Raw genomic sequence first — 72,089 nt, forward strand, 5'->3', positions numbered from 1 at the left:
CGAACAAAAGCGCCAATAAAAACATCATAGATATTTTGGCCGATTTGGTCTTCCGTACAACGGAATCTTACATCGTTAAAACCGCAAGTAAACAATGAACCTTGCATCTGAAAGATAACCTTTTTTACATTAGGACCACCTCCACAATTTTCTTTAAAATGACGATTTTTATAGGTTTTCGGGTAAATGTGTAGTTTAGCGGTGTAAATTATTTGACAGCCAAAATGTTAAAATTTGGCATTTCTAAGGTTTGACAAGTTGGCCTTTTAAGGCCAAATTTGACCTGTTTATTATCCATCATATTTTTTGTAGAGCGTAAAAAAGGCCAAATTTTAAAAGCGTACGCGACCTCGAATGTTGTACATTTAGGCTAATAAAAAATGATTAAAAAAAATAATAAAAATGACATTTTTTCTGGTTTTATTTCAGCCTTTAGGTCTAATAATGTGTTTTAGAATTGTTTGTCTGTCAAATAATTTACGCCGCTAAACTACATCTTTTGCGGTTTTGACTAAGAAAATGTCATTTAAATTTTGTAGAGAGAAGTAGTTTTCGAGATATAAAAACCTATATTATGGGCTGTAATTCTCTGGCAGCTGTGTTTGTACGCGTGTGCGCGTTGCGACCGACACTGCAACCTAGCAGAAACAAATCCACTTTTTTTTACAATTGAGAAGTTTGTAATGTGCATGCATGTAAAGCAAAACAATTACGACTTTTTTTTTTACCAACCAAACAAAGATAATTAGAACTGATATTGTTCTCTGATACATATTATTATACGCGGAAATATTCTTTTAAAATACTTTCAGTTCTTAAATTCTATCTTAACTTAAAAAGTTTCTTTAACTGGAGAGCTAATTAACGGTGTTTAATTTAAAATAAAAGTTAAAAAGTTCACTATAAATCAGCGATCGAATTGTTACTTTAACTCTTTTAAAAATGCTTCTACATTAATTATACTATTATTGAATGCTTATTAAATTCTTTTACAATATCCATTGAGAGCGTACGGTGGTTATATGAGAAAATAAAGCTGTGTACGCATTATAAATGTTTCATTTCTGTGTCTTTAGTACATTAGGCGTCATTTCGAGTTAAAAGTTTATTTATTGCACCCATCTGGACTAGAGAAAATCATGATTTAAATGTGTATGTCTCGTCAAAATAACTAACGATAAATATCTAATATGGCCGACCACGACCAGACGGGTGATCAAAAGGTCAGAGGAGACTAAATTGACAACTGGCCTTTTTTTTTCTTTTTTTTTTTTTTTGCTTGAACTTTGCGCTTTTCGGATTATTTTGTTATGTTTTATTTTCTTGGTGAATATTTTTTTTTTTCCGTTTTTTTGGGGGGAATTTTTTTGTCAGAGATTATAGTCGTAGGTAAAAACATTAGAAACACTTCAAATATTGGGAAGGCACTTAAACCATAAAAATAACGGTAACATAAGTGCATAAGCACCAAAACTGTTTTTGCTTTGTTTTGTTTGTTAGTTAAATTCGGCTAAAAAAACAATAATAAAAATAAAAAATAATCCGAAAAATGCAAAGTTCAAGCCAAATTGAAATTTTTATTTGTTACGTTTAAATAAAAAATAATTATTAAAGCAAAAACAGTTGTGTTCTCGAGTAATTTTTTGTTTGTTTTTATTCAACAAAATAAAAGTGTGAAAAAAGGATTAATGATTGCTCGAGAAGAGAAGGATCAGTGTGCACTTACCTTGAATACTAACCAAGAAGAATTGTTGTTGTTATTCACCCTTTTAAAGTTTTTTTTTGTGCTCCGGATCACGTGATAGTTAATCATCTGATCCTTACATTATATAAGAGGGAAGATTCCCTTGTCTTTTTTCTCTTTCTTTCACCACAAATTGATTCGGTTGCCAGCGATGGAAAGTAAATCTTTTCCACTTTCGTCTGGCGAAGATGCTACAAGACGGTTACGTCGCGGAAGGGGGTAATTCTTTCGCAACCTAAGGTAAGTGCATTGCTCCCTTCTCGATCTGAGCGGTCATTGATTCTTTTCTGGAAATTAATTTTTTCACATATTTGCGAAAGAAGAGAATTAGAACATCTTGAGTTAAAGCTCCTCCCAGTGGCCATGGACTCTCTGAGTCTTCCATGTTCCCCAGAAGTTGGAAGAGTTGGGGCCTCATTTACTGTAAAACCACCTCAAATTCAGATCACGAGACCCACCTTCGATGGATTGGGCATGCAATCTAACCCTATGAGCTTCAAGGATTTCTTGTCACGTTTTGAGAATTGTGTAGCTGGCATGGCCAATGATGCCGAAAGGCTGAATTTTTTGAAGTGTTCACTGTCTGGCCAACTCCTGTTGTTGATTAATCATCTTCACATCAGCAACAGAAATTATAAGGTGGCTCTTTCGGTCCTGAAGAGCGAGGACTTCGATGAAGATGAAATAATAGATAACATCTTCCAAAACATATTAGATTTTTCCTGTAAACAGGACAGATCCTTGGCTAACTACATATCCAAAGTAGCTTCCCTATTGGCTGAGTTGGAGGGCTCCTTTGGCTGTTCGTTTTCAAACGACTTTTCTTCTGCATCTCGGCTTATGGCCAAGATTCTCTTTGCAAAATTCCCCAAGGAGGTCAAGGAGGAGTTGATCTTAATTTCTGGTAGGAGAATCCCCACCTTGTCATCAATTCTGAGAGATACTAAGGAAGCTGTTAAACATCTCCTTATAAAGGGGGATAAGATCCCTGGCTCGGCTTGTAACACTATGCGGGGGGCCTTAGGGAATGTACCTTCAGGACCTAAAACCGGTACTTCACGGAGAGATACCTCTATTCAGTCCAACTCAGCCTATAGCATTCATGGTGACAAATTCTCGAGCCTTCCCCCTGTTTTGTGTGTTACTTTTGGTAGGGGTGACAAAAGTGTTTCTGTCAACTGTTTATTGGACACAGGCAGTGGACGGACTTATTTGTGCAGTAAGGTCTTGGACCCCCTTGGTCTCTTGGAATCCATTGGACATGATTGTGAAATCAGGCTGACTACCATCCTTGGAGATTGCGACAGGCGTTTTAAAGAGGTAGCATTGGAGGCTAGCATTGGATCCTGTTGTCCATTTTCCCTGACGGTGTTGGTACACGAAAATATTGATATTTCGGTACACATCGAGAATCTGGATTTTATTTTGAATGAATTTGAACGCCTCAAATGTCCCTTAGCCGCCAGATTTGACAGAGGCACTAATTTTATTTCAATTCATGGAATAATTGGGCTGGATGTTATTCAACATTTAGGGAGCCTTCAATTGGTTCCTTGTTTGCTTGGACAGGCATTTTTGACCCCAATAGGACTCGTCCCCTTCAGTGAGGTGAAGCAGTTTTTACATACTGACCATTCTGTGGACAAGAACTCAGAATGCCTTACCTTCGATGCTGTACTTGCATCGACTGCTAAGGTCAACCCATCTCACCTATGTTTTGTGCTGGAGTTCCAGGGCACCTATGAAGACCCTCTAAAGGATTTCTTCCCTGAAAGTGATGTACAAAGGGGTTTGGAGAAGATGTTCAGTGTGGAGTCACTGGGTATTGAAGAACAGGAACTGTCTAATTATGATGAACAGAAGATTTCTCTCTTTCGACAGTCTATTTCATTTAAGGAGAACAAATATTATGTTCAGTTGCCATGGGAGGACGATAAGATCTCTTGTGTTCCTTCCAACCATGCAGTGGCTCTGCGAATATTGGAATGTGTTGTGTAGAGACTGGAGAAGAGGCGACTTTATCATAAATATTTGAAGGTTTTCCATCAGCAGGAACAGGATGGAATTATAGAGGAGATCTCTGTGCCTCCTGAACAGTTTGGAGAGTTTGTCTGGATTCCGCAAAGGCCTGTTCTGAAATCGGACCCTACCTCCACCACTAAGATTCGGCCAGTGTTCAACTACAGTCTCAAAGTTGGTGACTCTCCTTCCCTTAACAAGGCTACATACCAGGGAATAAATCTTACTAGTGACCTACTAGATTTGTTACTTAATCTAATAAGCACGTCGAGTTAGCAGATATCAAGAAGGCCTTCTTAATGATCCGTCTGAAGCTTGAATCGGACAGGAATAAGTTCTGCTTTTTCCTAAAAGAAGGAGGTCGCCTACGCTGCTTCAGATATAACACAATTATTTTGGGGTATGCCGCTAGTCTATTTATATTAAATTATGTCCTTAAATACCATGCAGCACAGTTTCCCATGGATAATTGTAGATCCATGATGGAGAATCGGTTTTACGTGGATAATTTGGTTATGTCACACGATGATCCCGATGAACTGTGCCGGTTATATACACTCACCTGGGAACAATTGCGTCAGGGAGGATTCGAACTGCAGTCCTGTAATTCAAACCATGTGGCGATTCAAAACAAAATGCAGGAGCATGGTTCCCTGAGTGACCATGGCAACAAATGGGAGAAGGTGCTCGGATATAGATACTGTCCTCTTTCAGACACTTTTCTGTGTAGCAGCTGTTGAGTGCGACATTAGTGCCTTTACAAAGAGACGGATTCTCAGGGAGACAGCTAGAGTCTATGACCCGTTATCAATGTGCCTACCGGTTTCGTTACATGGCCGTATTTTGTTGAGTGAACTTTAGAAGAAGGGATTGGAATGTGATATAACGGTCCCACCGGAATACTTGTCCTTATGAAGGAAGCTTTCCCTTGATCTCTCTGAGCTGCCTACTTTGTTGAGGAATTTTGGAGGGTTCTCTCCTTCTGAGATTCATGTAGCCACAGATTCACAGGTGGTCCTCTCTTGGCTGATTTCCGGAACAGTTGTAAGCAGAAACCTCTTTGCCTGGAATAGACTGAAGGACATCCAACAGATGAGTGCCGAGTTGGAAGCCACACTAGGTTTCTCGCCCTCATTTTGTTATATCCCAATGACTGCGAATCCTGCCGATTTGATCACTAAGGGATTAACTTTGAAATGGTTCAAGGTTTGCCTTCAATTCTGGTGTTCTGGTCCGGATTGGTTAAGTAGCAAGATCAGTCCATGGGCTGCACAGCAGTTGCTATGCCTCAGCCAGCACAGACAAGTGGTGGCCCGTTCTTCTTGGAATGCTGCCATCCTACAGGGAGAGGAACCACCTACAGTTCTTCCACTCGAAAGATTTTCTTCCTTCACCAAGCTATTGAGAGTGACTTCCTTGGTCCTCAGATTCATCCATCGGCTGCGTCGGTTAGAAGTTGACACAGAAAGGCTTGCAGCCGTTCTGCTGATGAAAACGATGCAGCGCCAGAGATATGCTGAGGAACTAGCATTCCTGCTGGATTCCTCAGGTAGGACAGTTCCGGGTTTGGTGCGTGATTTTGACCTGTTCATTGATGGTGAGGGTCTTATCAGGTCAGGTGGCAGAATTGCAAGGTCTCTCCACTTTGACACGGAAGTTAAACATCCTGTTCTATTAGCAAAATATCACCCAGTAACTCGGCTTATAATAATGGATGCGCATACAAGGTGTCAACACTTGGGGGTTGCATCCATGCAGAGTAAAGACGGTGTGGTTACTGGGTGCCCAAGGGGAGACAAGCAGTGAAAACAGTCCTGGCTTCATGTGCACTGTGCCGCAAGTACAATGCCAGACAAGTATTGCCCCCCAATGTGGCCAGCTTGCCTGCTTCACGTGTTGATCTGGAGGTTCCCTTCAAACACATGGGAGTAGATTTTACAGGCCACCTTTGGGTTAATAAAGGGGCTAAGCTGGTGAGGATGTATCTACTCATCTTTACCTGTCTCAGTATCAGGGCTGTACATGTTGAGGTGGTACCAGACATGAGCGTGTTGTCCTTTTTGCAGGCTTTGGTACATTTTACAAACCTCTATGGCATTCCAACAGCCATTTACTGTGACAATGCTAAGACCTTCATAGGAGGTGGGCGGTTATTTAAGAGGTTGATGTTGAGCCACGATTATCAACAGAAGTTTGACTCTTGTCTGATTAAATTCTGTCCTATTCCTCTATTTTCGCATTGGGTAGGAGGTGTCTGGGAGAAGAGTATTCAGACAATTAAAAATTGTCTGCATAAGGTAGAGGTGAGATTGATTATTTCACGTTACTAACCATAGTATGGGATATACAAAGGGCAATTAACAACCGCCCTCTAACTTATTGAGAATCCGCGGAGACTGAGCTGGAGGCAGTAACTCCAAACATGTTTCTGAGGCCCAATAAGAGTCCTGGACTACTTTTGAGTTTAAATGAGGAAGATTTTTCTTCCCACCTTCCTCCAAGTCGAGAGAAGCTTCTCAGGACCATGCAGGTACAAAACCAGTGTCTGGAGAAGTTCAGAGCACTATAGCATGATGAATACCTCTTAAGTCTCAGAGAGAAGCCCCTGGGCCGTTTGAGGGTGCCTTTCCGAAACAGGCTTAAGGTCGGAGATGTCGTTTTAGTTAAAAGTCCTCTTAAACCAAGACCCTTTTGGGTTCTTGGTATTTTACTGGAAATGTTTTATGGTGAGGATGGTGTAGTAAGGTCTGCAAAGGTAAGGCAGGGGGGGGGGCAATGCAGAACACATTCACTCATTGAAGAACCTCTTTCCACTTGAGCTCTCTTTAAACAGTGAGAGTCAGGATCAGTCCATACCTGCATTGGTCGATGGTGCAGTTTCCCTTCAATCGACTCCTTCCCAGGAAGAACAGATGATTTGGCTTTGTCATGTATGAAGTTCCCCGCAAGGTGATCAGGATATGATCTGTTGTGACGGCTGTGATGAATGGTATCACTTCAGATGTGTGGGAATTGTTTCTCCACCTCCAGAAAGGCAGAAGTGGTATTGTATGGATTGTGCACCTAATGACGAGGTAGGCCTAACCTCCTCCCAGAATAGTTAGGGACTCCAAAAAAAAAAAAAAAAAAAAAAAAAAAAAAAAAATTTACTAATACGTTAACTATATTAAGTAATTGCATGGCTTTATATCCTTTGTTTTTACACAGATTTTCTTTTTTTTCTTTCTTGGGGATCATGTGAAAAAAAGGATTAATGATTGCTCGAGAAGAGAAGGATCAGTGTGCACTTACCTTGAATACTAACCAAGAAGAATTGTTGTTGTTATTCACCCTTTTAAAGTTTTTTTTGTGCTCCGGATCACATGATAGTTAATCATCTGATCCTTACATTATATAAGAGAGAAGATTCCCTTGTCTTTTTTCTCTTTCTTTCACCACAAATTGATTCGGTTGCCGGCGATTGAAAGTAAATCTTTTCCACTCTTGTCTGGCGAAGATACTACAAGACGGTTACGTCGCGGAAGGGGGCAATTCTTTCGCAACCTAAGGTAAGTGTATTGCTCCCTTCTTGATCCGAGCGGTCATTGATTCTTTTCTGGAAATTAATTTTTTTACAAAAGGTACTCATTTTTGTTTACAAGTGCTACTAATCTGGACTTGCACCAAATTTGTTGTTAATAATTACTTATAACTACAATCTCTGCCCCCACCCCAAAAAAAAACGGCAAAAAAAATATCCACCAAGAAAATAAAACATAACCAAATAATCTGAAAAGCGCAAAGTTCAAGCAAAAAAAAAAAAAAAAAAAAAAAAAAAAGGCCAGTTGTCAATTTGGTCTCATTTCGTTTTCCGGTACGCTCGATCTGACTTTTTGATCGTCTGGTCGGCCATATTAGATATTTATCGTTAGTTATTTACATAAGACATACACATTTTAATCGTGATTTTTCTAGTTCAGATGGGTGCAGTAAATAAACTTTTCACTCGAAATGACCCCTAATGTACTAATGTATAACATAAGACACAGAAAATAAACATTCATAATGCGTACACAGCTTTATTTTCTCATATAACCACCATACGCTCTCAATGGATATTACCATAAATAAATAAAAATAAAATAATAATAATTGTCAGCAAATAGAGATTACTCCGGAAAAATTACATATGTTTAAAATAATTTTTACTAACCAGAGGAATATCATTTTTTATGTGCTAGAAGTGCAAGTCAGAGTCATTCTTGAATGTGCTCTGCCTCCCCACATAAAGGAAATTAAAAAGATAGGAGGCCATTAATGATACGATGAGTTGTGTATCTTTTATAAGGCAAAGATTTGGAAACATCCTTTAAGTGTGAGAAGAATACTACTTAATTGTGAATGCATGACTGATAGTTTTTAAGTGATTAAAGGAATCCTTTAAGACAAGGTTAGTGTAATTTAATGAAGAAAACTTTACGACTTTTTAAGGACTACCAAATTCAGACAGCTTTTCTCAAGTCCTAGCAATGATTCATCGATCTACAGACAGTCTGTAGCAGACTGAATAACCGACTTGAAAATATCACTATGCATATACAACTGCTCGTACACGAATTGGCATGAATTGAAGTGTTGGATAAAACTGCAAACGAACAAAATATTCTATTTCTCATTAAGGAAGCTAACGCAAGCAACAATGAAGAATATTCTATGCTTATAAACATTTTCTCCATAGTATTTCACATTCGTAAAGTTTTCTACATTTTTACTTAATGTTATAAATATGAGTACACTAAACTGTCCGCTGTTTTCACCCTCTCCATTCATGGGTGAAAATTTTTAAATAAAAAGTTAAAATTTAATTAAAACAGTTTTGCTTTTAATTTTAGTTTATTAAATTGAACAGCCATTACAATAAATGCGAAGTTTATAAGAGGACATGCAGTCATAAGAGTATGATTTAGTTATGAATTTTTTTCTAGCTTTTATCAAAGCAAAATCCAGCCACAGTTCATCAAAATTTGTTTAAGTTTTGTCACTCTCAATGCACAGAATACTCAATGCAGACAACCTTTCTTGAGATATTATGGATCTCAGTTCATTTTTAATTCTCTTGAGCCTTGAGAAAGATTTCTCTCTTTAGCAGCTAGTGACCATTAAGCTTAGAAATAGTCTCTATATTGCTTTTTTCTTCAATCGGGATTTGTCAAGGAAGACGACACAGAATTCGTCAGAAAGGACTGTTTAAAAAATCAGTTGTAAACGAAATTACAACGACCTCTTCACCGAGGAAGAAAGAACTATTTTAAGGCCTAGAATTGGTCTTGTAAAAAAAGAATACTAACTCCAGTGAGGCGTTAGAATTCACGGCAAAAGGAACCAAGAAATCTTCTATAGAAATACATTACACCACAGAAGATTTGGATTATTTTCTTGGATTACAGAACCAAGAGGATTGAAATTTTCTCGAATGAGAACATTTAAGTCAATGGTGCAAGGGAGGTAATTTACATACACTCTCTTTTAAGAAGATTAAGTGTTGACATGTTTTATTTAAGTTCTTTGACACACAGTAGGCCCTGACTACACCTATATTCTTACCCCTACTATCCCTTACAATATTGTTAATGGAGTTCTTTGAGAACCGCCAGAGGGACTAATTTGGCAGACACTGTTATTGGTGAACATAAAACTGACTATATCTTTCTTTCCCTATTTACCTTTCCATTTATTAAAAAAACAATTGTTTATCGTAGTATTTTTTAATCACTGTAGCTTAACTATGCATGTGTTTGTGTGTGCATATATACACATTAAGAGTTCACCATATTTTTTTTTGTTACCTTGTGTCTTTGAGGATGGTGTTCTTCCTTTTACTGGTCAATAATCTGCAAGAGCATTCAAGACAAAAACATGACGCTGATTTTCTGGCAAGGATATCTTCATTTCGTCTATAGGTAAACCTGGAGAACCTTTCACATTGCTGAATCAAGCTTCCTTACATATCTGTTGACACATCTTTTCTCCAACCTTTCTGGTCTGGAAACTAACTTCAGTTCAACAGTCTACCAAACTTTGTCTCTAATTGACTGTTCTCTCTCTTCCCTAAAAATCCCGTTTCTATTTATATCAGCGTACGTGTATGTGGGGGTATCTCCTGTTAACTGGACTGCACCCAAATGCACTGACCCACTTTCTAGCACGTAGGTGCACACTCTGTCAATGGAAGTCACTGATTCTTGTATGTCATCAGTAACCCCTTGACCTTTCTGCACCTACCCGACACAAGTAAGTTTAGTTCAAATCAGTCCGACACTAACCAGATTACTTACACACAACATATATGTGGCCACTGTGAATTTTAGGTGACCAACGTTGTTAACATTATGACAATTTGTATCTCATTTGAATATGGTTTAGTCTTTATCCTTATTAACTCTGATTTCTGTATCTTGACAAGTTTAAGAAGTTTATGCATTCAGAACCTGAATAATCTAATGCCAGCAGATGGTATGAAAATCATATTGTATCAAGGAAAGCAAACATGAATTTAAAATTTTAAAATATTTATTAGTTATAAATAAAAGCAAAATATAAAGATTTAGGGATCTTGATCTGTGCTGTAGATTAATCAGGGCAGGTAGTCTCTCAGCATTGAGTTGCTTGTGTTCAATACTAAGTGTGGCTCAAACGTGATCAACAGGGATTAGTTTTGAGTGAAAGATTGAGGGGGGCAGCAGGAGTTAATCATAATTCATGGTAATAGTTGAAAGTACATGTTTTTTATTGAAAGGATCGGCTATTGTGATAACTAGGATAGGTAGGGATAATGTAATCGTCAAGTCGATAAAAGATGACCTTCAACTGGCTTACGGTAAGCATTACTGAATCAAGTGACAGGCTTCAAGTGTAACAGCAGCTCAACCAAGATATTTAAAAGCAATTTGGTTATAGACATCTAGTCCCAAAGATGTTTAGCTGAATAGGGCTCATTAGATTCATATAACTGTGTCTTTAAATTCTATTTTCAATACAATAAGCACAGTACACATGTACCCAGTTTTCTTGTAATATGGGATATTAGTTGAACACTGATGAGATTATGATGATTACAGATAAAATTTAAGTGGTGTGCTTCCAGAGAATTGAGTGATACTTAGATTGCAGTCGATATATTGACAGGAAGAAATCCTGTTATGCGTTACCAAACAAAAGGAGTTTTTAAAAGCTTCATTTAAAAAATATATAACTTATTACTTATATTTTTCAAAACAAAAACATGTAAACTATTTCCAAAGTAATTATTATTTAAAGTTTAATATTTTAGATTTTATTAATGAAATCAATTGTAATTATATAAAAATATAAAATTCATGTGAAAATAGCAAATATTTATAAATTTGATTGAACATTTTAAATGTCATTATAAACATTTACTTAAATAAGACACTTTTTTGTCCACATTATAATTGTTAATTTCTCTGTGAATATGCTTAAGAGCGTTAAAGAACAACTGAGCAAATAAACATATGAGAAATTGTATGAAAACAAATATACGAAGTGATAAAGTGTGTGTTATATGAAAGGTGACATCATTGAACAAGTTAGAAAAGATTTTGTAGGAAACAGAGTAGATGTGTGATAAAAGATCCTCAAGTTTGATGTATATATAGAAATTGAATAATGTCTGTTTAACATCTATCATGGTGTCTTTTTAATTTATTTGAATTAAGAGCCAATTTCCGAAAACTTAATTATTTAAACTTTATTTTTATTTACTTAAGCTTTATGGTGTAGACTTTTCCTGCTGGGATTGAGTTATATATTTTTTGTTGTTGAATTAAAAGGCTTGAGAGAGAAAGCTTGTTGTTTTTAATGCTAAAACAATTGATTGTGATCCGATTGAGGCTTACATGAAGCTTATATTTTTTCTTTATTGAATTAAAAGCTTGAAAAAGGGGAGAGAAAGTGGAAAAAGTTTATATTGTTTTTGCTTAAACTTTTTTTTTAGTGATTGAATAATTGTTTTTTTATTATTATTCTGTTGATGCTGTAATTTTTCTCTCTTGTGAAGTGTTTGATATTGCATATATTTTAATATTTTAATATCATGGGGGCATAAATAAATCCTTGCGAAAATGTCTAAAGACATAAGAAGGGATTCCGAGACGCAGGCATTATAACAACAAGGAGGGGTCGCGTCTGGAACAGTGGTGATGGTGACAGAGTTCAGGGTGGAATTAACTTTGTACGATGAAGGAGAGAAGGCCTTAGCAGCCCTCTCAGCGATGCTGACTTACGAAGATATCAAGAGACAACCTGGCAGCTCAGAGAAATCTCTGGAGAGTCGGAAGACTAACTTGATTCTGGTTGATGTCACCAGGGGTCAACGACAAAAGGCTCAAATGACCTTGAATGACATGCGGTCAAGATTAAATGAGAACTGTGAGAGAATACCTGCCTCTTGGGGAACGAAAAATCGGAAATGGGATGATATGTGGCCCCATGACCCACCCGATGTGAGATTAGAAGGAAAAATGAGTACCCTACCTCGAGAATAGCTTAATACAAGGGTAAAGTTTTGTTCACTTATTTTAAAGTGACTATTCGTTGAGTTTTGTTGAGAGCGGGTTAGCTCTGATGATAATGATTTATGACTGTAGTGGCATTACAATTTTTAATTGTGAAGGAAGAACTCCGATGATAGAGTTTAGTTGAAAACAAAAGTTAAAAAAAAACAAACAAAAAAAAAACGAGAATACTATTTTAAGCAGTTCGTGAACTTTGACGAAACATTTTGACTGAAGTAGTTTGTATCAATCGATATTAATGGTTGTTGTTGAGAATTAAACTGTTCAGAGTTGTGTTTTTATGCATTCAAACGAGAAAATTTGGAAATATTAAATCTTGAGAGTTGAATTGATTTTTGAAAAAGAAAATTGTTTTTGTTGCCTCAGTCTGGAAGGATTTCGCATACTAAACTGAACAAATTATAGGGTAGTTCAGTTGAGAATAATTAGAAGCATTAATTTTGGCAATTGAATTGACTTTAGGAGGAATTTTAATTTTGCCTCAGTCATGAAGGATTTCTTAAATTACGAAATAAGGGTCAAAGAGGCCGCAAGACTAAATGAAAATAATTGGAAATAATTATTAGCATCACTGAGTGAAGTGTGGTACACTCAATTGTGCGCGAAAAGCGATTATTTTTTAGATGGATTTTTCCATGTGAGTAAATCAGGTGCGTGATGTTTGCACCTGGAGATATTAATTGGACAAAAAAGATAGAATTTCTCGTGCAATAACTAAGTCTCTTTGAGAGGCGCGACATGCGGGGTCGTTAAATATGATGCTGAAATTAAGTAATTAATTTTTTTTTAATTAGTTGAAATGAATTACGGAGCAGTTAAATTGAAATTTAAGTTGAATTCAGGGAGTAAGAAGTTTACTGATCATGGTGCATTTCTGGATACGGATCCATTCGAACATGCTGCGTTTCTGGAGACGGGTCCATTCGGACATGCTGTATTTCTGGATACGGGTCCATTCGGACATGCTGCCTGGGAGGACGCTGGGGGCGTGTGGATAACTCCCTGTAGTTGTTTTATTAATCTTCCATAGAGAGACAGATGTTGAAATTGAGGTCGTTGTCTGCATGAGCATGTGTGTGTCACACGGAAAAAAGAGTATTATGAGAATGTGTTTTGAAATATCGAGGGGAATTCAATAAATTAGGGGGTGTATCTAGCTTCCTGTGTTTTCTTTTATTATTTTGACTGTCCACGAGGGTACGAAGTAATTTTATTGAAACTGAATTGGCTATTTAAACAGCCCGTGACAAAAAGGTACTCGACTTTTTGTAAATAATTGTGTACTGACAAACGGAATTTTCCTCGCTTTATTCCGAGCGTGGGTGTGATCAAGCTGGTGTATCTGTGGAGACCAGGAGGGATGGTCTGTTAGCAGAGCAGCGAGTGGTAGCTGGCAGAAGGAGGGAACTGTGTAATGCGACATGGACAGAATCGTGAATTGCTGACCCTCGATGGTCATGAGCACCCCGTTCGCTCTGCTTGTGGTTATGAAAAAAATAGCATTGATGAATGCTCAGCCTGGAGGACGGTTGGGGAGATCGATGCCTGTCAGTCATAGCTGCATTAATAAATACAAGGTTTAGGAGTAGGATAATATACCCGAATATTAAACTCTTGGAGGATAAAACATTAGTGTTTGTGGTTGAATTATCGAAGAGGATTCAATACGAGGAACCAAATATAAGGTTTATCAAGTTGTAACCTAGTCACTGGACACACCCAAGTTAGGGTTGGTAGCCAGTTACAGAGTGGAGTCAGAATATGAGCTAATTGATGATGGCAAGAGACAGATTTATGCTGTTGAATCAGTGAGAGGCAGGAATATGCCTAAATAATGGTCTTGGAATTTGCCGGATTACAGAGTCCGTTGTATGTCACAGGAGATCATGAGTTGTGTGTGTTGGGATTATTTCAAGGGAATGAGAGAGTGATAATAGCGTCTGCAGGATTGAAGTGGCAAGTGAAGGTCTTTTGCCACTGTTTATACGAGTAGCTGAAGGCACCTGGTTGGTATCCACGCAACAGAAGATGGAATTGTCTAAGGTAGGCAGTAACACGGCTGCTGGGATAATCAAGGTGAGACCACCTTTAACTATGGTAAAACTGGACAGGGGTTGTGAAGCCCAGGGAAAGGGCATAGGATTACCTGCATATTATCAGGTTGAGGGACGGTATTTGTTAAAAGCACCTGAGGTAGAGTGGGCGAATGACTAATTGACTAACCTCACTGACCTCTGGGATCCCCTGATCCATCGTTCACCGCCACATACCCGACTTAGGCTACCAAAAGCTATCAAAGAAGTAAGACGAATAGATTCGAGTGAATTACAGGCCCGATTAAACGGTCTGGAGAATACAGAAGCTAGGGATAGGCTTCATAAGGTAGTGGTTACAGGAGCAGAAGTGAGCATGCTAGTAACAATAATTGTGCTGTTGTTGGTGATTGTATGGTGCGTGAAGAGAGCGAAGATGATAAGAAGGCAAATGATGAGCATCTCGAAGCCAATTGCATAGGTGGCATGAGAGGGAGAGATCCTGGTTCGAAATCGCCTGTGGTTCTGGAAGATGCAGCTGCTGGTGCTGACGAAAACGAGATGCAACCTGGAGATCTCCCTGATGCTGAAATCCAAAGGAACTGAAGACGACTTGAAGATCTTCTTTTCTTTTCTCTCTGTTTTATCTAAGATTCTTGCAGGGCGCTGAGCTGAGAACCGTCGAAAGAAATTCCCAATGATACCTTGAATGACCATCTATTGAGATGAGAAGTCATCAGTGAAATAAAATCTTACAAGATGCTTCTGAAAGAAAACTTGAACTGTGAAATAAAAGGTGAAGGTATCGCCCCCACAACAGCGGAGTTAGTGCCTTTAAGAGTATATCAGAGAAAATTGACCACATTTTGTCTGCTCATCCCTCGGCTAACATTCACATTTGCGGTGACTTCAATGTCCATAATGTGGAATGGCTGACCCACTCAAAGAAGACTGATGATTAGAGGAGGTTCTGTCATGATTTTGCCATTGCCTATGATCTCACTCAGATTGTCCGCGAGCTCACCAGTGTGCCTGATACTACCGGTCAGTATGCAAGCCTTCTAGACCTTTTTCTATCAACCTCTCCTGAGCTATGCTCATGTTCCATTCTATCTCCTCTGGGATCCTCCGACCACTGCGTCATATCAGTTAAGATAAAAATGAAATATAATAAATCTACAGACGTACCTCTCTACCGTACTGTATACCTATACTCTATGGCGGACTGGGATAGCTTCCGTACATTCATATCTGATCTCCCTCTCCATTCGATGTTTAAAAAGACCTGACTGAATGGTTACTTGTTGGCATAGACCAATTCATACCATCTAAAAAATTCCAATAAAAACCTAACAGCCAGCTATGGTTCTCCCCTGAATGTGCTGCTGCATCGCACAGAGAAATCACTTTTTCCGTAGCTACCAATGTAATAGATGCACTGAAACTAAAGCTGCTTTCAGGACCGCCAGCAACCACTGTAAAAGAGTAATAAAAGATGCAGGAGAACTATATGCTCAATCCGTTAAATCTAAAGTAGCTGAGCAGCGGCTTGGTTCCCACCAGTTCTGGCAAATAGCAAATAGGATCCTGAACAGAAACCTGCGTTCTATCCCAACCATTATCAATGGACCAGAGGTCATCTCAAAAGCATCTGACAAGGCCAAACATTTGCCAAAAACTTTGCGGCAAATTCTACCCTGTGTGACGAAGGCCATCAACTCCCCATATTCCCTCCTATAACAGACAACACGCTATGCAACATACAAATATCTGTGCCTGAGGTCGCCAAGCTAATCAAGAACCTTGACTCCAGTAAAGCAACTGGTCCCGACGGTATTCCAATTATAGTGTTAAAAAAATTACAACCAGAACTTGCCCCTATACTTACAAAACTGTTTAAGCATTGCCTTAAGGAGAAGTGCTTCCCAACACCTTGGAAAACCTCATTAGTATGCCCTGTATTTAAGAATTCAGGTGATAAGTCATCCCCCTCTCAGTACAGACCAATAAGTTTCCTGTGTGTAACGAGTAAGTTGCTGGAATCTACAATAGAGAAGTAGTCAACCACCTCAGCAGAAATAACCTTAGTGACATGCAATATGGCTTCCGTTCTGCTAGATCTACAGCAGATGTGCTAACGGTTATATCTCATAGGATTAGTGAATCTCTCAACAAAGACTTCATTTCTAGGGCAATTGCTCTCGACATATAAAAGGCCTTCGATAAGGTTTGGCATAAAGGCCTACTACACAAGATTTCCAGCTACGGTATAACTGGAAATGTTTTCTCGATCATTAAATCATTTCTCTCAGATAGGCTCATGAGTAGTGGTTGATGGTCAGAAATCAGAGGCCAACAGTATTAATGCTGGAGTCCCTCAGGGGTCCAACTCTCTTCCTGATCTACATCAATGATTTCCCAAAACACATACTAAAATCTTTCGTTGACATCTATGCTGATGACACGACCATCTATGGCAACACATCAAAGGCCATAAATGATGATTTTCTCTCTGATTCTCTCTCCTCTGATCTTGAGTGCATGGTACAGTGGGGAAAGAGGTGGCTGGGTACCTTTAATGGATCTAAGACCAAGCTCCTATCTCTACATCATGAACGCTCTGATCCCCATCTGGCATCAATTGAAATGGATGGCTCTCGTCTAGGGGAGACCCCAGGTTTTGATAAGCTTCTGGGTTTGACCTTTACTCCTGATCTTAAATGGAACACATACATCAAGTCTGTGGCCAAGGTCGTTGGGAAAATCGTGGGATCCTTCTACCGCTCCAGAAAATATCTCACTAATGATGCAATTCTCTATCTATATAAGAGCCAAGTACGTCCAAAGATGGAGTACTGCTGCCACATTTGGGTGGGAGCTGCTAAAAACAGCCTATCCTGCCTTGACAGAGTACAAAATAGACTTCATGGCTTGGTGGGGGATGCCCTTTTCTCAACCCTGCAACCTCTTTCCCACAGAAGAGACGTAGCGAGCCTGTCGTTGGTCTATCGTTATTTCCATGGCAAGTGCTCGTCTGAGCTCCATTCTCTGGTCCCCCCTAGCCAATCTTTTTCAAAAAACACCAGACTAGCTGAAACCACCGTCAATAATTTTCCCCACTCCCTGTCTGTGCCTAAATCAAAATGTAGATTTCATAAACAAAGCTTCTTTCTGAGAAGTGCACGCCTGTGGAACTCTGTTCCGCTTGCCTGTTTCCCTCCCGACTTCAACCTAGATGTCTTCAACTCCAACACAAACAAATTCCTGATGAACCGCCCCCCTAAGTAATGACACCTTACCAATTCTCCAATACTATTGCTACACTATCCCTTTGATTGCTGTACACACAATAACCCTTATCCCCGAGTGGCCATTGGGCCTTGATAAGTGGTGAACTCCATGTAAAAAAAAAGAAAAGGTTCAACTATAACTGCTTAAGGTGAGAAGATTCCCCTAGCTCAATAAAAAGTGGGTCCTTTGAGAACCCTGATTAACACTGCATACCCTGTGTTACGAGACTGTTCTGTTGATAGCAGCGAAGTGAAAGAAAAAAAAAAGTGAACTATGACAAAATTGATGAAAAGAAATTGGAAAAAGGGGAATAACTTTTATAAAACCTTGAAAAAAAAAGTCAAGTAATGTTATTTGAAAAAAAAGTCAAGTAATGTTATTTGAAAAAAAAAGTCAAGTAATGTTATTTGAAAAAAAAAGTCAAGTAATGTTATTTGAAAAAAAAAGTCAAGTAATGTTATTTGAAAAAAAAAGTCAAGTAATGTTATTTGAAAAAAAAAGTCAAGTAATGTTATTTGAAAAAAAAAGTCAAGTAATGTTATTTGAAAAAAAAAGTCAAGTAATGTTATTTGAAAAAAAAAGTCAAGTAATGTTATTTGAAAAAAAAAGTCAAGTAATGTTATTTGAAAAAAAAAGTCAAGTAATGTTATTTGAAAAAAAAAGTCAAGTAATGTTATTTGAAAAAAAAAGTCAAGTAATGTTATTTGAAAAAAAAAGTCAAGTAATGTTATTTGAAAAAAAAAGTCAAGTAATGTTATTTGAAAAAAAAAGTCAAGTAATGTTATTTGAAAAAAAAAGTCAAGTAATGTTATTTGAAAAAAAAAGTCAAGTAATGTTATTTGAAAAAAAAAGTCAAGTAATGTTATTTGAAAAAAAAAGTCAAGTAATGTTATTTGAAAAAAAAAGTCAAGTAATGTTATTTGAAAAAAAAAGTCAAGTAATGTTATTTGAAAAAAAAAGTCAAGTAATGTTATTTGAAAAAAAAAGTCAAGTAATGTTATTTGAAAAAAAAAGTCAAGTAATGTTATTTGAAAAAAAAAGTCAAGTAATGTTATTTGAAAAAAAAAGTCAAGTAATGTTATTTGAAAAAAAAAGTCAAGTAATGTTATTTGAAAAAAAAAGTCAAGTAATGTTATTTGAAAAAAAAAGTCAAGTAATGTTATTTGAAAAAAAAAGTCAAGTAATGTTATTTGAAAAAAAAAGTCAAGTAATGTTATTTGAAAAAAAAAGAGGGGACAAAACTTTTAACCAAGGGAAGTAACTCTTATGAGATACTTGATGAACTTAATTCATTTTAGGGAGTAACAATTTTTAATGATTATCTTATCTTTGAATTATTAATGTGAATTGAAAAAAAAAAAGAATATATATCCAAATAAAAAAAAAATTGCATGTGAGAAAAAAGAGAGATTATATTAGCCTTGACGAACTTTGAACTTTTTACATTTTTGATGATTTTACGAACTTTTTTAATTAACTTTCTTACGAACTTTGAATGAAAAAGGGGGAGAACCCTGCATAAAAAGGGTGGATATAGGATTGTGTGTATGTTGTCTTGTTGATGGATAAATTAAGGATGGAAAGAGAGGTCTGTGGAAAAAAAAAACAAAAAAAACTTATGGCGTACTGAACAAAGGATGGAGTGGTGTGTTAAGGAATTAGACTCCATTGGTTCTATGAAGCAATAAAGTCTAATGGGGCGAATGTAACATAATCCCCCATTAAGGAGTGTTAGAACTACGCTGAGGAAGCTTTGTATTCCCAGGTGACGCCAGATAACCCTAGGATTTAAGATAGAGAAGATAAATATGCATATTTTATTTCATGTCAAAATAGATATTGTTTGAAAACCAGAGAAATATATTTTTACAGCTAAAAGTTGACGACAGGAAATTTCACTTAGAACCTTGTCTGGCCTTAAATTAACCCAGGGTCGGATGTCAGAATTGATATCTGTCCTTGAAAATGGTGAGAGAATTTCAGGTGTGGGAACGGTGCCCACCCAGGGACCTGGTGCGTTTGATTTCATGGCGAAATCTTATTGGCTGAGAATTTCCACCCCCATCCACTTACCTTACTATATATACGACTGTCGTGCGAAAATTAGCCAGAGTTGAGTCGCAGAGAGTTTCAGATCAGAGTAGAGCAGAGACGTGACCCCTCCCCACCTCATCCATCCGTCTGTTGCTGTCTGTGAAGAGAGTTGAGACTTTGAAAAGAACTTACAAAATCTGAATGAGAATAGTAAAAACATTTTGTACATAATTTTATGAGAATTAAGCTTTTGTAGATAGACTACAATTGTATGTCTTTCTTCCTGCCTGCCGCTTCGATATTCGCTTTCAGCATGCCAGATTTTATGTAACAACCTCAGAGGAGTCTAGACGACACGTGCCGAGAATCCAGAGAAATAAGAGTCCTAACCACCTCCTCGTCTCTCCTTCTTCTACTTGATACAGATATACTGAATACTTTAAATGTTTTTGTAATTGAGTTAAGTTACAAAATTATTTTTTTCATGTATTGTACTGTAAGGTCTCCAGTGTGTATTACCATAATAAAAATTTAATTAAATCATATCGTTTTAATATTTTGAAGCCTTATTTGAGTGGAAAATATATTTTTGTATTTAACATAATTCCAAAATAGTGTTAAGAAATAGTATTGTCAGTAAGAAAAATATATAATTCTTTGACTTAGGTACATCATATATACTAGTATGATCTTGTCATATAAGCAAATTATCTTTTATTTATTAAGAAATATGTCATCCAACTTCAACAAATCGATGGTAAATCTTGCATCACTTGAAAATTTTAGTGTGTTGGCTAATCAATTTTCCATAACTTCCAGTTAGACTAAGCAGCTCCTGATTTCTACGGAGGTGTATGGCAGTAAATGTACCATGGGAGAGGGATACATTTATTATCAGTTTGTCTGAGTGTTTTACTTTTATTTTTGCTGGCTGATGTCTGTGTATATCATGTCAGAGTCATTACTTATCATGGTAATCAGTTTTACAACATAAAACAAATACAGTAATGGCAAAGGCAAATAACAGCATTATTTTTATGCTTTCGACTTAGTGTGAATACTCAGATAACAAATTTGATTTCTCAGAAAATGAATTTTCACATAGTTTCCCTCCACTGTGTTGGAGAAGGTGCACCATCCCTCATATATATATAGTGTGGGTTCACCATACTGAGATCTTATTTTGGGCTGTGAATACCATGTGATTTTGTGTGATTACATGCGATTTCTAAAATATTGCTTCTAGGAAAATGAAGAGCTGCATATTTCACAAGAAAATAAAATCTCACTTGTTTTTATTTTACTTCAGTCAAAGTTCACAAAAGTCAAGAGACTCCTAACTAGGAGCTTGTATTTGATCTCTGTATGAGATACAGTTCTCCTTTACCTCTCAAATGCTAAGATAGTACAAAAGTTGAGAACATAATTTTCTTCTATCTAATTGACCATTTTAATATGATATAGTATTTTTTTCTTGTCGTCTATTGGTCTTACCAGATTCCAAGACAAGAATCCATCTAGTCTGGTACAGTATTCAGTTTTATGCTGTTACTTGAGGTACTCATAAGATCTTATTTGGGTTATTATACAATGTTATTTTGAATATTTGGTCAAGGTTTATTTGTATGGAAAGTTATCCTCATGCTAGGTTGTCCTGACAAACCTCTGCTCATAGAAACCTTAGACACTCGAGGATAGTGTTAAGTAGGCATTCAAATTCTCACATTTTTTTTTATTTTACTTCAGTTAGTTTTAAGAGATTAAGGAACTTACTCCTGGAACTAACAGTTGACTCCATTATGATTTAAATTTATATCCGAGGGCTCTTTTAAGAATAAACACTGTTCCCTTTATGGCTGCTATCTGTATTCTGTTACAGCTTGGTCTTTCCAGGGATTGCATCTAAGTATTTCTGAAGATTCCTTTTTCATTAAACCATCACAACTGGTATAATGTTTATTTATTTCAGAGACCATGTTATTTTTAGATTATTTTTTAGGTCCTGATATTTTGTTATCTTTTTCCGTTCAGCTCTATTAAGACCAAAATCATTTGGGACTGTGACATCGATAATAGCACAGTACTTTCGAGCTTGTTCCATATATCAATGTCTGGCTTATATATCACAGCAGTATTCTCCAGTATGACACCTGTAGAGTTTTCAGCAAGCTTTGTGATCAGTGTGTTTTTTCATGTGTTCTTTTAAATTCTTTTCTGTGGTAAATTCAGATCTGCATGTTTTACAGAAGAATTGTTTCTCACCCGTGTGTTTGCACATGTGTTTTTTAAGTCGTGATTTTGCAGAAAATGCAAAGTTACATATTTCACATGAAAATGGTTTCTCACCTGTGTGTATACGCATGTGAATTGTAAAATGTTGTTTGCGTAAAAATGAAGATCCACATACATCGCATGAAAATGGTTTTTCTCCAGTATGTATGCGCACATGTTTTGTTAAATTTGATTTCTCAGTAAATGAAGATCCGCAAATTTCACATGAAAATGCTTCGTCTGCTGTGTGAATTCGCATGTGTCGTTTTAAACTTGATTTCTGAGCAAAAGCAGATTCACAGATTTCACAGCAAAATGGTTTCTCACCAGTGTGAATACGCATGTGATTTGTTAAGTTTGATTTATCTGAAAACAAAGATCCACATATTTCACAAGGCAGTCGTTTTTCTCCCGTGTGTCTTTGAATGTGTTTTGTTAAATTTGATTTCTCGGAAAATGAAGAGCTGCAAATTTCACATGAAAAAGGTGCCTCACCCGTGTGCACACGTATATGTTTTGTCAGATTTGATTTCTGAGTAAATGAAGATTCACATATCTCACAACGAAATGGTTTCTCACCAGTATGTGTACGCAGGTGACTTATCAAAGTTGCTTTTGCAGCAAAAGATGTTTGGCATATTTCACAAGAAAATGGTTTATCACCTGTGTGTATCAACATGTGAGTCATAAAATGTTGTTTGCGAGAAAATGAAGCCTCACATACTTCACATGAAAATGGTTTCTCTCCACTGTGTATACGCATGTGGCTATTAAGATTCGACTTTTTTGTAAAAGATGATCCACAAATTGTACAGGAAATTGTTTTCAGTTCTGTAAATTTAGACATTATCTGTAATTGAATAAAATATATTAACGAGACAGTTTCTTACAAGTTATCAGAATATTCTTGTCAACAGTCAAACAGCACTTATCAATGATGAGTAAAGAGCAACAAAGAGGAAAATCTTTTACACTAATACGTCACAATTTATCAAGACATTAACTTAAATGCTAGACAATTTATTATTTACTATAAAAATTAATCAAGATATCTTAAACTAAAAACATCGTGGATATTTACATTTATAAAAAGTTAATGTTTATTCTAATGTTCAACAGTTGTAATTAATGTTTTACTTGCAAATAACTTAAATTTAATATTTTTTACACAGTATAATTTAATTCTAATTGTAATTTAAAGTTGTACAAGCAGATGAGTACATCAGATTGAATTGTCGTTTTCTAATATGTCAAATCAGGTTTGTTAATTTTGTCCAAGAGTAAAGAGCAGATGAAAGGTTTTTACAATAATTACATCAAGTATTAAAACATGATTCATGAAATGGACACATATTGTCTACTTAAGAGAATTGCTCAATAAATATATGTATGTTATGCACCAGTATGAAATCGTCATACAAGCAAATTGTGTCTTGCTTATTCATCCACCTCCAAAATAATAAAAGATATTACATCCTGTATCAACTAGAAAATTTAGTGTGTTGGTTGATCAATTTTTAGCAGTGGATAAGTCCCTCAGATTAAGAAACTCTCAGGGTTTATGGATGCATATATCAGTAAATTCAGAGGAGTTGATAGCTTGTCTGGGTATTTTGCTGTTATCTTTTGTGGTTGTTGCTTGTGTGTATCATGTCAGTGACTCGACTTGTTGCAAGAACTGAATCAGGGTGATAAGTCTTATATTTAGGAACATAAACCAATAGAGCAATGGTAAAGACAAATAGCAGTACAAATATTATTCTCATATGGCCTCCAAACTTACATCAACCTAACCATGTACACGTGACCTCCAAACTTACATCAACCTAAACATGTACATGTGACCTCCAAACTTACATCAACCTAAACATTGTAATAATTATATTCTAAATGGCAATAGTAGTTTGAATAATATAAGTTATCAGTCCTCATGAACTTCGACATTATCTACAATTAAATAAATTAACAGAAATGCGAGGCAGTTTCTTACGAGTTACATAAATATTAAATAGATATGCCTAATGAGCAAAAGAATAAAACAGATTTCTTAATGACAATTCCCATAATATTAGAACTAATATATATTTTTAAAAAAAGTAATAGGCGGAAGTTTCTCGAGAGCTCTTTCGGCTATCATCTCGTCAGGAGAAAATTGATAGCAATCTAAATAATATTGTGTCGAAAATAAAGAGTTCTAATGGGGAACTTATTAAATGTGCCAAAAATACGGGGACACTAATTAAATTTATTTACATTTAAAAACGATTAAAATATTGGCACAACGAGGGAGAAAAAAAAAAAAGCGGAAGAAAAAATTCAAAGTTCTCCAAAGAGAAACAATGCATTTGATGTTTCTTTTTGCCGGCACAAAGAAGGTTGACGCACCGCGATAGAGACGGCCTCCAAAATCTTTAAATGGTTTTTGGAGTCCGCTCTATGTAGCACCTCGAACCAATCTATTTTATATCTATCGGCACAGAACGGGTTGTCAACCAAATGCTGGCCAATAGCAGAGTCCAAGGCTGCAGAAGGAGGGAGACCACCAGACCCCATCCTCCCTTGTCTGATCTTTGATGGAACATGCTGGTTTATACGAGTCAAAAGGTGCAAGGATGTTCGCCCAACATAACCAGCATCGCACTGGCATCTAAACTGATATACAATATTACTATTTATTTATATATATATATATATATATATATATATATATATATATATATATATATATATATATATATAGAGAGAGAGAGAGAGAGAGAGAGAGAGAGAGAGAGCATTCCGAATTTTACTGGGGTTATATAATTGAAAATTCGGTAATCATTCATATACCAATAAGTTTAAAGTCAAAATCAGATGACTTCAACTGTAAACTCCAAAATTATCATATTTCATAATTAAGCATTCATATATTGTTTTCACAAAATCAAGACATCAAGGAATAGATTGATAACAACAAATAGTGTATTTAATCGTTAGTTACAATTGTTTCAAGACTATTCAGACAAATTCAAACATTAAATCGTTTGAAAATTTTCATAAGAACAGCCTTTCATCAGACGTATTGAATAAAAAACACTTTAACAATGAACAGTATTGAGTTTATTTCCCTTATATGGAAAAACATGGGAAAATATTTTACCTACATCTCATCCTTCCAAAGTTTTTTTTTAATTACTATATATATATATATATATATATATATATATATATATATATTGGTTTGAAAAGTATGAATGGAGTCATTATGGGTGAAAAAAAAACAAAAAAACAAGAGAAACGGGAAATTGTATAGAGACAAATCGACTAAAAAGAATTATAGGTAAAAAAAACATCGAATAAAAAAGGATCATTCGATGTTTTTTTACCTATAATTCTTTTTAGTCGATTTGTCTCTATACAATTTCCCGTTTCTCTTGTTTTTTTTTGTTTTTTTTTCACCCATAATGACTCCATTCATACTTTTCAAAGCAATATTAAAATTGTGTACCACGAAACATCTGTTTATATATATATATATATATATATATATATATATATATAGTAATTATTTTTATAGCTACAGACACTAATGCTTCATGCTTATGCAATCATCAGTGTAGGATGACAATTCCTGCTGGCCAGGAGATTCAAACTCAGTGACAAAGCCACTTTTGACTCCATTTGCTAAGTCTTTACCTCTGGGCCATAAAATAATTGCCACGAGAATGAAGGGAATTCATAACTTAATGTTTCCTCTTTTTGAATTATAAATGAAACAAAAGTTATAAACAATGTTGGTTTTCTCTAGAGTAAAAAAAAAGAGGGATGGTAGTTTTTCTTATACTAATAAGTCACAATTTAGAAAGGCCATGATCCAGTCAATGAGATTATCAATTGCACAGCATAAGAATATTTAAACAAATTATATACACAGAAGATTTTTATGGCGAGGGCTCAAGTGTAATTATAGTGGTATTTTGGCATCAAGAGACAAAGGCCTGAATATAGAACGTTGAAAGACAAGCATAATATTTAAAATCCTTCTTTTGAGATATTCTTGCATTAAAAGTAATTTCTAAATGTGAGTTTTTTGTCAGAACGAAAAATATACAATTCACTGACTGATGAACATAATAAAGTAGCATATGTGCTAAAAGCAAATTGTCTCTTGTTTATTCAGGAGGACATCATCTACCTTCAAGAAAATAAGATAGTACATCCTGTATTACTTTAAACATTTGGTATCTTTACCGATCAATTTTCAGTAGTGGATATGTTATTCACTTAAAATAAGGTGTGTACAGGGTTTATGAATGTGTATGGTAGTAAATGTAATAGGGTAGGTGATTCATTGCAAACTTGTCTGGGTGTTTTGCAACTATCTGTTCTGGTCACTGCATGTGTTTATCATGTCAGGGTAAACACTTGTTACAAACACTTATGATGGCAACCAGTCTTAATGCTTTAGACAAAAAGCAAATTCAGCAATAGCAAAGACAAATAGCATTATTTGTATTATATCAACTATACTTATATTGAATGTCATTCACATATTCTGGCACATGTGTTCTCTGGTTTTATAGCAACCAAATTATTGTCATAATAGTAGTCTGAATAATGCAAATCATTAATCTTCATCCAAAATTCAGTAACATTAAGTTTTATTGGATAGTAAAGTTACAGGAAAGGAAGGGTTGTTTCAGCTTTTCATGATATCTGTTCAGCCTTAAGAGACAATGAATACTTATATAAGAATGGCTGTAAGAGCAATCGTGAAGCACGAGTTGTGCAATTTCAACTACATCTTTCCTAAAACAGTACTGCTTGGTTCCAATGAAAAGGAGAAATACAAAAGAAGTGTAAACTATATTGAGACAAGCAGACAGTACATGCAGCACCTAGTATTCCCAAATGATCACCCATTAAGTGACTGACCAGGCTCAATGTTGCTTGCTTTAGCTACCAGCTTCAAAGGCAAATAGATGAGCAGTAGCTTCTGTTACTTCAACAAGTTTGCTGGTAAAATGTGTATGTCACTGAGGCTAGAACAGCAGTCCAGTAGATCTGATTGATCAAAGTCAGTTCTCTAGCATTAGTGGTTAGACATGGACATTATTGAGGCTGGAGAACCAGTTCAGTAAATCTAATCTATCAAAGTCAGTTCTCCGGCCATGATGGTGAACATAGATCTAACTGTTGGAAGGTTAACTATTCTTTGAATTTCAGAAACTAAAACAGAAAGTCTAGTTATTTATGCAGAATATAGATGGTGCTGAGATAATAATGTTATTATTAAGAAACCTATTCTAAAAATGAATATAGAAGGCTTTTTAAAAAAATATTTTGTACTTTCCTTTAACAATTTAATAAAGGATATCATACCCCCCAAATGTCCTGAAACCTAAAATGCAACAATGCCACAAAGATGATTACTTTAATACAAATAGGCAAAAGTTTGTAGAAACTAGAAATAATTGTAAGAAAGAAATAGCCACAGCCATAAGAAGATATTCTGAAGTCAGCAGAAAATGCATCAAGTCGCAGAAATTAGAAACTTGTAATTTCTGGAAATTTATAACACTGTAGTAAATAATGGTCAATCAACAATTCCACCACTATCTAACAACTTTGAGATTGTTTGCACAGCAACTGAAAAGGCAAATCTGCCTGCTTGACGTTTTGCCTCCAACTCCACTTTAGACCCAGCAGGCCACTCCCTGCCAAATTTCCCTTTGCAGACAGTAGCCATGTTCGATCATCTGAAAACCACCCCTGCCTTTGTTTATGATGCCATAAAAAATCTAGACACCTCAGAAGCATGTGGGCCCGATCTTATCCCTGCTATACTACTAATAAATGTCCAGAGGTTATTTCGTTTCTCTCCAAACTCTTTAACACATGCCTTAATGAATCTTGCTTTCCTGGCTGCTGAAAAATTGCTTCCGTTGTACCAGATTACAAGAATTCTGGCAAAAGAACAACCCCACTCAATTATTGCTCCCTTTCTTCGCCAAAATCTTTTAATCCCTAATCAATCTAGACTGCCACCTTATAAACTTTTAACTGACCGAGAGTATGGATTTAGGCAAGCCCGTTCTACTGTAAATATATTAACTGTAATTTCTGAACATATATACCTATCACTGGATAAGGCAGGAGAAGCTAGGTCAGTAGCCCTATTTGACAGGGTTGGCATGATGGTCTTCTCATGAAAATCAAATCACATGGTATTGCCGGATGTGTACTTAACATAATCAAATCTTACTTAAAAGAAAATCCAGGTGGTCGTACATCAACATAACAGGATATAAATGTGGGTGTACAACAGGAGTCAATAATTTATTATTCCTGACATTCATAAACGACCTCCCTGATTGGGTATATTTGCTGATGACACCACACTCTATACAGACAGGAGTGTAAACTAACGAACCCATATCAAAGAAATAGATAAAACTCTAAAAGACCTCCTCCAGTCTGTAGTGGAATGAGGGCATAACTAGTTGGTAACATTCAATGCTGTTAAGACTAATCTTATTTCCTTCAATAAACCTTATCAACCACTGATTGCCATGGCTAATGATACACTGCCTGAAAGTACTTCCCTCAAGCTCCTAGGGTTACCATTCACAGACAACATGAGTTGAAATAAATACATTGAGGTAATTGCCAAGGCTGCTGCAAGGATGGTTGGCTCTCTCTAACATGCTAAAAGGCCACTGACACTTGAGAGTATCTTGTATTTCTACAAGACCACTGTTCACCCATGGAGTAATTGTTGCCACATCTGGCTGGTGCATTTGCCACTAGTCTTCTGCTCCTAGTCAGGGTTCAAAAAAGAGTCACCAACCTAACAGGTCCTAAAATATGAAATAGCTTTTTCAAATCAAATAACTTTTTCCCCTCGGACTGCTGCACTTTGGAATTCCTTCCTGGGCTCCTGCTTCTCTGACTGTATTGATATAAAGAAATTCAAGTGTAATGTAAACAGACTTCTCGTTGCCCAGTTCCCTAAATAGTATCCCTGCAAATCTGGTCCCAAATAGTAGCCCCCTCATGGTTGTATCAGGTTTGGGATGAAAAAAAAGACAAAAAAATAAATAAACAATAACAAATAACAGCAAAAACAAAGAAAGATTTGCTTAAATTCGATATTTACCCAAACTGAACAATCTTATAACTTCTATTAAATATTAATATCTTCTAAGTAAATATGCACGAAAGGAAAAGGTAAATTAACATGAATTATTTTTGACTGATTTTCAAACTGAATTTCTTTACAAAAATTTAAAACAGGAATAGTAATGATTATCCTTCAAAAAAGTAAACATTTTTAACTAAACACAAAAAAAAAAAAAATGGTGAAACATAAATATACAAAAGTGTTACCAAAGGAAAAATAAGTTACGTTTTTTACCTACGTGGATAAGATTTTTGGTATTTTAACTTATTTTAAAACGTTTTTGGTTTGGAGATAAAAGTAATGTCAAGTCTGTAGAATTACAATGAATAAACGGCTATAGCATTAGAGCCACGTCGAGCCTCAATAATCGCTAAAAATATCGAGCATGAAAAAAATACTTTTAAAAACACACTCAACAAATGTCATGAATCGTACGAAAATGTGATGTTCTACCAGTATTTTGTTTGATTATTAATTTTTTAGCAATTCTCGGGGCTTAAAATGGCTGTAAGGAGACCACCATTTTTGTTCGTTTCTATCTCCACAGATTTGGCCATGCTTTTGTTTTGTGAAAAAAAGGATTAATGATTGCTCGAGAAGAGAAGGATCGGCGTGCACTTACCTTGAATACTAACCAAGAAGAATTGTTGCTGTTATTCACCCTTTTAAAGTTTTATTTTGTGCTCCGGATCACGTGATAGTTAATCATCTGATCCTTCCATTATATAAGAGGGGAGATTCCTTTGTCTTTTTTCTCTTTTTCTTCACCACAAATTGATTCAGTTGCCGGTGATTGAAAGTAAATCTTTTCCACTTTCGTCTGGCGCAGATACTACAAGACGGTTACGTCACGGAAGGGGGCAATTCTTTCGCAACCTAAGGTAAGTGCATTGCTCCCTTCTCGATCTGAGCGGTCATTGATTCTTTGCTGGAAATTAATTTTTTCACATATTTATGAAAGAACCCCCATACTAACATGGATGTGAGTCAACCAGATTTAAGGAAGAGAATTTCTCTTCTTTGGACTAAAATCCGAACGATTCTGGAGATGACCAATCTGGAGGATGAACTCTGTTAAATCCTTCTCTGCACTGCAGAAATCGGTGGAGGAATATTTGACTGAAGTAGATATATGTGTTAGTAAAATCCAACTTCAATCTTCTGAGGAAGAGGATTGGATTCAAATTGAGAGGGAGTCTCTTGCACACACCCTGAGATTCCGAAGAGAATTAGAACATCTTGAGTTAAAGCTCCTCCCAGTGGCCATGGACTCTCTGAGTCTTCCATGTTCCCCAGAAGTTGGAAGAGTTGGGGCTTCATTTACTGTAAAACCACCTCAAATTCAGATCATGGGACCGACCTTCGATGGATTGGACATGCAATCTAACCCTATGAGCTTCAAGGAATTCTTGTCGCGTTTTGAGAATTGTGTAGCTGGTATGGCCAATGATGCCGAAAGACTGAATTTTTTGAAGTGTTCACTGTCTGGCCAACCCCTGTTGTTGATTAATCATCTTTCCATCAGCAACAGAAATTATAAGGTGGCTCTTTCAGTCCTGAAGAGCGAGTACTTCGATGAAGATGAAATAATAGATAACATCTTCCAAAACATATTAGATTTTTCCTGTAAACAAGACAGATCCGTTACTGCCCTGGCTAACTACATATCCAAAGTAGCCTCCCTATTTGCTGAGTTGGAGGGCTCCTTCGGCTGTTTGTTTTCAAACGACCTTTCTTCTGGGGCTCGGCTTATGGCCAAGATTCTCTTTGCAAAATTCCCCAAGGAGGTCGAGGGGGAGTTGATATTAATTTCAGGTAGAAGAATCCCCACCTTGTCATCAATTCTGAGAGATACTAAGGAAGCAGTTAAACGTCTCCTTATAAAGGGGGATAAGATCCCTGGCTCGGCTTGTAACACTATGCGGGGGGGGGCCTTAGGGAATGTACCTTCAGGACCTAGATCCAGTACTTCACGGAGAGATTCCTCTATTCAGTCCAACTCAGCCTATAGCATTCATGGTGACAAATTCTCGAGCCTTCCCCCTGTTTTGTGTATTACCTTTGGTAGGGGTGATAAAAGTGTTTCCGTCAACTGTCTATTGGACACAGGCACTGGACAGACTTATTTGTCCAGTAAGGTCTTGGACCCCCTCGGTCACTTGGAGTCCATTGGACATGATTGTGAAATTAGGCTGACTACCATCCTTGGAGATTGCGACAGGCGTTTTAAAGAGGTAGCATTTGAGGCTAGCATTGGATCCGGTTGTCCATTTTCCCTGACGGTGTTTGTACACGAAAATATTGATATTTCGGTACACATCGAGAATCTGGACTTTATTTTGAATGAACTTGAACGCCTCAAATGTCCCTTAGCCGCCAGATTTGACAGATGCACAAATTTTATTCCAATTCATGGAATAATTGGGCTGGATGTCATTCAACATTTAGGGAGCCTTCAATTGGTTCCTTGTTTGCTTGGACAGGCATTTTTGACCCCAATAGGACTCGTTCCGTTCGGTGAGTTGAAGCAGTTTTTACATACTGACTATTCTGTGGACAAGAACTCAGAATGCCTTACCTTCGATGCTGTACAGGAATTGTCTAATTATGATGAACAGAAGATTGCTCTCTTTCGACAGTCTATTTCATTTAAGGATAACAAATATTACGTTCAGTTGCCATGGGAGGACGATAAGATCTCTTGTGTTCCTTCCAACCATGCAGTGGCTCTGCGAATATTGGAACGTGTCATGCAGAGATTGGAGAAGAGGCTACTTTATCATGAATATTTGAAGATTTTCCATCAACAGGAACGGGATGGAATTATAGAGGAGATCTTCGTGCCTCCTCAACGGTTCGGAGAGTTTGTCTGGATTCCGCACAGGCCTGTCCTGAAATCGGACCCTACCTCCACCACTAAGATTCGGCCAGTGTTCAACTGCAGCCTCAAAGTTGGTGACTCTCCTTCCCTCAACGAGGCTACCTACCAGGGAATAAATCTTACTAGTGACCTACTAGATTTGTTACTTACCTTTTGTGCTAATAAGCACGTCGTGTTAGCAGACATTAAGAAGGCCTTCTTAATGATCCGTCTGAAGCTTGAATCGGACAGGAATAAGTTCTGTTTTTTCCTAAAAGAAGGAGGTCGCCTACGCTGCTTCAGATACAACACAATTATTTTTGGGTGAGCTGCTAGTCCATTTATATTAAATTATGTCCTTAAATACCATGCCGCGCAGTTTCTCATGGATAATTGTAGATCCATGATGGAGAATCGGTTTTACGTGGATAATTTGGTTATGTCGCACGATGATCCCGATGAACTGTGCCGGTTATATACACTCACCTGGGAACGATTGCGTCAGGGAGGATTCGAACTGCAGTCCTGTAATTCTAACCATGTGGCGATTCAAAACAAAATGCAGGAGCATGGCTCCCTGAGTGACCATGGCAACAAATGGGAGAAGGTGCCCGGATATAGATACTGTACTCTCTCAGACACTTTTTGTGTAGCAGCTGTTAAGTGCGACTCTAGTGCCTTTACAAAGAGACGGATCTTCAGCGAGATAGCTAGAGTCTATGACCCATTATCATTGTGCCTACCGGTTTCGTTACGTGACTGTATTTTGTTGAGTGAACTTTGGAAGAAGGGATTGGAATGGGATGTAACGGTCCCACCAGAATACTTGTCCTTATGGAGGAAGCTTTCCCTTGATCTCTCTTAGCTGGAGACCGTCTTCTTCCCCAGAAGAGCACTCAGCGAGAATGAGGCTGGCAAACTTTTTCTTTTCTGCGATGCATCTCCAGAGGCATATGGCTTCGCAGCATATGTAGTGCAAAATTGCCAATCTGGTCTGGTGTTTGCAAAAGCTAGGGTGGCTCCCTTGAAAAAGAAAACTCTACCCACCTTAGAACTTATGGCTGTGTTTTTGGCTTTCCGGTGCCTGCCTACTTTGTTGAGGAATTTTGGAGGGTTCTCTCCTTCTGAGATTCATGTAGCCACAGATTCGCAGGTGGTCCTCTCTTGGCTGATTTCCAGAACAATTGTAAGCAGAAACCTCTTTGCCCGGAATAGACTGAAGGACATCCAACAGATGAGTGCTGAGTTGGAAGCCACACTAGGTTTCTCGCCCTCATTTCGTTATGTCCCAACAACTGAGAATCCTGCCGATTTGATCACTAGGGGGTTAACTTTGAAAAGGTTCAAGGCTTGCCTTCAATTCTGGTGTACTGGTCCGGATTGGTTAAGTAGCGGGATCAGTCCATGGGCTGCACAGCAGTTTCCATGCCTCAGCCAGCACAGCCAAGTGGTGGCCCGTTCTTCTTGGAATGCTGCCATTCTACAGGGAGAGGAACCACCTACAGTTCTTCCTCTCGAAAGATTTTCTTCCTTTACCAAGCTATTGAGAGTGACTTCCTTGGTCCTCAGATTCATCCATCGGCTGCATCGGTTAGAAGTTGACACGGAAAGGCTTGCAGCCGTTCTGCTGATGAAAACGATGCAGCACCAGAGATATGCTGAGGAACTAGCATTCCTGCGGGATTCCTCAGGTAGGACAGTTCCGGGTTTGGTGCGTGATCTCGACTTGTTCATTGATGGTGAGGGTCTTATCAGGTCAGGTGGCAGAATTGCAAGGTCTCTCCATTTCAACCCGGAAGTTAAACATCCTGTTCTGTTAGCAAAAGATCACTCAGTAACTCGGCTTATAATAATGGATGCGCATACAAGGTGTCAACACTTGGGGGTTGCATCCACTCTGGCAGAGTTAAGATGGTGTGGTTACTGGGTGCCCAAGGGAAGACAAGCAGTGAAAACAGTCCTGTCTTCATGTGCACTGTGCCGCAAGTACAATGCCAGACAAGTATTGCCCCCCAATGTGGCCAGCTTGCCTGCTTCATGTGTTGAACTGGGGGTTCCCTTCAAACACACGGGAGTAGATTTTACGGGCCACCTTTGGGTTAAGGAAGGGGCTACGGTGGTGAAGATGTATCTACTCATCTTCACCTGTCTCAGTATCAGGGCTGTACATGTTGAGGTGGTACCAGACATGAGCGTGTTGTCCTTTTTGCAGGCTTTGGTACATTTTACAAACCTCCATGGCGTTCCAACAGCCATTTACTGTGACAATGCTAAGACCTTCATAGGAGGTGGGCGGTTATTTAAGAGGTTGATGTTGAGCCAAGATTATCAACAGAAGTTTGACTCTTGTCTGATTAAATTCTGTCCTATTCCTCTATTTTCGCCTTGGCTAGGAGGGGTCTGGGAGAGAAGTATTCAGACAATTAAAAATTGTCTGCATAAGGTGGTTGGTAGAGGTGAGATTGATTATTTCACGTTACTAACCATAGTATCGGATATACAAATGGCAATTAACAACCACCCTCTAACTTATCGAGAATCCGCGGAGACTGAGCTGGAGGCAGTAACTCTAAACATGTTTCTGAGGCCCAATAAGAGTCCTGGACTACTTTTGAGTTTAAATGAGGAAGATTTTTCTTCCCACCTCCCTCCAAGTCGAGAGAGGCTTCTCAGGACCATGCAGGTATGAAACCAGTGTCTAGAGAAGTTCAGAGCACTATGGTATGATAAATACCTCTTAAGTCTCAGAGAGAAGTCCCTGGGCTGTTCAAGGGTGCCTTTCCGAAACAGGCTTAAGGTCGGAGATGTGGTTTTAGTTAAAAGTCCTCTTAAACCAAGACCCTTTTGGGTTCTCAGTATTATATTGGAAATGTTTTATGGTGAGGATGGTGTAGTAAGGTCTGCAAAGGTAAGGCAGGGGGGCAATGCAGTACACATTCACTCATTGAAGAACCTCTTTCCGCTTGAGCTCTCTTTAAACAGCGAGAGTCAGGATCAGTCCATCCCTGCATCGGTTGATGGTGCAGTTTCCCTTCAATCAACTCCTTCCCAGGAAGAAGAGGTGATTTGGCTTTGTCCTGTGTGCAGTTCCCCGCAAGCTGATCAGGATATGATCTGTTGTGATGGCCGTGATGACTGGTGTAACTTCAGGTGTGTGGGAATTGTTTCTCCACCTCTGGAAAGGCATATTGTACGGATTGTGCACCTAAGAGACGACGACGAGGTAGGCCTAGCCTCCTCCCAGAATAGTTAGGGACTCCCAAAAAAAAAAAATACTAATACGTTAACTATATTAAGTAATTGCATGGCTTTATATCCTTTGTTTTTCCACGCATTTTCTTTTTTTTCTTTCTTAGGGATCGTGTGAAAAAAAGGATTAATGATTGCTCGAGAAGAGAAGGATCGGCGTGCACTTACCTTGAATACTAACCAAGAAGAATAGTTGTTGTTATTCACCCTTTTAAAGTTTTATTTTGTGCTCCGGATCACGTGATAGTTAATCATCTGATCCTTCTATTATATAAGAGGGGAGATTCCTTTGTCTTTTTTCTCTTTTTCTTCTCCACAAATTGATTCAGATGCCGGCGATTGAAAGTAAATCTTTTCCACTTTCGTCTGGCGAAGATACTACAAGACGGTTACGTTGCGGAAGGGGGCAATTCTTTCGCAACCTAAGGTAAGTGCATTGCTCCCTTCTCGATCTGAGCGGTCATTGATTCTTTGCTGGAAATTAATTTTTTCACAGTTTTTAAGTAGTAAAAAAAAAAACGCTATAAAATAAGTTAAAATACACACAAAAAAATTTATCCAGGTCGGTAGAATAGTAATTTACCTTTCTTTTGATAATATATACTTTTTTGGATATTTACTTTTTCACCCTTTTCTTTTTGTTTTTTTTTATTAGACTATTGTTAAAAATGCCCCCAATCCAATAATGTTTTCCATTTTGAACCGTTTAAGAAAGTTTTGTATCAAAATACGGGTTTGTATTACTGTACACATAGATTCGAAAAAGTTTACAAAAAACAAATATATAACAAATAAATGTTATCAAAGGCAAGATAAGTTACTTTTCTACCAAACTGGATATATTTTTCGTGTTTTTATTCAATGTAACATGTTTATTCAGCTCGAAAACCATACAGTGTTTACCGATGTATTGGAACATTCAAGATGGCGTCTTATTCTCTCTTTAACACGGTAAGTGTGGGAAAAGATGTTATAAATAAAAAACCGGATAAAATACTGTTAAAAACTCGCTCAATATATGTTACCGTGACATAGGTTGACATATATTCGGCGGGTTTTTAATAGTATTTTGTATAGTTTTTTATTCATAACACCTTTTTCCATACTTACGGTGTTAAAGAGGGTGTGAGACGCCATCTTGAATTTTCGATTACATCGGTAAACACTGTATGTTTTTCGAGCTGAATAAATATGTTACATTGAATAAAAACACAAAAAATATATCCAGTTTGGCAGAAAAGTAACTTATCTTGCCTTTGATAACATTTATTTGTTATATATTTGTTTTTTTGACAACTTTTTCGAATCTATGTGTACAGTAATACAAACCCAACGTTATTATTTCAGCACGGCGGATCACTCTCTGCACTAGTACAAAAAAAAAAGATGTTTTTAGTTTTTCTAAAACATTTATACTTCATTTTTACCCAGAAAAGTTCAATATGAAGTAAAAATAATATAAGAAAATAATCGAATTAAAACAAATTTTAATGAACTATTTTTTCTGTGTTGAAATTGAAAAAAGTTAATGCATTATAAGGAAATAAAATGAACTAAAATTTAATATAATACGTAAATACAAATAATAAATGCAAAAAAAAAAAATCAACAGTGAAAACAATGAATTGAAAATTATACTTACATTTCGTAACTTTTGTGGTTGAAATATTTTTCTAAGTAAAAGGAGAACAATATTAATTTAAATGAACAATGGATTTTTGAATGAAATCTCTTTTAAGACTTAGTTAATGTTTTCGTTTTACTATCTGCAGGATTTTGGTCAAATATGAGGATGCTTACAAATTATCCTCAATAATTATTCATACGAAATGTTGAAAACAAAGTGTTATGGAGGACATTGGATCAGAAAATTCGTAATTACCCACAATGCAAAGGGCGATATTTACTTCCGCCCGAAAAAAGTATTTACTGTCAATATTATGAGTCGACACTGCCTTATCTGGATTGGAAATGAAATTTTAATGTTTAAAATATTATACTGATTAGCCCCAAGTGCGAGGTGGTTACTGGTTGTTGTTATTATTTATTTATTTTACTGACCGTTCTTTTTTTACGGTGAGTGCCTTGGAAAGGTATTTTTGATTAATTTTACCAGTTTTGTGTGCGTTTTCCAGAATGGTTTTATTTTTAACGCAAATGCGCGTGCGCGCACGTACGCACACACACACGGGTTTGTTTTACAATCCACAGCAATTTGAAAAAGTGGCAAAAAAAAAAAATCAAATACATAATAGATAATTCGGCGCTCATGTCAACGGATCATTAAATCTAAGGGAGATAACCAGCATAAACATAGCAAAAATAACCATATTTTGCAAGATATAATTTGGACGCTGAAATAATCAATAGAACAATGAAAGAATGTAAAAAAAAAAAAAGAAAAAAAAAATTACACACACAAAAATAAGAAATTCGTTTTTCTTTATTATAGGTAGTCAGCGTCAAGATGATTTAAACTGTTTTTGAAGGCGATTTGGAAGTATTTAAACCGTCAATGATTAAAGTTTAATTTTTTTTTTTTTTTTTTTTTTTTTACTATTCTGTAATTTCATTTTGCAAGGTATAATTTGGGGCGCATAATAATTAACGTACGCAAAACAACGAAAATAGAAAACTTTTTTTAAAGTAGATTTTGAAGTATTAAACCGTAAAGATAAAAGTGTTCGGAGTTTTTTTGGAGGGGAGGGGAGGAGGTCTTTTAAATAAGGGAAGCAAGGGAAGTATTTTTCTTTGGCTAATTGGAGAACAACTTCTTAATTAATTAACAAGTTTATTTAATTTTTGTTGTTGATTAATTAACAGTTTCATTGTAACAAGTTGTTTAATTTTGTTTTGTGTACGTTAATAAGTTTATTTTGCTACTTAACATGGTTATATTTTAAGTTCGTTGATTAACTTCACGGTAAATGTTTACTTTAACTACAGCAGAACAGAACACTTCAACACCGACCAATAAAATTTGTGTTGGTATTTTTTTTAGATTACCTCCATAATTTTCTTTTAAATGATGACTTAAAAAGGTTTCCACTATGCTGAATACGGAAATCGCATTGAAAGTTTACAGAAATAAGTAGTTATCGAGATATAAATAGTTGTTTTATGCATTGTATTCGTTGGCGGCCATCTTTGTTAATCACGTTGATTTGTTTATGACGTGGCGACGTGCGTAAAAAAAATGGCAGCCAGAGATTACTATGCATTATACAACTTTTTATATTTCGATAACTACTTATTTCTGCAAAATTTCAATGCGATTTCCGTATTCAGCATAGTCGAAAAGTTATAAAAGTCGTCATTTAAAAGAAAATTGTGGAGGTGGACCAAATCAAAAAATTTATCTTTGTGTTTTTACAGGTTTTCGGGGTCGCTGATAACGAATCTGATATTCAAACCCGTCGCAAATTTATCGTTTGCATTGACCTTCTCACTATTTTGTGCCATATCACCGTATTCGTTAACCCTACGCACGCATGAGTAGTTCTTATTGAAATGTGCAAGCGCGTAGTCACGTGACCTTTTACAAGACGCATGTATACATGGCAGACATTTTAAATGACCGGAAATATTTTTCATAAAATTAAAAAAAAAAAAATAGTTTTCATCTCATTAGTAATTATATTAAATACTTTAAATAAAATTAAAAAATAGTTTTCACCTCATTTAATAGTAAAAATAATGTCAGTAAATTTTCACAAGCGGTTTACAAAAACATTTTTGTTTTTCGTTCTTTTTTTTTTTAGGGGGGTATTCGATTATAGAACTTGTATGGATTTTAACAGGTGCTTCTGCAGTTTAATTTACCATTTTTAATGCGCCCACATACACCGAGCAGAAGAACTGAAAAACGGTGGCGCATTATTTACGGAAAAACTGCAGAAGCACCTGTTAAATTTTGTGTAATCTCCAAAAATACCGTTAGGGCTTACAACATGGCCGCCAGAAGAGTCACGTGATCCGGTTGATCCAAAACATGAATCGTGCAAATGGAAAACGCAGCCTTGAAGGCAAACTTTGACAAACAATCACAATTTGTTTGTATTTACTTTTTTGTTGATATAATGTTGTTATAAAAATAGGCAAACTTTGAGAAACAATCTTAGGTTGTTTTTAGTTAAAACAGTGTTTATAAAAAGTATTTTATTCAGAACAAACAAGTGGTCGACTAGGTGTATCAGAATACAAAATGTCTACGAACGTGCATAGACATTTTGTAAACATTGTTTTTAAAAAATAAAAAATAATACTTCTATTATGTTTTAAACGACTGTAATAGTTTATTTTGGAAGTATATTTCATAAAGAAAATTGACAAACCACTTTAAAAACAGAAACTACGAGTTTTATATATTTTATTCGCAGTTTTTTGTTGGGGGTGTCAAAAATTCCGCCTAAAATTCTGATAGACCTAGTCGACCACTTGTTTGTTCTGAATAAAATACTTTTTATAAACACTGTTTTAACTAAAAACAACCTAAGATTGTTTCTCAAAGTTGTCCTATTTTTATAACAACATTATATCAACAAAAAATTAAATACAAACAAATTGTGATTGTTTGTCAAAGTTTGCCTTCAAGGCTGCGTTTTCCATTTGCACGATTCATGTTTTGGATCAACCGGATCACGTGACTCTTCTGGCGGCCATGTTGTAAGCCCTAACGGTATTTTTGGAGATTACCAAATTTTGTACAAGTTCTATAATTGAATAACTCACTCCAAAAAAAAAAAAGGAAAAAAAAAAAAAAAACGGAAAATAAAAATGTTTTTGTAAACCGCTTGTGAAAACTTAATTTTTTTAGATCAATTAAAAAGCATCAAAAACTACGTAACACAGAAAAATGAACTACATTTTTTTTTTGTTTTTGAAAACTTTCTTGTTATTTCAGATGTCTGCAAAAAATTCTTCCACGATGTGACAAATCACTTTACTACGCACGTGCACGTGCGAACGCAAGTGTAAATGAAGGCAGTGAGATGGCACAAAATAGTGCGAGGGCATAGGGTTTAATACCATGCAGATGATAAATTTGCGACGGGTTTGAATATCAGATTCGTTGTCAGCGACCTTGAAAACCTATAAAAAGCAAATTTTATTGGTCGGTGTTCTGTAATGATTTTTAAGAAGGGGGTTCACTTTCTCGTTATAACATTCTATTTCATTGCTATCTAAGTTACTGTCCATTTCTTTACTGATGTGCCACGTGATTAAAACATTATAATGAGAAAGTGAACCCACTTCTTAAAAGTAATTTTTTTTCAAATTTTTTTCTGCTAATATGATTATTAAATATGTAATCTATGATAATCATCGGAAAAAAATCTTTAAAAAAAAAAAAAGGTAAAAATCACACATTTTTAGGGGATGGGTTCTATTGTACAGGTTTGCCACATTTTCAAAAGGTACGCGACCACAAAAAAAATGGCCGTATAATTGCGGCTATATTTTTCTTTTGGTTGCGTATCCTTTGAATGTGCTTGTATTTTGAGCTGATTGAACATTTTATAGTAAAACCCTACCCAGTAAGGTAGTAGAGTAACTTATCTTGCCTTTGGTAACATTTATTTGTTGAATATTTGATGGATTTATTTTTACCACGTTTTCGTCTCTCTGTGGATTGTAAAACAAACTTGAAAAATATATTTATTTTATAAAAAGTGAACATTATAAAATATTTTTTATCATAAAATCTTGTTTAATCAAACATTATAAAACGTGTTCTACTTTTACAAACATAAAAATAAACATCATAAAAATATCTTTTTATCATAAAAATCTTATTTATTTTCAACATCAATCATTCTTCAACAATAGTCTTTATTTGAAGGCGTTAATTTTATGTTTAATTTCTCATTTTGAAATGCTTTTTATTTTAATAATGGGTGCTTCAGACAATTCTCATCTAGAAGTAAAGAGACGTTGAATCTCTATGGTTCTAAGTGAGAATTGTCTGAAGATAGCTGTCTCAATCCTACCCAAAGCCAGCCAGAGGTTTACTTGGCCAAAACATGGTGAGACGACAACAACTATGGATGGCAGTAATTGCTGAGAATGAAGTTAGGATATTCGGAGTTCCTATTCTGTCGCGGTTACTACCTGATAGTTGGCCGAAATGTCATGAAAATAACAACTAAGAAAGATGAGGATAAAAGTCTGCAATAAATAAATCAATATTTCCGCGATTCTTCAAAACTGCTTACTTATATATTTGGACAAAATATTAAGATATTTTTTGTTAATATATTTTTTTTCAAACATATTCATGTTTTCTTTTTTTTTCAAATATAGTTCGTTTTTTTTAAATGTACTTTATTTAAATATACTCTATTTAAACCTGCACAATTTATTACGGTCGTCGCCAATTTAAAAATAAATGTTATGTTTTTAACATATTGTAAGAAATTCTGCAGAAATAAGCAGGCTCCTAATTGTTCGGTTTGACTACCCACGATTTTGTTTGAACCTATCAGATTGATTATTATTACTAACTGCCGAGGGTATTTTTGGGGCTAAATTTATCTTTTCAGCCCACCAGTTTTCACACACACAACAGATCGAATGGATGTATTGTAACCTCAAAACCCCTTTGTCTCATTGAGACGCATTATTGTCCTAAGGTGGGTGAAATATTATTATCATTTACAAACAACAATGTCCTTATGTTGGGTGAAATATTATATTCATCACACACTGTTGTGTTCTGTGAATCGATTGACTTTCATCATTACTTATGATGTCTCTCAGAGACGAAATTAAGGTCTACATTTTCACCTGTCCTTTGCCCATTATTCAGATGGTTAGGTACAGTGAACTCCACGAGGACTACCGGACTCACAGCATTCATCTTTGGAAGGCATCACTTTACTCATCGACCTGTTGCAGCTATTCTTCAAACAGCATGGAGTATTGTATCCTGCATTATGTGAAGATAAAGCATGAACTACTACCTTTTCGAGTATTACCAGCCAAGCTTGGCAGATAGCTAAAGATGACACATCTTTTGCAATTTGGATCTTTTTACCTTGATAAAATTTGTTGAAGTTTAAAGGTGAGCCTGTTATGACTTCTGGTTGTTTTCTGTGATTCTGCCAAGGGCAAAACCGAGGTGAGAGAATATCTCACAATATTAACATTTTAAAACTGTTAAATTATTTTTATAGTTAACTATATTTTATGTTTATTTTTTCATCCCCTTATAAAAAAATATATAAAAATATGTAAACTTTTTTAGTAATTTTTTAATTGCATATCTTTTCAGATAATTATGTTTATTAAATTAATGTTATATATTTTGTCAAATTGTTTAGATATTTTAAAAACATATTTATTTATAAAACCATTAAAAAAAACAATAAATGTGGCACATTTTTTAGTTTTAGCAGTTTCAAAAAGGTAAATGTGCAACAGAAAATACTTTTATATTACTATATGACTGTGATTTAAACCTGCTTGCACCGACAGGCTTAAAATTATCAAGGTCACCAAATAAAATAATGTCTTGGGATAACTCCAAAACGAGTCCATCTCTTAACTTATTCAATTGCATAAGTCCTTGGTATTTAATAACATCTATTCCCCAAATACCATACACAGGAAGCGTGCCATTTCTCTTTCCAGAGAAATTTGTGGCTAATTTAACCTTATGCTTTTCCACGTCTTTGATTACTGAACTCAATCGTTCAATATGAAAGTACAAGTCTAATTTTTCATCAATCAAGAAAGGCACTGATCTTGATCCATCAGAAAAATTCACAGATTTATCTTTTAATTTTGATTTCCCAATGTTTGGCAATGGAGTGTTGGAGAGGACACTGGCATATGCATTTGTGGCCGCCCTTCCCACCTGTGTTAAGCAATTGCTGAGAGCCTCTACCTGTGTGTTTGCAACGCCTATGGAGCACTGGGCTATCATCAGAGATGAGGAGGACCTAGGGGGAACCAGTTGTGATGGTGACAAAGGCAGCTCAGAACAAGGCCGGGGAGATTCCCAGTCTGAGCCCCGCGACTAATGGAAGATGTTACCACTGTGGTCGGCGGGGTCATTTTGCGAGAAGCTGCACTAACAAAGGGCGGGGGGCAATTGCGCTGTTTCCAATGTGGCGGCATAGGGAACCTAGCCCAAAATGGAGAAGGATGTCAGTGTCGCCTTGCTCCCCAGACAAGATCTAAGTGACATGCAACCTACGATCACTGTGTATGTGAACCGAGTGCCCTGCTCAGCTCTTCTCAACTCCGGTTGCTTACATACAATCATGAATGCCAGATTGTGTCAGACCTGGACTAAAAGGAACATTAAAGTCACCACAATAGGCGGCGAGACACAAGCATGCTGTGGAGCTGGAACTGTAAAGGTTCACATGGACTCTGGTGTGGTCGAGGAAATTAATGTGTTAGTGACGTAAGGCGATTTGCTGGGGCTCGATGTACTGCTGGGCTACGATGCTATCAAGGCACTGGGGGGAGTGACCATTGAAAGAGATGGGAGTGTGCGCTTTTTAAAAAACCGGTGTGTGCTGCAATCCAGATCGATCGCTCTGACTTTAAGGTGGGCTATGACTATAGCCAGCAGGCCTGGACTGCATCATGGAAGTGGACCGAGGGAAGGGCACAAACCAAATTAAAGAATCGCATCGCAGAATACCCTACACCTGATGAGGCTCATGATGAGTACGAGCCAGAGCTTGAGACATGGATCCGAGATGATCCCCTACCCCAAGAAGCTTGGTCTGCCCAAGGGTCTGATACACGTAATGGCAGTTATCCAGCATAACAAGTCAAAAGTAAGACCAGTGCTGGATTATTGTGAGCTCAACCAGTACATTGAGGCTTACACTGCCGATGCTGATGTGTGCGGCAGCAAATTGTCAGGGAAAAGTGGCTCAGTTTGGTCAGCAGTGCAAGAATCCTGAACATCTGAGGGATGGAGTGCATGTATTGAGATTAGACGTCTGTGAGGAAGACAGCACCCTACGATGGAGGCGTGACAGTGGGATTCCAGGCATCCCTGACGTTGTTACGACGTGGACCGTTTTTTCCTGGTGTCGGAAACTTGTTGAACACTTACCAGCCTGTGACTGACTCCATGTAGCTGTGGGTGTCATCAAACGCAGAGCGAATTTGGTAACCACAGTTTAGGACGATGTGCTTGACGATGCTCTCTAACTCTGATCGTAACTGAGACCCTGGAGAGAGACAACAAGGAGGAACCTGCCTATGGAAAATGGTGTGTTGATGCAGACTATGTAAATGTGTGGGTCGACACTAGTTCATTGGCATTGGGAGTTGCATTAGAGCAAGGAGGGAATGTGTTTGAAGACGCATGTTGGCTGTGACCCATGAGTGATGTCAGCACATCAACTTAACAGAGCTGGACGTTGTTGTAAAGGGAATAAATCTTGCACTGCAAGGCAATCGAAGAAACTGCACTTGTACATAGATTCTCTCTGCATCTACTATTGGGTGTCTGACATGCTTTCAGGACGGACAAGAATCCACACTAAGGCAGCCAGCGAGATGTTGATCCAGCGAAGACTAGACATGCTGAAGTCTGGTCTCTGAGTATGGACTATCAGTGGGGGTAACGCTGGTAACATCACATTAATTATGCCAACAAACTAACCCGTGTACCTCAGATGATAGGGAGCTGTGAAGATGGGTGTGGAGAACACTGCTCCATCTCACGCAGTTGCAATTGGTCCGATTAGCCCATGTCAAATACGGAAGATTCATGCACAGAATGGACATTTAGGTGTCAAGAGAACAGTGTATTTTGTGAGGGGTGTAGACCCAGCAGTGACAAAGGCAGATGTCAGGCACTGTGAGGCATGTCAGTTTATTGATCCTGCACCAGAGCAATGGCGAAAAGGACGATTGGACGTCAAGAAAGTGTGGCAACGAGTGGTGATAGACACTACCCAATACAGTGGTAAATCCTTTCTACCTCTTATCTGTTGTGGACCCACATGTTTTGCGGTATGGCGACACATGATTAGACAGGACTCGGCAAGTGTTGTTCACATCTTTTCATCCATTTTTTTTGAGCAGGATGCACCAGAAGAGATCTTGATAGATAACGCTGCTGTTTTTTGCAGCCAACAAGTTTGGCAGCTGTTAGATGAATGTGGCGTTCGACTACGGCTGCGATGTGCTCATGTGCCATCAGGGAATGGCATTGCTGAGAGGAGCCATCGTAGCATTAAGAGAATTGCTGCCAGAAAGCAATGTACTATTATGGAAGCCATGTATTGGTATAACGTCACGCCAAAGGGTGGGAAATTACCTACAACAGCGCCGGCCAATGCCATATACACATATCATGTTAGGCTAAAGGAAATTGATGCTGCATAGGAAGTCAACCAGAAAAGACATGCCAAATATAAGGTAGGGGATCCAGTTTGGGTGAGACCACCTGGAAACCGGTGCACCACCAAATTCAAGCGAGGACGAATCTCTGGGGTAATCAGCCAGCAGTCGGTCCTAGTTGACGGAACCCCGTGCACGCATCATACAACTACAGAGGAGAGCAATGAATCCTCAAGTGATGAGCTACTGATGAACGAAATCAACAGACCAGAGAGTGATGATTATAGTTCATCTGACGCAGTGGAAACACAATCAGAGCCAGACCCGAAACCAGAACCAGCATCTGAATCAGAAACTGAACCGAATCTGAGCCAGAACCAGAACCTATGAATGTGCCCCTTTGCAGAAGTAAGTGGACTAGGAGACCAACCCTGCAGTGCATTCTGTGTGATCATCAGATCAGGGAGGAGTGTAATACTCACCAGAGTAGCAAGTGTCCACATATTTTTGCATTGTGTGGATGTGCGTGCGAGCGGTGGCGTGATGGAGGAGGGGTGGACTTGCCGCAGGGAAGTGTTGGGTGGGAAAAGAAAAAATGATGGCGCCTGGTGTTTTATAAATTGTGGTCTCGCGAGATCACGAGAAAACAGAGGGCACACATGCAAATGAGACAGGGTGAAAAACTGGATAAAAAGCAAGCTTGAGTGAGAGGAAGGAAGAGTGTTGTTTACAATCATGAGGTTATTGTGTGATTATTGCGAGCGTTAGTGACGATTGAAGTTGAATTTGATACAGAACTTTCAATTTCGAAGGAAAGAATAATAGAAATAGCAAATCTTATAAGATTCTTTGAGAGTTACTCTCAAAGAAAACCTTTTTAAAGAAAAATAAAAGAGGTTAAAAACCAAAATAAGGTTTGAGAGAAAAGACGAAAAAGCACTGTCAAGCAAAGTTTGGAAAAGAAACTTTTGGCTGGAGGCTAGAAAATATATTTGCTGGCCTTGCAATGAAAAATGACTCGTTCTACTCCTGTTTTTCCTTCAAAGTATCGTCACGAGTCAGTTGACACTTTTCTCACAATAAATGACATTAGGCCCAAACTCGCTTATGGAGGAATCTCATAAAATCAAATATATCATTATATTGCATATCGGTAAATGACTATATATAGGGCAAGCATTTACCTGGTTTTGTGTCAGGCTATTGATGTAGTCTTGTCGTCAATCAATAATGCAACATCCATAGAAAATAACAGCTTTTTGTCAGTTGACTGATGCTCAAACGTTGTATTCTCCTTTACTGTAAGGTATTTACACTGCATCCTCTCTGTAGTATTCAATAAATAAAGGTAAATGATTGACTCTTTTGCTATGGTCCTGTTGGCGGTCTTGGCTCAGATTGTAAACATTCTCGTATTTACCGAGTAGACGATTTATGGCAAAGAAAACAAGTACATTACATAAGCTGTCTAGTTGAAAAATTTCTTTTAGGTTGTTTACATGACAAAATGATATTGTTCAGTTAGTGTTGTTTACTAACATTATGTTTTGCCTCATCTTTAAATAAACAGGTTTCCTTGATTACCAGATAATCGAAAGCAGTAAATCCAAGCAGGGCACACTATCATATGCCATTTGATAATCAATACAAAAAAAACAAAAAACAAAGCAAAGATTTCTTTGCCGCATTCTACAACTGTCAATGATAATATTGTCAATTAACAACTGAATTCTGGTGCCAAAAACATTTCCTCTTGCATTCTGCTTGTTTTTATTAAAAGGTACATTGGAGGCAATAATATTTCATAGATGCTTTATGCAACCAGGCAAGTGAATAGCTTCTATATTGTAGTGAGGTAGCAGATTCATCTGTATTTTTAGGGGATAGTGTCTCACTGTTTTGGGGATATAAGGTTTGTATTGACTATTATTATCCATGCTTTTGTGGCCTCCTTCAAATCAGCATATTGATAAAACAACAACTATAGCCACTATGGAGTGGCACAAGCTTTTTCAACCAGAAACATGGTAGGCATTTTATCCAGGAATTTTGTGACACTGGAATAAATCCAACAGTATCTTTAACATTCCAAGCATTATTTGTGGCTTTGATATTTTAGCCTTGTTTTCGTTACATTAATCAATATTAAATATCTACTGGGTCTCTTGCTTATTTTTGTTTTACATTTTTTTTTTATCATTTTGTTTTAGGTAGTGATGGGGCATACTATCAGATGCCAAACATTCATCTACTATCTCGTACATTTCAAGATCTTTTTAAGAATCTAATTGTCCTTTTAAGTGCAATTGTTTGAATCTTTTTTGCAATTGGTTCACTGAGCTCTAAGAATAGACGTTGTTCCCTTTATGCCTGATATCTGTATTTCGTAAGTTTGGTATTCTGTGGGGTATATGGTTAGAAAGAAAAAATAAACGACAATCCTTTTTCTCTTCCAGTTTCAATGTGTGGAAAATCCGTCTTTTCTTCCCACTTCTTCGCATCTGAATTGTTGTTCGAACGTATGGTTAATTTGCGTGTCAGTGGGAAGAAAGAAAGATGACTGGAGACTCAGATGTTGAGACCCTTCAGTCAGCCATGTTAACCTGTTTGATACGCCGAAATAGCGTCTAGTATTGAAATTAAAGTTTTCCTTATGACTGCCGTGCTGATGACGTATGCGAAGAGGTTATGAGGAAATGAAGGAGGATGGAGCGGGCCACTAAGATTGTCGATCTGTAGTCAGCTTATCTCCAGATCCATGTAGAAGAAAAACCTTAAAATCATACTTAGGTCCTGATATCTTTTTCCATTCAGCTCTATTAAGGCCAGTCATTTGAAACGGTGACATCAATAATGAGTGCAGTTCTTTTAGGTTTGTTCCATATTGCAATGCCTGGCTTTATGGAAGATGATCTGTCAAGTTGCACAGATCTTGCAATGGAGGTATTTACATACTTTGTTGTAGTGGACAGTGTGAACATCATCTGCTAATAGGACCTAACATCCAAACATAAAGTGACTTGAACTCGCTAGAGCTGATTGGCAAAACCTGCACTGGGTATGTGCTTGTAGGCCAGCTATTTTTTAAAACAATTTGTGAGTAAGCCCTGATCTCCACTGGTTACAATGAGTCTTTCCTCACCAACTAGAAATCTTGAGTCATTGGAGAAAAGCACCTCTGCCTATATGCTCCTTGTTAAGCTCATCCACAAACTTTTCTCTTTTCTATTGTTTCCATCATTTTTTGTCTTATGGTGTTTCAATCCTTGTTTTGCTCAATGTGAATTCGTATTTGTTTAACTAAACTTGATTTCTTACAAGACAAAGTACATGTTCTGCAATCATATGGCTTCACTCAATTGTTTGCTGTTTTCACAACATTTGATTTACAGGAACAAGAATATTGAAATAATGCATAAAAATATTTTTTTCCTCTTGTTAATTTGGTTGCCATAATCAGTCCCCCTTTCAAGGGAGGTAACGAATGTGGGAAACCACAAACACAACATGAAAAAAAAACAAGCAAAGAAAAAAGGGTCCTAATAAACTAGACATAAAAGAATATATACAAAGAAAATAGAGTTCCAACGTACGAAAAACTGCTAGACGATTAATGCACACATAAACACAATATCAAGACAAAAATAGAATGAAAAAATGTGTTTAAAAAAGAGACAATATGCTGCAAAGAAAAAAAAAACTGAATAAAAGTCCAGATTAAGATTAAATGATTAAAAAAGGAAACCACACACACAAACGAAAAGTCAATAAATAAAATTTGTTTTGATAAAGCAAAAGGCGAGAAATAAATAAAAACAAACACTTACACACGAAAATGAAAAAAAAAAAAAAACAAAAGATACCGACCCATGAGCGTAGAAATCATTGAAATAGACTGACATTTGTTTTGTAAATTGAATTGTTTTGAAACACACACACACAGATAATGTGAAAAAAATGCATTTTTATATACACAGAGTAAAAAAAAAAAAGAAATCGGTGTCATTCATTTTATTATTTGAAAATATGTGTCAGTATTGGAAATTGTTTGGGTTCATCTGTCTCTAGTACTTATCCACACAACAAACACCCTCGTGTTTGTGCCTTGTATAGGCATGCGCGACAACAAAACTTGGGTTTTTATAAGCGGAAGTCTCGAGGTTGTCAGGAATCTACAGGCGCATGAGATGCGCAAGAGAAGGGATTGAGATAGTGGTATAAAGGCAGGTCGAGTGAGAAGGTTGTTGTTGTTGTCATTGGACGTTACAGTGACGCATGCGTTAGCAGGTGATTAAGAGGCAGTTTATTTTTGTGTGTCAAGTCGCACACCTCGGTGAAGGTAATATAAATCGTTCACCTCGGTGAAGGTGAAGGTCATACTGTCAATACAAATTTCTAACAATTATCAAGCTGACTGGAGGTGTACTTTTGGATAACATCTTTGTTATTGTTGAAAATGAAGATTGATGCACTTTTAAAAGATCCTATTGTCTGTAGGAATGCACTTTTATTGGAAAGGCATTTTTGTCGTTATAGTTGAACTTTTTAGCTTCCGGGTGTTTTTTGATTTTTCAAAAAAAAAAGAACAATTTTGAATGTGAGTTTATATGGATGTCTAGTAATTACGTAAATATTTTTTTGTGTTCCAGTGTTTTTTTAACAGACTTTTGTTCTTGTTGTTTACAGAAAAATTTTTTTGGAAAAGACGTTATAACTTGACCTTTTTGTCTAGAAGATCATATTTTAAATGTGTTATAACCTGTTTAATGGATGAGAAAATTAATGTAATGATGTATTTTTTAAAGAAGATGTTATATGACCTTTGATGTTTGAACAAATATTGTTGAAAAATTGTTTTAAATGTATGTATAATGAATTGTATTTGTTGTCAGAAATTCAAGCATAATTAAGTAGAATAAATTAAAACAAAAAAACACTGGTTAGAAGAAAATAAAAAATAAAACGATGATTAAGACGAATGATTAGTTTGAATTTTACAGAGAGGACAAGAGAAAAATTACGTAAATGGGTATTTTGAGCGGTTTTTGGATGTGATAAGCCAAAAGATAGATTTTTCGTTTTGTTTTTTGTCCATAATTTTTGTTTGCAAGAAAGTTACTTGCCAGAGAACAGCACTAGGTGCACCTGAAGATAAAACAGATGGACATCTGTGATGTTGTGGCTTTTAGTTAAAGCAAGTTGCAAATAATGGCTTCGAGCAAATAGTAAATCCCAACACAATACATTAAAAATGCAGATGGTGAGAAGATACCAGAAGTTTTCAGGTACATAGATGATGAAAGAAAGTAAGTACAAGGGCAAATCACTCAGAGTAATAAAAGGTGAAAAGCCAAATATGCCATAAATATGTAGGAAGAAAAGATATAATCATATGATATTGTTTTTAGAGATGAATGTATATGGGATATCCCTGTTTTGGGGTCTTGGATGCTCTGATGGAAGAGAAAGGAAAAATCACAAAATACCTAGCTATAGTTAGAAATCAGTGCGCAAGGAGGAATTTGGCACAAGGGAAAGGGGATTATTTAGTTCAGGGTGATGTTTTCTAATGTCAATGTCGAATTGTAAGAGTCCAAACGAGGAAATCCGAGTGAATCAGTATGATGAAAAGGTATATCTTGACAATAAGAAGCCAACGATAAAGAATTAAGTAGATGAGTTTTGATGTATGTCCCAAAAGAAATAATTAGAAAATGAGACAAAGCTCTAATTTGTAGAACAACCATGTGAAAGAAAGGGTCAGGACACATTTGGATGAAGAGTCACTGAATTGGTGAAGTCATTATTATCTTCTCTATTATGTGTCTCCATTATAAACCTCTGACTACACAAGTATATTCACATACTTTGCAAGAAAATATTTTTTATGAATTGTGTGTTTTTTTCATATGTATCACTAAACTTGATCTGTGAGAACAAGAATAATCACATAATTCACAAGAATATGGCTTTTCCCCAGTGTGAGTTCTAATATGAGTCACTAAGTATGGTTCTTGAGAACAGGAATATCCACAGATTTCACATGAATATGGCCTTTCTGCAGTGTGTGTTTTCAGGTGTCTCTTTAATTTTGATTTTTCTGAACAAGAATATTCACATATTTGACAAGAATATGGCTTTTCCCCAGTGTGAATTCTCATATGTCTAACTAAAGTTGCTTTTTCAGTACAAGAATATTCACACACTTTACAAGAATATGGCTTTTCCCCAGTGTGAGTTCTAACATGTCTAATTAACTTTGATTTTTCAGAACAAGAATAGTCACATATCTGACAAGAATATGGCTTTTCCCCAGTGTGAGTTCTCATATGTGTCACTAAATTTGATTTTTCAGAACAAGAATACTCGCACACTTTACAAGAATATGGCTTTTCCCCAGTATGAGTTCTCATATGTCTAATTAACTTAGATTTTTTAGCACAAGAATATTCACATATTTCACAAGAATATGGCTTTTCCCCAGTGTGCGTCCTCATATGTATTACTAACGTTGATTTTTCTGAACAAGAATATTCACATATTTCACAAGAATGTGGCTTTTCCCCAGTGTGTGTTCTCATATGCCTGACTAACGTTGATTTTTCTGAACAAGAGTATTCACAGACTTTACAAGAATGTGGCTTTTTTCCACTGTGTATTCTCATGTTTTACTACAATGACAAGATTATTGATGCAATTATAAATAATATGGCACTTTATCCGTGCAGTCTAAATTCAGATGTTTAATTGAATTGATTTCATGCTATCTGAAACGTCAACTTATTAACAAAAATACACCAATATCTAGTGTTTATTCTGTAAGATATATTTCTTAGTTCTGTCTTCTCATACTGCATAAAATATCTATTAAAAACCACATACTATCTTGCAATTTCAGATTCGATCTCTTTCTACTTTTTTGTTTATTTGAACATTAAACACATATTTCACAAATATTGTCTCCACAATATGTGATTGTATCCACTATTTCAGAAAGTTTGTTATATAGTATCCTGACAAATGAATCTTTGCACAGTTGTTGCTGTTGTCTTCTACATGAATCAATAATATAGAAAAACGTTTAAAGAAAATGATGATCCATTAAAATTCCGTAAAGGCATTTAAGCAGGAACATCTGAAAATAAAAATAATGAAATTCAATACTTTAGTATCGTTGTTCACATATTCTGTTTGTTTATTGTGGTTAATATCATTGAATTAAGCTTACAACATATGGATTAAAGTAATCTAAAAATAATATGACTCACATTAGGAGAAAAAAATTGATGTTTTCTTACTGGATACAGAACCAGTCAGTACAGGTATTGCTTAGGATATAGTTTAGGGACAATTATACCTAGAATTTTCATTGTGATAAAAAACAATATATATATATATATATATATATATATATATATATATATATATATTGTGTATTTAGGCAGCAAGTTTTCATACAGACAAGTATTGTTAAATAGCACGGCATGTTCTTGCATAATAAGCTTTCATTGTAGTTTTTCAATTTTTCTAATTGTCTTTCATGTTTTTCGGTTAAATCTGTGTAAGAAAGTTCCATAGTCGTCTTGATCAATTCTTTTTCCTTTTTCCCTTTACAAGTATTTCGACTGAGTTTTTCAACAGTTGTCTTCAGGCAGTTTTGATTATTGATCGTTTAAAATCTGGATGCTTTTATGTTTCAGTTAAAATTATATTTAAGTTTCTTGTACTAGTGAAGCGTGTCGTGTGCAAATATATATAGGATATAGAAACACCACATTATTCACAGAGAATTTTTATGCAAAAAAATTATATCCTATATATATATTTGCACACAACATGCTTCACTAGTTCAAGAAACTTAAATATAATTTTTAATTTTTAGTTGCAGGACTAACAGGTGTCGATGTTAATCCCGCAAATTCAAAATAATAATGATAAAAATCAAATGTAAAAATGGAGTTGAACAATCAAGCAAAGATGACTGAGACGAATGGATGAATTAAATATAAAATTTATTTATTTTTTTAAATTGTAGATGAATGAAAAGAGAAGATAAGAAAGTTTCTTCTTAATTCAAAATCTCTACCTGCGACTGAGGTAATTAAATGCTTTTTATATAATGGAGACAGTTCTGCGACTGTTGTATTAAAAGTTTTTCATGTAATGGAAAAGACAGTTCAGCAACTGAGGTATAAAAAGATCTATATGTGATGAAGTAGAAAAGTCCTTCGCTTACTTAGCAGAGAGATAGAAAATGGTAAAAATAAAAAAAATCCATCAGGGTAACAAGTCCATCTCCACGTGGAGGAATTACTTGTCGGGCGTGCATGTGTTTTACGTCAACGCAGACAGTCGATGATGATGATGAGGTTGCAGCATGCTGACTTGTGGTCAACTGATTCGTTTGGGCGCAAAAATGCCTTTTATACATTTCCAACCAGCTCCACGAAGACCTTCAGAAAAAACATTTTTTAAAATTTGTTTTCCTTGTAATCTGATTGGATGAAAAGAATAACATACTTATGACGTAAGATGCTTCTTACAACGTCCGCGTGAATGGGTGAAGTTTCACTTAAGGCCTACCAAATTTGCGTGGGTGGAGAAAGGGAAATGTACGCACAGCTGAAACGATGTTTATACATCCACATGCACACAACTGGGTTTTACAGGTGAGACAGCATGCCAATATTCTGTTTTGAGTAGATTTGACGTGGCGTCGTCGGGCGACAATAAACTTATCGATTTATTGAACTCATGAATTGAACTTAAGAAAAAAATTAAAGTTAGTGAGGCACACTTGCGCTTGAACTGGGAGCCATGCGATCCATAGTTGAATACTCTACAACTGAGCTATATATTCAGATGACAATAGTTCTTTTTCAGACAAAATCATTTACTGAGAATTGAATCTTTCCTGATTTGCTAAGAATTATCTCCCTTGGCCGATGTAGCATAAAGTATTATCCTGTAAAGTTTTTTATCTATAAAAAAGAAAGACCAGGAAGAACAACACGCATCACTTCTAGATCTGTTTTTGACCACAATTCCCGATGATTGTATAACGAATGCCGACAACCCACTTGGGAACACTGATCATGCAGTGATAATGGTTGAAATCGCCCTAAACTCTAGAGCCAAAACTGAAGAGCCAGTACTAGAAACAACGAGATATTATAAAAAGGCTGACTGGGAAGCCATCAGAGATCTTATCAGAGATGCCCCATGGGGAAATATTTTTTCTCTTCCTGCTGAACAGTGCGCAAACGAGACCACTGAATGGTTCAAAACTGCAATTGAAGTGCATGTTCCCATGCGGAAATTTTATAGCAAGCCCCACTCTCCCCAATGGTTTACTTCTACTTGCGCAACTGCCATTGCTCAAAGGCAGCATGCATACTGCAGATTTAACCGCCATAAGTTCAGTTCAAACAGACAGAAGTACATAGAAGCTAGAAGTAATGTTACGAAAGAAATAGCGACAGCTAAGAGAGAATTTATGGAAACCACTAAAAAACGCATTGAAGCACAAAAACTAACACTCGTGACTTCTGGAAAATCTACAACAGTGTAGTAAATAATCGGTAATCAACAATTCCCCCATTAACCAAAAATCACAAGGTTGTTTGCTCAGCAACTGAGAAGGCTAACATGCTTGCCAGTCGGTTTGCCTTGAACTCCACACTGGACCCTGCAAACCACCCCCTACCTGAATTTCCTATGCAGACAGACGCCACGCTAGATGATCTGAAAATCACCCCTGCTCAGGTGCATGCTATCATAAAAAACCTTGACACTTCAAAAGCATGTGGACCCGATCTCATCCCAGCTGTGCTATTAAAAAAGTGCTCAGCCGAAGTAGCTCCAATTCTCTCCAAACTCTACAACAAATGCCTTAATGAATCTTGTTTCCGCGCTGTTGGAAAACTGCTTCTGTGGTACCAGTATTCAAGAATTCTGGCGAAAGAACTGACCCATCAATTATTGCCCCATTAGCCTCCTTCCACTTTTTGCCAAAATATTTGAGACCTTAATTATGCTTTAGTCCATCACCTTACAGATGCTATACTTCTGACTGACCAACAATATGGATTTAGACAAGCCCGTTTCACAGCAGACATCCGAACTCTAATCTCTGAACGTATATACCATTCACTCGACAAAGTGGGGGAGGGCAGAGTGGTAGCTCTTGATATATCTAAGCCTTTTGACAGGGTATGGCATGAGGGTCTCTTCAGTAAAATCAGATCATACGGTATCACTGGTAGAATATTTAACATAATTAAATCCTTCTTAGATAAGAGAAAAATCAAGGTTGTCCTCAACGGTCGTACATCTAAACAATATGATATAAATGCAGGCGTGCCCCAGGGGTCTATCCTTGAACCTCTACTGTTCCTGATATTCATAAATGACTTCCCCGATAAAATTGCCTCTGAGATGGGTATATATGCTGATGACACCACACTTTATAACATATAAAACAAATGAACACATATCTAAAGAAATGGCAGAAACACTAGAGGATGACCTCCAATCTGTAGTAGAATGGGGACAAAAATGGATGGTCCCGTTCAATGCCGCCAAGACTAAACTAGTTTCAATAATTACAAGAAACCTTCTTTACCACCTATAGCAATGGCCAACGACTCTTTATCTGAGAGTACATCTTTCAAACTCCTTGGCCTAACGTTCACAGGAAACATGAGTTGGAATAATTACATTGAAGGCATTGCCAGGGCCGCTGCAAGGAAGGTGGGCTCTCTCTACCGTGCTAGAAAACTACTAACACCCGAAAGTATCCTGTACCTCTATAAGGCCACCATTCGCCCATGTATGGAGTCTTGCTGTCATATTTGTGCTGGTGCATCCACTACTAGTCTCTTGCTCCTTGACAAGGTTGAAAAGAGTCGAAAATCTGATAGGCCCTGAACTGGCATCTAAGCTTCAGCCTCTGTCCCATCGACGAAACGTTGCATCCCTCTGCCTGTTCTACAAGTATTTTAATGGTGAATGCTCTGATGAACTGCAAGTACTTGTGACCCCACGATGTGAACACCCTCGACAAACCCGACAGGGTGCTAAATCACACCCCCACACTGTAGAGATTCCTAGATGTAAAAGATCTTTCTACTCCAGTAGTTTCTTCCCCAGAACCGCTAGACTTTGGAATTCCATTCCAGGTCCCTGCTTCCCCAACCGTACTGATATGCAGAAGTTCAAGTGCAACATGAACTGATATCTTGCTGCCCAAATCCCTACATGGTACCCCAGTAGTTGTTGCCCCTGATAGTAGCCCCCTACACCAAAGTGGCAATGTGCCTTTTTTGGGGTGAAAATGTAATAAAAAAAAAAGGATTGGATTTTTAAAATTTTCAATACTTATTGGATGAATTTCGGTACAAACCTATCTAAGAACACTGCCTGGACAGGCATATGAATATCCTTTGTGTGAAATTTGCATTACATTTTGGAACCTATGAGAAAGGAACACACACACACACACACAAAGTGTCTTTTATATAATAGTAGAGATTCCATATTTATATAAACTACCAGATTTATATTTTATTCCATGATACAAGCTGTTTTTTACTTTAACTTGTTCTCTGCTTGCTTATGTCACTATACATTTTATTATGTCACTATAGATTTGATTATAAATTATCTAATTTAATTATTCCCATTTTCATTTTAATCATCATTATTATTAATAACATTATCAATTCAATAATTATCAGCATACGGATGTATTCCTATCAATGATATGAATATGATAGATCACTAACATTTGGTGTTCATGTCTTATTCTGTTCATAGTTTACATGTTATTTATGTTTCATATGAGATGCCTTTAATAAGTTTCCAGCCTTTTTTGAACACGCATTTAAAATTGTTATAGACTCTTGAACATTCAATGTTATTGCTATATATCTGACCAATTTTTATGATTTCAGGTTCAAATGAACAGCTCTAGCAGGAATTGGAATATGCCCTACTAAAGTCTGTCACAGTCGGTGAATATCAAAAATGCAATCTAGACTATAGGATACTTTAGAAATACGATATGCAATAAAATTCTCTTTGAAACTTGGAAAAAATGCCATAGAAATGTATGGAATAATTCAGACTGCTTTTCGACCATCTTGCATGAATTGAATATCAGTTTTCGAGTGGTATAAAAGATTCAAGAAAGGCAGGGAGTTTGTGAGGGATGATGAGACGTGTGGAAGGAGTAAGGAAGTCGGAACACCAGAGCTGATTGGCCAAATAAAGAATTTCATGGATAAGGACCGTCGTGTGTCTATAGAGACAATAAGTGTACAGTTTCTCCTCACTAACGTAATGTACTTGCAATAACCCTTATCCCTGAGTGGCTTCCGGGCCTTGATAAGTGGTGATCACTGTGTAAAAAAAAAAAAGTTTGATGTCAGTGTGAGAACTGTACTCACAATTATTTGTGAGAAACTGAAGATGTGGAAGATTTGTGCAATGTTTGTCCCAAGGCTGCAGTCCACAACTCCATCTTTGTCACAAACTATTTGACCAAGATAGGCATACAGACAGTTCCTCACCCTCCCTATAAGCCAGACCTTGCTCCCTGTGATTTTTAGTTATCTCCTAAGCTTAAGGTAATCTAGAGGTTGTCATTATGAGATGAGGAGATGAAAGAGGCTGTGACAAGAAATATTGACATGCTCACACAAAAGGACTTCCATGGGGCCTTTTTTTGTTGTAATTGTATAAGTTGTAATTGTACAAGTGCCTTGCAGCTGGAGGAGATTACTTCGAAGGGGAGTAGAGTTTCATATGTGTACTATCAATGAAAGTGCCATACGAAAAATGTCTCAAAACTTATTTAAGGCACCTCGTATATTTATCCCCAGTTTTTCATACAGTAATGGACATGCTTATGTTTGATCTGTTATTTCCTTTCGTATATACCTGCATATCTTCTCCTGTTTAAAATGTATTTGCTTTTATAACACCACTTAAACGTTGATCTTTTAATCCTGAATTAAATATCACTTTTAAGCTTTTTTAAAACTAGCAAGCAGTGTTTTTCCTGTTTTATATAAAACTTACTAATTAAATCCCTCCAAAAGATTTGCTGAATTGTGTGAAACCTTTTTAATACTTATTAAACAGTTTATATTTTTCAGAAAATATGTAGAACTACCTTTTATTAATTCAACGGTCAGCTTACTTTATCTGATAAGAAGACCCTATTTTTTAATGCTTAGTCTTAATAGGACTTGCATTTCTTAGTTGAATATAAAAACATGTTCTCTTTTAAGTTTTGTGCTGAATAGAAATAGTGTGGTTTAATAATTCTTTTATATATAATACTTCGAGAGAGAGAAAGAGAATGATAGATGACATTATGCGGGATGAGTAATTTGATAAGTTAATTGAAAAATATCTTATTAGAAAAATTACAATGGACTTTTCTAATAACTAACTCAATCCTATATTGTTATATTTTGTTATAAACACAAATACATATATATACATTCTTAGATTAAAATACAGCTTTGGTGTAACAACCGTTGACTAAATCAGATGAATAATAAGATACTTTTAATAAATTAGCACCCAGATAATACAATATTTTCCTATTAAATCTGGTATACCACCCGTAAATTCTGTTTCAGTCATGGTAACAACCAAAACATTTTACAAGGATTTGAAAGTCACCTTCTTTTCTTTGATTTGTTAGGAAAATTTTCAAATATTATTTTATGAACTAAAATACCTCTTTATTTTTATGATGACTATTTACTCAATAAAACGGCTGCTTTATTTTTTGTGGCACTTTTTCAGTATTTATTCATCACTTTATAAAAAAATATTTACCTCAAACAAAGCACATTGACATTAAGACGTGAAGGAGTACTACATATACTAATATATATATATATATATATATATATATATATATATATATAAAATTATATATATATACTAACAGGGACATCCAAGTAAATAGTAAAGCAATATGTCGGTTCACAGCACATTTAAATTTATGCATGTTCATGCAGTCAGAGAAACAGCTTGCAGGCAGAAAAGACAAATTTTCATTATTACTTTTTTCTTACCTTCATAGTTGTCAAAATCAAAAAGGAGAGATGAATAAGAAAAAGAAACACATTAGTAAAAAATTTAAACACAGAATAAATAAAACATAGAATAAATAAAAATACACAGAAATTAATTTTAAACACGTAATCTATAGAACAAAATATGGTAAGAAAAAAGAAAAATCATGTAAGTGAAAAAGAAAAATGATCACCTAGTCCCGGATCATCATTATTTTGGAACAGAACTACACAACCTCTTTCGATTTTCTCATGTAATTGTGAAATTATTTTGCATTTGTTTTTATATTTAGTATTTTTCACATTGTTTTCTGTAAAACGTTTTGACATTGCTCATAAAGGATATTCAAGTAAAAAGGGTTAATGAGCGACATTCATTCGTCAGTTTCTGCTGCAAGGGCAAATGAGAAGGTTAAGGGATCATTTAGGCATAATTTTTGGCTGTACTAAAGTATGGAGGGTGCAAACGTTTGGCCGGAGCACAGTGATTCAGAGGAAAAGTGTGTTTTAAACAGAAAAAATACATGCAGTATTGTAGTTAGAAGCTAAGAAAAAACAAGTACCGTGGGTGCTCAGCAAGTGAGTTCAGGCCAAGAAAAGGAAAAATAAAACTAAATTAAATAAATTTTTTGTAGTTTCCAGCTTCACGCGCACATGAGATTATGCAAGAATGCACGTAATAAAATGCTGGCTGCCATCTTTGTTTTTCCTTTTCTCAGCCTGAACTCACTCGCTGAGCATCCATGGTAAGACTTGTTTTTTCTTAGCTTCTAACCACAAGTACAAAGAAAAAATATTATGTACAACGTGGAACGATAAGTGTCACTCTAAAGAACACAAGACTACAACTTTATTTTAACAATTTTATTGAAAAAATTAATTCAGGTAATTTGATTTAGTACAGCTGATATCTATTCAATGTAGCCGCCTTCAGCCTCAATCACTGCCTAGATATAGATCCAGAACTGAGAGCATGCCTTTTTCACAAGCGCCAGCAGGAGATCGGTGGGAGCTCAGTGGATGGCAGCTATCAGACTGGCTTTGGTGTTGTGGAAGATCATGTTGGTGATGTTCTCGATGTATGGCCAAATGAAGTAGTTCAGCAGGTCTAGGTCAGAAGAGAAGGGTACAAAGCTGTAGCACTCCTTCTGAAGCCAAGCCTGGGTCTTTTTGGACTTGTGAACTAGCGTCGAATCAAGCTGCCACACCCAGTCTGCCAGCGGTCACCTGATTATGCAAGGACACCAGCACACATTTCATCACATCCAGATACACTTTGGTGTTGAGTTTCATGCTGATTTCGAAGATGTGAGGTGGCATGATGTGGCCTTCACTTGAAATCACATCAAAGACCATAACCGTAACTGGAAACTTTATTTCCATCATCCTGAGCACAGCCCTGTTATTCGTGGCAATCCAGCGATACATTTTGAGAAACCAATTCAATAAATGTCATGGTGAAACTTTTTGCAAAGTTTTATGCCTGAAATACGACATTACGTATATAATTGTAATGAATACACTTAAGACACGAGCTTACGAGTAACTGCTTTATTCAACCATCTTGGAGGAACTACTACTGCCTCTACGACTCAATACAAGGGAGGTAACTCTTATAATTTACAGAATTATCCTACTGTTACATCCTCTTCATTGAGAAAAGGTGTTTATTACCATATATATATATCATTTATTGTCTATTTGAATAGTATAAGGTCCTTGTATTTCTGGGGGGGGGCTCGCCGTGTTCTTTTGGGTCGGCCCTGGGTTGTTATTTCTGGCTGTTGGTTCGATTCAATTGGTTGACCTGGGTTGTCTGATGGGATGTATCCATCGTTGATGTTAGATGGAGCTCTGGCCTCCAATGTGCCAGGGTGCTGTTGGGACGGTGGTGTTATATTATCCCAACTGTTCTGTTGCGTGGGTATGTTACACATGGTCTGTCTCCGGGGATTATGTAGCTCTTGTAGGTGCTGTCTGTTGCGTCTCAGCAATCTTCCGTCACTGTGCATTTTGACGATGTAGCTGCGTGGTTTGGTGCATTTCTTGACCACTGTCACCGGTTGCCAGATGTCGTTTTCCTGTATGGCAGACGCTTTACTACCAACAATTAATTCCAGGAGCTCTTTTGCACTCTTGTTGTAGTGTCGTTGTCGTTTTTTGCTTTTGGCCCACTATCGTTCCCTGATCTCATTATCTTTTGGAGTATCCGTGTTTAACAGGGTTGGGAGTCTTGATCTTACTTTCCTATTGTATAGGATTTCTGCCGGGGATCACTGTGCATTTTGACGATGTAGCTGCGTGGTTTGGTGCATTTCTTGACCACTGTCACCGGTTGCCAGATGTCGTTTTCCTGTATGGCAGACGCTTTACTACCAACAATTAATTCCGGGAGCTCTTTTGCACTCTTGTTGTAGTGTCGTTGTCGTTTTTTGCTTTTGGCCCACTATCGTTCTCTGATCTCATTATCTTTTGGAGTATCCATGTTTAACAGGGTTGGGAGTCTTGATCTTACTTTCCTATTGTATAGGATTTCTGCCGGGGATGGCAGATGGCTGTCAAGTGGGGTTGTTCTGAGGCATAGAAGAGCCATTTGACAATCCAATTTTGATTGTTTGGCTTTCGCAAATGTTCTCTTTACGGTTTGGACCATGCGTTCTATAAATTGATTTGATTGTGGGTACCTGGGGCTTGATGTGGTGTGAGTGAATTCCCATTCTGTGGCAAAGTTATGAAATTTGTTGGATACAAAGTACTTGGCATCATCCGTGTATAGCTTTTCAGGTATGCCATCGACGGCAAAGATTGCTTTGAAGTATTCGATACAACTGGTGCTAGTTACATTTTTTAGTGTTTTAACAAATGGCATTTTGCTACATTGATCGGCAATCAGTAGGAACTGTTGACCATTAAATTAAAAAATTGTCAGCTGCAACGATCTGAAACGTCACGTTGCGTGTTCCTTGATGATCATTGTTTCCTTAGAGTTTTTTCTCTGATGCTCTCTGCAGATCTCACACGTGCTCACTAGTGTTTCTATATCCTTGTGTATTCTCTCCAGAATACACTGTTTTTTGCCCTCAGTTGACATTTCTCGATGCTTTGGTGTGCATTGTGAATTCTTTGTAGTATTGTATGTTGCATACTTTTCAGTATGACTATGGACTGTGTGCCCATTCCATCCTGTACCGATAAGCAATCTTTCAGTGACCAGTGGTTTCTAATTATTTTTGGTGTATTCTTTATGTCATCTGGCCATCCACTCAATATCACCTGTTTGAGGACTTTTAGTTCTTCGTCTTCCTCAGTTGCATCTTGCAATTCTATTTGTTTCTGAGCTGTCATGTTTATGGTGTGTATTGTTAGGTCCAGCTCGATGTTCTGCATTTGTTTTAGAGTGTGCACTTCAGTGATACTGCAGTTGGCAGTTACTAGGCCAAGTCGTATGCATGGTCTTAGACCCAGTATTGTGGTGTCACTGTCACATATAAAAGATTTAGCTTTGATGGTTACTGAATCCTTGTGTCTTATTTTTAGTATTATAGAACCATAGTGGGTTATTTTTGTCCCATTAGCGGCCCACAGGGTAGTTAACTCTTGTTTTGGGTAGGTAGGGGTTATCTCCCTTAGTCCATTTTTTATTTTGTCCGGTTTCCGGTAGCCAATTTGAGGGTATATTTTATTATATATTCTGACGGGTAGGATATTTCTGTTTGCCCCTGTGTCGACTTTCATTCGTATTTTATGTCTTTTATTTTCTGCGTCTTCGCAGTCTATATTGGCAAAAATTTCTTTGTGTTTGTCATTGTCCGTATTTACTGTGTATAAATATATGTTGTCGTCTTGGTCAGATTCATCGCCTTCTTTGGTTACTAAGTTTATTTTTTTCTTTCTGTAGCTTTGTTGCTTGTTAAATCCATTTGGGTGAGTTTGTTTCCTGGCTCTGTATGAGCTATTCTCCTGTCTTGATTTGGGAGTATTTTTTTTGTCCTTCCGACCTTGTAGGTTCGTTAAACAGTACTGTTCAAAGTGGTGTAACCCGTTACATCTCCTTCATGTTTTGTTGGAAGGCATAACATTCTTCTTTCTTTTTTTTGTGAATCTTTCCACATCTCGTGCAGCTGGGTTTGTTTTTTTGAGATACCTCGTGGTATTGTTCGTGTTTCCCTTTGTTGGCATCTTTGAACCGCGAATTGTCTTTTGTGGTGGCTTCGTACGCCCTGATGCTTTCTATGGCTTATTTGAGAGTCAATTCTGGTTTAGCTATCAGGTTTCTTCTTTCGGCAGCACTCCTAAGCCCTTTTATTATTTGTTCCAGTATGCGCTCGTCTTTGTTGTTACCAAAGTCACATCTGTCAGCTTTAGTTTTCAGTCTGACTAGGTAGTCATCCACCGTGTCTTTGTTCTGCCGCATTGGCGAAAATTCCAAGCACTCGACCCATTTGTTTGGTTTTTGAATCACATGGGTTTCAAACACCATGAATATATTTTTGGATATTTCTTTTTGCTCGCTTGTGAGTTGGGCATTTTTTAATAGTTCGCAACCTTTTGGTCCAGTGCTCAGCAGGATGTAATCGTATTTCAATTTTTCTTCAACGTTGTTGATAATGAATTATGAGGACATCAAGTTGACCCATTCATTATATGCCTTGGGTTTATTTTCATTCGTCCACTCCAGGACGGGCAGTGCAATGTTGGAAGACGCCATGTTGAATGCTCCTTTTTGTTTTGTTTTTTTGTAGAAAATAGTGTACTCACATTTTGTGATAGGCCTTTTTTTTCTTCTTCTTTTGGACGTCGTTATTTTTTTATCTTATTTTTTGGGGGGGTTTTTGGTACTCGCTGCTACCATGAAATATGATGTTACGTATATAATTGTAATGAATACACTTACGACACGAGGTTACGAGTAACTGCTTTATTCAGCCATCTTGGAGGAACTACCACTCAATACAAGGGAGGTAACTTATGGTTTGAGTTGTCCCCCTTTGCAAATTGGCTGTTTGGAGAAATGGAAAACTAGATGGCTCTGGTTGATAGTCAATTTGCATAAGTGGAGAAATGGGCAGCATATAAACGGTACTTTTTTTTTAAGCAGGGTGAAGAGCGCAAAGAGTGAAACGATGGTTGGAAGAAGTGACGGTGAATTAATTTTGGACGTTGAAGAGCTCAACCTTTTGGAAGGAATAACTGTGTCTTATATATATATTTTTTTAAATTTCTTCTTTTTTCTACTTCACTACAAGCTATTTCGGTGGGAACTATGGAAGCAAAGAGGATCAGCAGTGAAATGCTTAAGACGTTCTCTGGAGAGGGAGACGTTATAACCTGGCTGACCAAGGTTAAACTTGTTGCTAAGTTGCGGGACATCGCGGATGTAGCCAGCTTGATACCGCTGTATCTTGATGGTGATGCTCTGGCCCTATATCTGGAGATGCTGGAGGAGGATCGACTGTCTGTTGACGCCAGTGAGGAAAAGTTGAAGGAAGCATTTACCGAAGGACCGTTTGTGGCAAATGGCAAACTAAGCTGTATGGTGTGGACCGGAGAGCCTGTTGATGTTTACGCCAACAATATTAGGAGGTTGACGGGACTAGCAGGATTTAATGGGGGAAGCCGTCGACAGATGGTTAAGATGGCCTTTATCAATGGCTTCCCAGACCATATTTCTATAGCTCTGCAGCAACTGCCCGGTGTAAATACTATGGAGTGGCGGAGTTGATTACACAGGCTAGGGTGCTGGCCAGGAAAAAAGAGAGTGAGCAGGGAATCGTAGCTGTCGCTCAACAAAGCAAACTGCAGCAGGAAATTGTGAAGGACGAAAAGCAGAGAGGACTGTGGCAGAGACCCAGGTTCTCTGGCAGATGTTACCGATGCCAAGGCCCCCATATGGCGAGGGAGTGCAGGGAGCCAAAGCCAGAAGTCACGTGTTACCGCTGTGGGGAAGTCGGCCACATCAGCAAATTCTGTCCCCAGGGAAACGAACAGGGGGAAGCCACTGCGCCGGTGGCTACCCCACTTATTCGATGAAGGTGCTTCAGGGTATGTCACCACAAGTAGAGGTGACCCTAAATGGACGAAGTGCAAAAGCCCTTGTCGACACGGGCTGTAATTCAACAATTGTCACCAAAGACATGGTTGACACATGCAATGGAACCAGCAGCATTACGGCAGTTGACGACAGAGAGGTGAAGTGCAATGGCACAAGTATCGTTCGGTTGAGGGTACGTGGGATGTCACTAACAATCCAGGCGATTGTTATTAACAAAATTGTCACGGGTGTTGATGTGGTGCTAGGGATGGACGCAATTGCTCGACTAGGGGGTGTTACGGTATATAGGAACTCCGTGAGATTTGGAAGACATCAAGGGGCTGCAGGTGTGCAATTTGAAAAAGGTGTCACAGGAACAGCCGGGTCAGACAAAAGTTGCACGATAGAGGACCAAGATTTCTCTGCACACTTTGATGGTGAGAAATGGACAGTCAAGTGGGCATGGAAGGGAGAACCTCCCATACTGAACAACAGAGTGGAATGCTACGAGCATACGTTGCGAGGAGGCACAAGAGTTGAATTTGAGAAGGAGGTGGACCGATGGATCTCAGAGGGGATTTTAAGACCATGAACGGAGAAGGTGGAAGGTGTGCTGCCGTTAATGGCGGTTGTTCAGCCCACAAAACAAAAAGTTCGGCCAGTACTGGACTTCAGGGGTGTCACACGGGCGTGTCACACGGGAGGCGATGTGATGGACGTGTGCGGAGAGACCATGCAAGAGTGCAGGCAGATTCAGAAGGCTGCAACGATTGTGGATTTAAAATCTGCATACCTACAGATCCACATTTCACAGGAATTCTGGAAATACCAGCTGGTCAGATACAAGGGCCGAACGTGCTGCCTTACTAGGTTGAGTTTTGGCCTGAATTCTGCACCAAAAATCATGGCAGCGATCCCCAAAACGGTGCTAAGCAAGGAGGACGCAGTCAGAAGAGCCAACAGTTCCTACATTGATGATATTGGGCTAATTGCAAAACGCTCGGTATCGTTGGAGGGAGGAGCTGTGTTAGGGCTCCAACTAAGAAAGGACCAGATCGGACGGTTAGTGTTCCAGAGGGAAAATGAGATCCCAGAGGTGTCGGAAAAATTAAGCAGGCGAGAACTCTTCTCAATATGCGGAAGACTGGTGGGCCATTACCCTATTGCAGGATGGCTACGGACTGTATGTAGTTATATCAAAAGGCTAGCTAGTGGAGCGAAGTTGGAGGATGGAGTTGATAAAGAGACTGTGGACATTATGAGAGAGATTATTGAAGAGGTGAAAAGGGAGGATCCAGTGAGAGGTATTTGGCATGTACCCAACAGTGCAGAAGGTGTTGTGTGGCGTGATGTAAGCTGTATAGCAGTGAGGGTCACTTTGGAGATAGGTGGTGTTACTGCAGAAGATGCTGCTTGGTTGTGGAAGAAGGACGACGTGGCTCAGATAAATGTGGCGGAACTGGATGCAGTTATGAAGGGCATCAACTTAGCCTTGAAATGGGGGCTACAGAATGTTGAGGTGAGGACCGACTAAGCCACTGTGTTCTCTTAGATCCAGTCCGAAGCTACAGGAGAAAGGAGGGTGAAGACGAAAGGCGCTGCCGAGATGCTAGTAAAGCGTCGATTGATGATGTTAAGGGAGTTGATTAGGGAATTTGATCTTCAACTTAGGGTCACTATCGTTCCTTCAGCGAAGAACAGAGCAGATGTGATGACGAGGGTACGGAAGACCTGGCTAAAGGCACCGAATGAGGCGGCTGTTGCAATATGTTGTTTGAATGAAGACACTCTGAAGGATTTGCATGACATGCACCATTTTGGAGTGGATAGAACCTTGTTCTTGGCTAGGAAGGTGGACCCCAGAATCACAAAGGAGGCCGTTAGGACAGTGGTTGAGAGATGCAGCCGGTGTCAATCAATCGACCCTGCGCCGAGTAGACACGAAGCTGGTGAGGTTCAGGTGGCAGAGAACGAGCAGGTTGGCGATAGACGTAACGCACTATCGACAGAGGCCGTATCTATCAATGGTCGACTGTGGACCAGGAAGAGTAGCCATTTGGAGGGAGATCAAGGCGGAAAATGCAGGTGAAATTGCAAAGGTCTTGGAAGAGGTGTTTTTGGAGAGGTGTCCAGTGACGGAAGTGCTAATGGACAATGGAACTGCCTTTCGCTCAGCTGCCATGGAGAATGTGTTGGATAAGTGGGGAATGCGGCGCTATTTCAGGGCTGCATATAGACCAGGCGGAAACGGAATTGTGGAGCGGCATCACAGGACCATTAAGGCTATAGCTGAAAGGGGCCAGATTTCGCTGCCAGAAGCTGTCTTCTGGTATAATATGGCTCCAAAGTCAGGGCAAAAAGTGGAGTCAGTGCCGCAGAGGGCAGTCTTCAAGTACGAGTGGCGGCATCCCCGAACTGCACAGGTACCCGCGGAGGAAGGCGAGAAGCGAGCGACTGTGCGAGTGGGAGAGGAAGTGTGGATCAAACCGCCTGGTGCTCGCTGTACCACACGCTGGGACAAGTGTCCAGTCCCCGAACAATGTATCTATCGACGGCATCCCTCGACACATCCTTGATGTGCGGCCGGTAGTGGTGTCATCAGAGGAAGACAGCGACGTCGAGCCAAGTAGCGACATTCACGAGGAGGCTCCGCGGAGATCGCAGCGAGAGAGATGGCCGCCATGTTGGTTGAGCGACTACGTGATGGGTTGACATGTGATGATCGTGTAGATCAAGGGGGCGTGTGGTTTGAGTTGTCCCCCTTTGCAAATTGGCTGCTTTGAGAAATGGAAAACTAGATGGCTCTGGTTGATAGTCAATTTGCATAAGTGGAGAAATGGGCAGCATATAAACGGTACTTTTTTTTTAAGCAGGGTGAAGAGCACAGAGAGTGAAACGACAGTTGGAAGAAGTGACGGTGAATTAATTTTGGACGTTGAAGAGCTCAACCTTTTGGAAGGAACAGCTGTGTCTTATATATATATATTTTTTTTAATTTCTTCTTTTTTCTACTTCACTACATAACTCTTATAATTTACAGAGTTATCCTACTGTTACAATGCCCCAAAATAATATTACGGTTATCTTTTGTTTATTAAATTGTGAGGTGAAAATATAAATTCATAAACAATAACCCCCCACCCCCACCCCATAAGAAAATAAAATCCAATATGATCCCCCTCTCCCTATCACAAAATTAGAAACTGCAAATGATTACATGTCTTATTACCCACTAATTAGCCATGAAGTGGGTGTTTTTCTAACATTAAATTTATATAAGTGATACCCCAGTTCAATGTCTTAAATATTTTTTTAATTACTTTTTTGCATATATTTTTAAAGTCTTGAAAAGTAATAGAAAACAAAAATAGTTTTGAATTTTTTAGCAGGTAAACTATGCTGGGTTAGATTGTAAAGATTTAGCAATATTTTTTTTCTACATTAAGTTTCTAATAATTGGTGATAGCAAGGTACGGCTAAAAAGTGAAAAAGAAACCAAGTTGTTTTTTTTTAAACAAATAAAAATCTATTAAAATCCATTATTCTTGAGCAACTTTTTTTTTAGAAAGATGAAAACCTGTATTTTATCATATGCAAAGCAAAATAATAAAAAACTTTTTCTACTATTTTTAAAAGAATTTTAATTTTAAAGTAAAAAACACCATTCACCATAATTTTTTGTATTGAGAGATAAACAAATATTTTTTTAAAAGCTTTTTGAATCAATTATTTCTTTTTGTCTAAATAAGATTTAAGATGATTTGCTATAAGAATATGCCAAAGTATTATAATATAAGTATCTGAATTTCAAATAATTTAATCTTTTATCTCAATATGTAGAAATTCCGTGTTGAAATTTCAAAATTTTATGAATTCGTAATTTTGGAAAAGGGGAAGGTAACAACTGTTCGTAAACACAGAACCACTATTTTAGCGCGTATAGTCGACCATAGGTGAATTGATATCCAGTAACAAGAAATTGCTGAAAGAAATTGTATTTTTAGCGAAATACACAGTTATTTATCGATTTTTTTCTTTTTTTATATCGATTCTTAGAAACATTTACTATTTAAAAGTATTCCATTAAAATTACCACTATTATAGGTTTTCGGTGGCACTGAAAACGAAAATAACGTTTAAAACGGCAATCAAACATAAAAAATTGTAGTTTCAAAAAGGGAGATCACTTTTCTATATTAATTTGACCTAAAATGAGCATCCACTTTATGGCCACCTTTATTTTCTTGGAGGGGGGTTGTCAACGTAAAATGAACACAATTTAACATAAAATGAGCACCCACATTAAGGCTACCTTTTTTTAGGGGGTAAAAAACTTGTTTTCTATGGATTTTGGAATGCAATGGAAAACGAATATCACATTTAAATTTTCCGAAAATATGTAGCTTTCCAGATATTTAACAATAAAATACTTTATGTTATAAGTGTTGGCCATTGTTTTACGTGTGACAAAAATATGCGTTTGCTTGTGTTTACAACAATGGCCACCACCACCACATATATAGAGAATTACTTTGCTTGATATCCAAAAACCTACTTGTTTTCTGCAATTTTAAACGTTATTTTCATTTTCAGCACCCCTGAAAACCAGTGATTGTGGTAATTTTAAAGGATTTTTTGAAGGTGGAAAACTGCTGCAATTTTACCTTATTTCTCAGAAATCACACGAGTTTTACTTAGGTACGTGCAAAATGAATGCCGATGCTCAAAATGTATAAATATTTTCGTCACTCTCTTTACTTAAAAATTCACCAAAAAATCAGGAAATTAACCAATTTTAATGAAATTTTCAGTATTTATCAAATAATGATCGCGGAATGTAATGAACTAATTACTTTTATTCAAATCTTAGTGGAAATGTATTATTTTGTTTAAACAAAAAATACTTTTACTAAAGTTATGGTTCTCAGTAGTAAATAAAAAACGCAAAAAATATTTCTATTTTTTTTTTACGCTTACATTTTTAATGTAATCTTTACATGTAAGATTCTAATATTTCCAATGCACGCACAAATGTATAACGATCAATTTAAGATAATGTTCATATAATCGTGGAAAAAAAGTTAAAAAAAAAAAAAATTAAATTCAAAAACAGGAACACAGAAAAATTTAATTAAAAAATGGTAAAAACTATACGAACATTCCATGTCAGTAAGTATGGATGCACAGACTTGAAAAGAAAACCAGTCTATTTTGCCCCCCCCCCCCTCCTCCTCCTCTCTTCAACTTTTTTTTTTTACAGTGATCACCACTTATCAAGGCTCGGAAGCCACTCAGGGATAAGGGTTATTGCAAGTACATTACGTTAGTGTGGAGATTTGATGAAGTGTTTAATTAAGGGGGCGGTTCATTAGGAATTTGTTAACATTGGACTTGAAGACATCCAAATTGTAGTCCGGAGGGAAGCAGGCAGACGGAACAGAGTTCCACAGGCGTGCAGTTCTAAGAAAGAAGCTTTGTTCATGGAATCCGCGTTTTGATTTAGGCACAGATATAGAGTGGGGGAAATTTTTTACAGTGGATTCAGCTAGACGGGTGTTTTTCGTGAAAGATTGGCGAGGGGGGACCAGAGATTGGAGTTCAGACGAGCATCTGCCATGAAAATAACGATAACTACCCGCCTGTTTGTGTTTATCAACTTTAAATTTCACATAGACATTCTGAAAATTTTTAACGTAAGTCTGTATTTTTTTAGTGTGTAATTTTTTTCAATAATTATAAATTGTTTTCTTAACCAATTGTAATTAATAAATAATGGTGCTAACTTTTTTTTTTCAATGAATATATTCTCAGTCGTATAACTAATAAAATAATTAATAAATTTAATTAACTTTTATGCATTTTTAAATGAAGGAAGGGGGGTTGCGACTCAAAAAAAAAAAAAAAAATTCGCTCGGTATGCCGGAATAATGTTAAATAATAATAAAAATAAATTAAGTCTATTTTGTCCTTCCATACATATTTGAATTTTTTTTTTTTTCGTACGATAAACAAGTCTCGTTTCTACCAAGTGTCACATTTTTGGATAATTATTACTTTTTTTAGCAAACGTTAAGTACATTTATTGTATTAATTCATTATCTTAAGACATTAACTTAATACTTAACTTGGAAATAATTCCAGAAAACTTATATTTTTCTTGCCAGAAAAATGTAAACACGATCTTTGTCATAATGAATTTTTACGTGAAATGTAGGGTTGTTCAGATTTGAGATAAAATTATTCCATACATTTTTTATTTCACACACTTTTTTTCTTGGAGAAATTAACTTTAAACTATAATCTTTCAAACACAATAAAAAAAAAGTAATCGAAAATTAAAAAAATTATTATGATTAGCCGATGTTCAAAACCATGCCCCCTACCGAAACAGCCATTAAATTGCCCGTAC

General features: G+C 37.0%; 2 protein-coding genes and 1 long non-coding RNA gene across 3 annotated transcripts in view; 1 reads left to right on the forward strand and 2 right to left on the reverse strand.

Moving 5' to 3' along the window:
- Nucleotides 1-19,896: 19,896 nt before the first annotated feature.
- LOC145278122 (uncharacterized) lies at nt 19,897-37,510 on the reverse strand. Its single transcript, XM_080130405.1, has 2 exons — nt 36,879-37,510; nt 19,897-22,815 (listed from the first exon to the last, which is right to left on the reverse strand). Exon 2 carries the CDS (start codon nt 22,810-22,812, stop codon nt 21,856-21,858), a length of 957 nt encoding a protein of 318 aa, XP_079986531.1. The 5' UTR covers nt 22,813-22,815; nt 36,879-37,510; the 3' UTR covers nt 19,897-21,855.
- LOC145278293 (uncharacterized) lies at nt 32,394-32,852 on the forward strand. Its single transcript, XM_080130586.1, has one exon. It carries the CDS (start codon nt 32,394-32,396, stop codon nt 32,850-32,852), a length of 459 nt encoding a protein of 152 aa, XP_079986712.1.
- A 12,041-nt stretch (nt 37,511-49,551) lies between the features above and the next one.
- The window catches only part of LOC145278123 (uncharacterized), a 22,943-nt gene continuing 405 nt past the window's right edge, over nt 49,552-72,089 (reverse strand). The window contains exon 2 of the long non-coding RNA XR_013868348.1: nt 49,552-52,688. This is a non-coding gene — a long non-coding RNA (uncharacterized LOC145278123). The remainder of the gene's footprint in view (nt 52,689-72,089) is intronic.

Source organism: Euprymna scolopes, chromosome 6 (genome assembly GCF_053919585.1).
Source record: "Euprymna scolopes isolate OS-2025 chromosome 6, ASM5391958v1, whole genome shotgun sequence".
NCBI classification, from domain to species: Eukaryota; Metazoa; Mollusca; class Cephalopoda; order Sepiida; family Sepiolidae; genus Euprymna; species Euprymna scolopes.

Excerpts from the sequence above, each read along its gene's own strand:
- LOC145278293 (XM_080130586.1), top strand. The coding sequence starts at position 32,394 with ATGGAGAATCGGTTTTACGTGGATAATTTGGTTATGTCGCACGATGAT.
- LOC145278122 (XM_080130405.1), bottom strand. The coding sequence starts at position 22,812 with ATGTCTAAATTTACAGAACTGAAAACAATTTCCTGTACAATTTGTGGA.